This window comes from Saccopteryx bilineata, chromosome 7 (assembly GCF_036850765.1).
Source record: "Saccopteryx bilineata isolate mSacBil1 chromosome 7, mSacBil1_pri_phased_curated, whole genome shotgun sequence".
NCBI lineage: Eukaryota > Metazoa > Chordata > Mammalia > Chiroptera > Emballonuridae > Saccopteryx > Saccopteryx bilineata.
The window spans coordinates 43,030,429-43,102,156 of NC_089496.1; the positions used below are offsets into that span (position 1 = coordinate 43,030,429).

General features: G+C 42.8%; 2 protein-coding genes and 1 long non-coding RNA gene across 3 annotated transcripts; 1 reads left to right on the forward strand and 2 right to left on the reverse strand.

The window, feature by feature from the left end:
- Positions 1-3,484: 3,484 nt before the first annotated feature.
- On the reverse strand, positions 3,485-5,646 carry CYCS (cytochrome c, somatic). The gene is made up of 3 exons (XM_066239307.1): positions 5,508-5,646; positions 4,340-4,516; positions 3,485-4,229 (listed from the first exon to the last, which is right to left on the reverse strand). Exons 2-3 carry the CDS (start codon positions 4,506-4,508, stop codon positions 4,081-4,083), a joined length of 318 nt encoding a protein of 105 aa, XP_066095404.1. The 5' UTR covers positions 4,509-4,516; positions 5,508-5,646; the 3' UTR covers positions 3,485-4,080.
- Positions 5,647-5,805: 159 nt separating this feature from the next.
- LOC136311104 (uncharacterized) lies at positions 5,806-53,696 on the forward strand. Its single transcript, XR_010726687.1, has 4 exons — positions 5,806-5,940; positions 34,368-34,517; positions 51,380-51,434; positions 53,118-53,696. It is a non-coding gene; the product is annotated as an uncharacterized lncRNA (long non-coding RNA).
- On the reverse strand, positions 13,795-45,488 carry SPMIP4 (sperm microtubule inner protein 4). The gene is made up of 10 exons (XM_066240316.1): positions 45,313-45,488; positions 44,511-44,668; positions 35,447-35,596; positions 33,464-33,535; positions 31,486-31,515; positions 24,928-25,109; positions 22,341-22,429; positions 20,131-20,305; positions 19,385-19,476; positions 13,795-15,197 (listed from the first exon to the last, which is right to left on the reverse strand). Exons 2-10 carry the CDS (start codon positions 44,642-44,644, stop codon positions 14,376-14,378), a joined length of 1,746 nt encoding a protein of 581 aa, XP_066096413.1. The 5' UTR covers positions 44,645-44,668; positions 45,313-45,488; the 3' UTR covers positions 13,795-14,375.
- Positions 53,697-71,728: the final 18,032 nt, after the last annotated feature.

The window sequence follows — 71,728 nt, forward strand, 5'->3', positions numbered from 1 at the left end:
GGCTCTGTGGGTCAGTCTATAGCAGGTGTCCCCAAACTGCGGCCCCCGCCACACTTCCGGAAGGGGCACCTCTTTCATTGGTGGTCAGTGAGAGGAGCACTGTATGTGGTGGCCCTCCAACGGTCTGAGGGACAGTGAACTGGCCCCCTGTGTAAAAAGTTTGGGAACCCCTGGCACTGCTCAGCTGATGCTGTAGCACAGCAGTTCTCAACCTGTGGGTCGTGACCCCAACGACCAAAACACAGGGGTCGCCTAAAGCCATTTTCCAATGGCTTTAGGGTATCTTGGTGTGGTTTCAGCTTTGTTGTTCAGCACTTCTCCCAATTTAGACAATACTTTGTGGCAGGGGTTGAGGGCAAAATGGTAACCAATCCAGAGGTATGGAAGAGGAGGGGTTATGGCCCTCCTTCCCCAGGTCAGTGGGCAGGGCCACTTTTTTTACTGTGGCCACTTTGGGGTCAGCACCCTCCCAGGCAGAAGGGCTTCTCACCACATGGGGGAGGGAAAGGAGGAATATGGCCACGTTCCACCCCCCCCCCCCCCCAACTTCCACTCACCACTTACCTCGCCCCCTCAGGAGGAAGGTTTCAGGTTAGGGGACTGGGCTAAACCTGTCTCTCTCCAAACCAGGTGTCTGCCTTATGACTGTCCCCCTCTTCCCCGTGATTAGTTTGGTTGGTCTACCAGGCTGTTATATGGCCCAGCCCAACACAAGGCAGGTAGTTAATAGTTCCCCAAGTCTAGCTCAGGTTAATTTCACCCCTTATCCCAGCCGGATAGTAAGAACCTCTAGGATCTCCTTCAGTTCCAACATTCTGGGACTTGTCTAATGTGACTGAAATATCTCATTTCTCATTTTACCAAAGCTCTAGCTGGTTAGTCCCTCTCTTGCCATTTCTAAAAACCGGCAATGATGTATCAATTACTGCACTGTCCTCCTGCCAGTGTCTAGTCCTCTGTATGGAGAGCTATGCTTTGCTGGTGATATGCAGGGAGACTACCAGTGAGGTTCCTGCTAAGAACCTGGATACACCTACTGAGAAATAGAACACCCCGTTTACCTGAGTGACCCAACCAACCAGAGGTATGACCAGTTTTCAAATACTACCCTCTAAATAGTTACTAGAATCCAACTGGTACTAAGCAAGTGGAAACCCATTATCTACTATACTCTTACTATGTGAACACCAGGACAACGGGCAGTCTGGGCACAAATAATGTACCCCGAGTTCACTGCAGACCCCAGAACTGCCTAGCGGAGAATCATCCGGGAGACAGACTTCAGGTCACTGTGGAGGTGTCGTCGCACGCCGTCAGGCATCAGCCTTGCTTGTGTAAACTATGCCTTAATTAGCCACTTACTCCACGCTCAGCAACATCTTCTTTGGCTTCAAGGTACTGATTCAACAAAAGGAGCCAAACACCCCATCACTAGAAATGAATCCTCTCCCTTGTATGAGAATTGGTTTTCGTTTACTCCTGCCCGAGCCTGACTGGCCTAAACCAGCCTAAGTCCAGCGTGCTGAGGCAGGCAGCCTGGTGAGGCCTCTTCTAGACAGCACGTGAATCCCACCACGGCCCTCCAGTTTACAGTCTTCAGTGGTTAAGGCAAAAATGTACAATGTCTATTTTAAAAAAAAGAATACAGCCAGACCAGGCGGTGGCACAGTGGATAGTGTCGGACTGGGATGCGGAGGACCCGGTTTCAAGACCCTGAGGTCGCCAGCTTGAGTGCAGGCTCATCTGGTTTGAGGAAAAGCCCACCAGCTTGAACCCAAGGTCACTGGCTCCAGCAAGGGGTTACTCAGTCTGCTGAAGGCCTGCGGTCAAGGCACATATGAGAAAGCAATCAGTGAACAACTAAGGTGTTGCAACGCGCAATGAAAAACTAATGATTGATGCTTCTCATCTCTCTCCATTCCTGTCTGTCTGTCCCTGTCTATCCTTCTCTCTGAGTCATTCTCTGTCTCTGTAAAAAATAAATAAATAAATAAAAATTTAGGGGGGGAAAAATACAGGAAAATGACTCAGAAGTCTATTTCTACTAGAATGTCACCAACCTAAAATAAATTGCCAACTTAAAAATGGGGTAAGTATAACATGGTAAAGAAAAGAGGTGAACATGAGATTTAGAAACGGGAACTGGACTGTGTTAAGGTCACTCTGGCATACTTGCATGAATCCTAGACTGAGAAGATAAAAAGCCCAGGAGTGCTTCTGTCATAGACCACTGGCTGCCGTTCTAGATGTGTTGTCAACACCAACCACTGTGCTCTGTAAACTTCAGTCAGTTACAATGAAATACTCAGCTGCAGTTACACTAGCCATGTTTCAAGGCCTTAACAGCCACATGTGGTAACTGGCTACAACACTGGACACAATCCAGTCCATCATCACAGAAAGTTCTTTCAGACAGTGCTGTTATAAACATAACCCAGACGGTGTATGACACTTGAAAGAAATAGTCCTTAGGTACATCTGGCTCTCATATTTGATACTATTCACCAAGCCTCCTTTGATGAAGTACTGGGAATGAAGCCGTGGGTAATACAGCTGGAAATGGCCCTCAAATTTATTAGGATCATTTACACTGTAAATAACCAGAGGCATTGAGTAGAACTAGCCTAGACAGCAGGTACTCAGTAATTATCTCTGCCAACACAGGCCTTAGCTGATGTAGGAAGACAGAAATAGATCAACTCGCTGGCCTTCCATATGGGTCTAGAAAAGTCTTAGAAGCTATATTGCTACACTGCCACTGAATATCACTAACTTATGCAAGTCCTATTACAAACGCTTTACCTCTGAAAGAATTCTAGGATGCATCTTTAAATTCTCTACCATTGACACTCAGATTAGGACTTAATTTCTCTTAGCATCTCCATAAATCTTCCAGGAATTACTCTAAATGTATGGTATGGACTGTGGATGAAACAATTTCATGCATAAATAATACAGTTATATATCACAAAACTATGACCAGAAGCACATTCTTCTATCCACTCTTTGCAATTAATGCCGCAGTGTTCACGCTAGCCAAAGAATTCTAAGGATGAATTATTTAAGGGTTCTAGTTTAGGCTGGCCTAGAGGACCAAGTAAATAATCTAGTAGTATGACTAGTAACAGTGCTGCATCAATATTCGGGACTATTGTACTTTTCAACCATTAAAATTTGGTCATCAGGCATTAAATCAAGCACATTAGGAAAAATAATTATCTGTGATTTTCTTTTTAATCATCTTCAGCCATAATTTACAATTGTGTTGATGATCGATTCTCCTCTACTTTAATCCTTCTAGTGAGTTGGCAGAAGCACCATCACCAATCACACACATATATAGTAATTCTAGTTGTTTCTGAATAGCTGTTCAAGATAAGTCTCTATTATAACTTAGTCTGACTAAAAATTCAGTGTGCTACTATATCTTGTCATCTTTGTTAAAATTTAAAACCATCTTACCTTATAATCTATAAAATGTGAGAAGTGTTAAATATTCTTTATTTGATATTATACATAAACCACACTAAAATGCCTTCCTTCAGTAAAAGGCAACAGTTTAGATACAGGGAATTTTAATTAAATTGGCATAGTTAGAACTAAAAAGATAAAATGGACACTGCTAGTGTAACTTCAGCCCTCACCTTGTAACAGGCTAATCAACACAACTTGAAACACAAGCGACTCTTGTTCCAAGAGACAGTGAAGGGGCTTCCTCAGTCCTTAAACATATCAATATAACCAGTTTTATAAATCTAAATATAAAACCAACCTCCTACAGGTTTGGAGATGGCATTCACCATCTCTGCGAAAAGCCCAACATTATGAATTAAGTCTAATCACATTTTCAAAAAGGGAAAACAGTCATAGCACTTAACTGAAATTACCATCCAAGTTCAAAAAGCTGATCATATTCATTTAGCCACAAACCAATCTTACTTAAATCTGGACTGCCCAAAAGAAATGTTCTATCAGCCGTTCATGATCTGAATTCTGGTGTATGAGATCAATTTAAATACAATACACATAAAAAAAGTCATGGAACATTTGTTTTGTAATAAATAAGGCAGCGGCCAACCATTACTCATTAGTGGCTTTTTTGAGGTAAGCTATCAAGTCTGCCCTTTCTGCACTCTTCTTGATGCCAGCGAAGATCATTTTTGTTCCAGGGATGTACTTCTTGGGATTCTCCAAATACTCCATCAGTGTAGCCTCTCCCCAGGTGATGCCTGTACAAGAAGACATACATTATTAAGTACCTGACACTCCTGATAAAGGGTTCACCAAAGGTTCCGTTCATGGAACTCATGCTTTGGTTATTTCACTGCCTCCCTTTTACCTTTGTTCTTGTTGGCATCCGTGTAAGAAAATCCAGGGGCCTGACCTGTCTTCCGCCCAAAGAGACCATGGAGATTGGGCCCAGTCTTGTGCTTGCCTCCCTTTTCCACAGTATGGCACTGGGCACACTTCTGTACAAAAATCTTCTTGCCCTTCTCAACATCACCCATTTTGAAATCTAAAAACGAAAGACTCAATTTATCAAGTTTTTCCTCCAAGTAAAAATACAATGGGGAAAAAAAAATCAGCGATCACTTAAATCACCAATCCGTTGTAAACCTGTGACATTAAGTACCAGGCTCAATCTGTTTTGACTTAGCACACTTGCAAAGGTGCTTTAATACCAAAACACTAAAGAACTTCCTTAAAAGCACATCTCTGTGTTTTTCAAGCCAGGGAAAGTTAAAGCCCAAGTAAGCAAAGTGGGAAACTAGTTCAAAACTGCTTGAAAAGATGAGGTCAAGGTCACAAAAAGTCACGAACCCGATAAAGTATGAAGGTGAGTACGTTAAGCCCAAACCACTGAAACTGCAATTAAGAGTAAGAATGCCTCTTTATTCGTACGACTTGAAGCCATGTCTCTGGCAATGAGGGAAAGTACACTCAGAGGTCAGCGGCGGCCGCGAGGTCTCCCGGAGACCCCCACTCTCCAGCTCTGGGATCCGGGGGCGACCACGAGGTCACCCACCCAGACTGGCTTCACGGAGGCTGATGAAGACGTCCTGAGAGGCGGGGACAGGTGAAGAGGAGAAGCGACAGGTGGCCCGAGGACCACCCCTCATCGGGGCAGCATCCGTTGTTGCCCCCTTCGGAGGGGAACGTGAAGCGCCGCGCGCCGTCCTCCCGCCCCCACCCGGGAAGACTCGCGTGTCCTTTCCACCGCCCGAGCCCCGACCGCGGGAGCGCCGCGTTCAGTCGGATCCGCCTCCAAAGCGGGATCTCAGGGCCTTGACCCAGTTAGCTGGGGTTCCGCCCCACCTCAAGCCGTAGTCCCCGGGGTTCAGACTGGCCACAGCCCGGGCTCCTAACTCCCGGCTCCGCCGCCCGCCCGCGTGGGCTCCACACGGAAATCCCAGGCGCAGGCCTCCAACCGCCTGCGCGGCCCCCACACTGATGCGCGCCCCAAGAGTCGGCCACCCGCTGCTGCGTGCTCCGCGCCCTGCGCTCACCGCTCTTTGGTCGCGCGCGACACGCAGGTGCCTATTCGCAAGCCGGACGTCCCGCTCTCTAAGTCCAAGGACACGCCGATCCGAGCCTATGTACCGGTGTTGGTGCAACCAAACTCGCTCTGTCCGTTTGCGGCCTGACGTGCGGCCGGGCCTACTGATACGCAGTGACGTTGCCGCTTTTCATTGGCTGAAGTCGCCAGGGCCTGTGCGCGCGATCTGTGCGCGCATGCCCGTTAGCAGGGTAGGGTGTATTGCATGTGTGCCCTTCCTCTTGAAGCCTCTCTGGCCGGGCAGTTACGACAGTCGGAGGGACATACGACACTGTGGTGGTGCTGGGAGGGGCTGCCATCGCCCTCCGGCTACTTTGTGCGTGCGTGCGCCGACGGGGAGGGTAGAGTGGAGTCCCGTGGTGGATCGAGGGCGTTATCCTAAGGTAACTGCTCTTGTGCGGCTGACGTATTGCCTTTGAGGACGGCGTTTATTCTCTCCGGAGGGAGACGTCCCTCGGCGACCTTCCCGTCAGCCGGCGACCTTTACACATACTTAGTCACACTGTCACAGCTGGCGCCAGCTGCACCCAGATAGCCTGGAATCAGGCAGGAGTTTTAAGAGTTGAACATGTACACCTGACCTTGTTCTTCCTGCACCCTGTTACTTTTAAGTCATCCTCCAAACCTGCCCTTTACGGCCGCCCCGGGACCGGGGAGGGTGCTGCAGTTGTAGCAATGGCTGGGTTACGGCTCTGACCCCTCACCTACCGCCTTCTTTTCTGCCAACTCCAGTGTCGCTCCCTCGCGTTTGTGTGCACAAGAACCAGGAGGGTGTGTAGTCAGTTTCTAGGAAGCAAGGTTGTTACATGGTTAGAAAATTCTTGGAAATCTAGACAGGATTTGCATCCCAACTAATCTAGGTGAAGGTCGTGTTCAAGTAAGCTAATGTGCTTGGGGTCGTATTAGAAATGCAGGTTTGATAGCCAAAGCTTCCAGCTGTATACTTTTCCTCATATTTTATCGAATATTCTCATATTCATTCAGTCAAGGGTTCCTTTCAATACATATTATGTATCTAGAGTAAGTCAGTGAGGACTTTTTCTCTGGCAAGATTTACCTTCTATTGTAGCAACCTTCCTCCTGCCTCCAAGTTACAAGCAACAGATACTAGGAGGATACACTAATTACCGTGGATCCCTTCCAAACCATGGGGCCTATGATTTCTTCTCTAGACCACCCTATGTCCTATATGATGATTATTTTTTTCCTGTGTCCTGACTTCCAGACTTCCAGTTCTCCTTTCTCTATTCTCACTATTGCTGCAAAAGTGTGCTGTGAAACAGAGCAGAAATCACACATATTCAAGACCATTTCTCCCTTTTGGAAGGGGCCACGACAGTGAGCATTTGGACTACTGAAGTAGGTTTATTTGGCTAACCAAGTTAGTAAAAGAGCAAGCTTAGCAACACCGTTCAAATTCAGCGTGTACTTCTGAAGTCCTGATATTGTCTACCAGACAGATTTTGAAAACAGATAAAGATAACTTGTAGAAATGAAAATGATAATCATTGAAATAAATTACATTTAGTATAAGCTTTCTACAAAGCTCAAGGGCAAGCAAAACGAAGCCATATAAATGTGGATTGTGTATATATATTTACAATACATATATATTATATATAATATAAATACATATATATTATATATAAATATATATATTATATAAATATATATATATATTTAGACACAGGAGCATATATGGTGTATGCCATGGCTATATATAAAGTAAAGGAAATATAACTGACAACAATAGCATATAAGCCACTAGAAAACCAGTGTTAAATAGTCTGCCTGACCAGGTGGTGGAGCAGGGATAGAGTGTTGGCTTGGGATGCTGAGGACTCAGGTTCAAAACCCTGAGGTTGCCAGCTTGAGTACAGGTCGCTGAATTGGGTGTGTGGTCATAGATAATGATCCAATAGTGCTGGCTTGATCCCAAAGGTTGCTGGCTTGAAGCCCAAGGTAGCTGGCTTGAGCCTAAGGTTGCTGGCTTGAGCAAGGGGTTACTGGCTTGACTGAAGCACCCCTCCACATCAAGGCACATATGAGAAAGCAATCAATGAACAACTAAGGTGCCACAATGAAGAATTGATGCTTCTCATTCCTCTTCCTGTCTGTCTGTCCCTCTCTCTCCCTCTCCCTCATTCCCCGCTAAAAATAAATAAATAAATAAATACATACATACATAAATAATACACTAAGGTCCTTGTATTATCCAGGAAGAGGGTATATTTTTAGATTCTAGGAAACTAATAAAATAATAGAAAAGTTTTGTGTATTTTACAAAGTAATGGAAAACAATGGAGTGCCAATAAATATTTTCTAAAAGGGAAAAATAAAAGGCAGGGAAATTAAAAAACATTGTAAGCTGATAGATTAAAACCCAAATAGATTCGTTACTATAGTAAATGAACTCAATTCTGTGGTTACCAAATATTTTAATTAATACCTTTTTTTATTGATCTTAGAGAGATGGGAGAGGGAGAGAGAGTGGAAAAGAGAGAGAGAGAGAGAAATATGTGGATTTGTTGTTACATTTATTTATGAATTCATTGATTCTTTTTTTTTTTTTTTTCAGAGACAGAGAGTCAGAGAGAGGGATAGATAGGGACAGACAGACAGGAATGGAGAGAGATGAGAAGCATCAATCATCAGTTTTTTGTTGTGACACCTTAGTTGTTCATTGATTGCTTTCTTGTATGTGCCTTGACCATGGGCCTTCAGCAGACTGAGTAACCCCTTGCTCAAGCCAGTGACCTTGGGTCCAAGTTGGTGAGCTTTGCTCAAATCAGATGAGCCTGTGCTCAAGCTGGCGACCCCGGGGTCTTGAACCTGGGTCCTCCGCATCCCAGTCCAACGCTCTATCTACTGCGCCACCGCCTGGTCAGGCTTCATTGATTCTTGTATGTGCCCTGATGGGGGATTGAACCTGCAACTTTGGTGCATTGAGACAATGCTCTAACCAATTTAGCTACCCTGCCAGGGCCAAACACTTTTAAATTTGGCTATTTTAAAAAGAATTATTTGCTCTTTACAAGAAATGCATATAAAATATAATAGTACAAAAGGTTTGAAAGTAAAAGAATGAACCAATACCACAGATAAATACCTGGTGCGAAAGATCAAGAAAAAATACACTAAAAATCCATGTGGAAAATGACAAATTCTATAGACATTGAAATGATAATTAGTATTTTATTGAAAATTAAGATCAAATGAAAAAATCCTTTGAAAAAGACAGTTTATAAAAATGTAGGAATAAAGACTAAACTTGAGTAATACTATAACTTAAAGAAATTAGTCCATAATTTCAAGCCTTTCCACGAAGAAAACTCTAGGCTCAGATGGCTCCAATCATGGACTATACCAAGTATTTATGGAAGAAATAATCCCAGTACTGTAACTTTAATAAATTCTTCCAGAGGTCAGAAAGAGACTGTATATTCTTTTTTGTTGTTGTTATTCTTGCTGTTGTTACAGAGAGAGAGAGAGAGAGAGAGAGAGAGAGAGGAGAAGCATCAACTCATAGTTGCATCACTTTAGTTGTTCATTGATTGCTTCTCATATATGAATGGACTGGGGGGCTTAAGGTGAGCCAGTGACCCCTTACTCAAGCCAGCAACCTTGGGCTCAAGCCAGTGACCTTTGGGCTCAAGCCAGCGACCTTGGGATCATGTAAATCAGGGGTAGTCAACCTTTTTATATCTACCGCCCACTTTTGTATTTCTGTTAGTAGTAAAATTTTCTAACTGCCCACCAGTTCCACAGTAATGGTGATTTATAAAGTAGGGAAGTAACTTTACTTTATAAAATTTATAAAGCAGAGTTACAGCAAGTTAAAAGCATATAAAATAATTACTTACCAAGTACTTAATGTCGGATTTTCGCTAAGTTTGGCAGAATAAATCTTTATAAAACAACTTACTATAGTTAAATCTATCCTTTTATTTATACTTTGATTGCTCCGCTACTGCCCATCATGAAAGCTGGAATGCCCACTAGTGGGCGGTAGGGACCAGGTTGACTTCCACTGGTCTAGAGGAAAGGGCTTGGAAATGCCATATAGCTGACAGTGGACAGTTAGTTATGCCACCACCAGTTAAGCTATATACTCTTACTACATATAGAATAGTAGTTTTAATTAGTCGTCATCATCTTAAGAAATTTAAAATAATACTTTCTCATTCTCCCAAATCCATGTATTTTGTGAATAGACTGAATAGAGATTTAAATGGGATGTGACAAGAATAATCAGCCCTGCATTTTTCAAGTCTTCAATGATGGTACTAATTAATAACCTGTGCATTCTCTCACCCCCTTTGTCAAGATGTGGTATTGACTTTTAGGGGGGCCGAGAGGAGCTTAGATACTTCCACTTTCGAGGTTAGGGAGCCAAAGCAGGATTCTGCCAGTTGCTGAGTATATCTATTCCAGTGACACAGTCAAGAGTAGATATATGTGATTCTGCCCGTTGCTGAGTATATCTATTCCAGTGACACAGTCAAGAGTAGATATATGTGATTCTGCCAGTTGCTGAGTATATCTATTCCAATGACACAGTCAAGAGTAGATATATGTGATTCTGCCAGTTGCTGAATATATCTATTCCAATGACACAGTCAAGAGTAGATATATGTGGGGGAGTAACCCCAGCGTGTCTGTGATCCTGTTGGCTTTAACAGGAGGCAAACTTTGGGTAAAACCTGTTAAGCCTCTCTCACAGTGGTCTTCTCATAGTGGTCTCTCGTGCGGTCTTCTGGCTCCCAAGGGATTAGTGTTAGCTGAGAACCCATGCTTTGTAATCTTGAAATGAATGGGCATTTCCCTTTCTGCAGTGTGTGGTCACCCCTTGGGATCCCTTTGTGAAAGGGCGGGTCAGAGATGTATAATAGGTACTCACTGTGGTTTTAGTTTTCATTTTCCTGACGGCTCATGATATTGAACATCTATTGTGTTTATGGGCCATCTATATATCTTCTCTGTGAAGTGTTTTTTAATGTCTTTTGCCCATTTTCTAATTGGGTTGTCTGTTATTTTACTGTTGAACTTTTAGAATTGTTAATGTAGTCTAGATATGAATTCTCTGTTGGATATGTGGTTTGCAGAATATTTCCTCCCAGTATGTGGCATAGCTTTTCATTCTCTTACCAGGATCTTTTCTACAGCAAGAGTTTGAAATTATGATGAAGGCAAATTTATCCATTTTTTCTTTTATGGGTCACATTTTGTTGTCAAGTCTAAGAACTTCTGCGCCACCGCCTGGTCAGGCTATGCCTGCTGTTTTGAATGCCAGAAATCCTTTCTTACATTTCTTCAGATATAATCCTTGGGACTTCTGCCAGGATGAGGGAGGTAGTTACCTAGCTCTGTGGAGTGGGGTGGGGTGGGGCAGGGAGAGGATCTAGGTAGCCAACGTGTCTCCACTTTCACTCAGTCTTCCCTGATTTAACAGCCCGACCCCCACTCCACCCCTGCCTCGCACATTCCTAGTGCAGAGTTCCTGAGCCTTTTAACGATTCCGATGTGTAAACTGGGCTGTTTTTCCCACTGCCAGGGTAAGGTGCTGGTGTCTTTAACTAGTTAGGATTCATCTTTTATACCATATCCTTTCCAAAATGTGCCTAATATCTCAGCTCCTCTTCCCCATATTGACCTGGCTAGTTAATGCTTTTGTATATAGGATAAACAATAACAAAAGTCAATAAAAACAAAACTAACGAAGCTTACTGTAGTTTTCATGGACTTTATAGAGTAAATGAGATTAGATTCATGGGTTCAATCTGTTTTAATCTAGAAACCTCCATAAATATTGTTCGAAACTGAGCATATGATGAGCACACTTGGAGCATAGGTGTTCTCTGTCACCTAATAAGGCCAGATCCATTGGCTTTAACAACCAGCAGAGTGAGGAGTAGGGCTTGACACCTTATGAGCTTTGAGGAGGATGACTCGCCAGACGTCTGAAGGGAAGGCTACACCCCTGCTGCACAGCGGTGGGTGACCACGCGGTCAGAACGCAGTCCTCGGACCCTGCTGCACAGCGGTGGGTGACCACGGGTCAGAACGCAGTCCTCGGGCCCCGCTGCACAGAGGTGGGTGACCACGGGTCAGAACGCAGTCCTGGGGCCCCGCTGCACAGCGGTGGGTGACCACGCGGTCAGAACGCAGTCCTCGGACCCTGCTGCACAGAGGTGGGTGACCACGGGTCAGAACGCAGTCCTCGGGCCCCGCTGCACAGAGGTGGGTGACCACGGGTCAGAACGCAGTCCTCGGGCCCCGCTGCACAGAGGTGGGTGACCACGGGTCAGAACGCGGTCCTGGGGCCCCGCTGCACAGCGGTGGGTGACCACGCTGTCAGAACGCAGTCCTCGGACCCTGCTGCACAGCGGTGGGTGACCACGGGTCAGAACGCAGTCCTCGGGCCCCGCTGCACAGAGGTGGGTGACCATGGGTCAGAACGCGGTCCTGGGGCCCCGCTGCACAGGGGTGGGTGACCACGCGGTCAGAACGCGGTCCTGGGGCCCTGCTGCACAGCGGCGGGTGACCACGCACTCAGAACGCAGTCCTGGGGCCCTGCTGCACAGCGGTGGGTGACCACGCGGTCAGAACGCAGTCCTGGGGCCCCTCTGCACAGCGGTGGGTGACCACGCGGTCAGAACGCAGTCCTCGGACCCTGCTGCACAGCGGCGGGTGACCACGCACTCAGAACGCAGTCCTGGGGCCCTGCTGCACAGCGGTGGGTGACCACGGGTCAGAACGCAGTCCTGGGGCCCCGCTGCACAGCGGTGGGTGCGGTCAGAACGCAGTCCTCGGACCCTGCTGCACAGCGGTGGGTGACCACGGGTCAGAACGCAGTCCTCGGGCCCCGCTGCACAGAGGTGGGTGACCACGCGGTCAGAATGCAGTCCTCGGGCCCCGCTGCACAGAGGTGGGTGACTACGCAGTCAGATTGTAGTTTCTCGGCCCTGCAGCCCAGGGTGAAATGTGCAGTGAAACCCCCAATTCCTATACTGTAGCATTGTATCTTCCAAAGTTTGTTCTTTGGAATTCTAGTCCAATGGTGCTTTATGATAAAATGATCAAATTGGTTTGAGGTATGTGTATGCTCTTTCCCCTTTACCTTGGGCATTCCCAAATATGTTACATATTACAGACGATGGAGAATCCTGTGGTCAGGTCAGATGATTGGCTTTGTTGCCCCCAGTTTTCTCCAATACTATTTTATCATGAAGTCTTTTGCTTCCCATAATATTGAATATGACTAGTACTATAGAAAAGAGTTTGGAAAAAATGCCATAATTTTAGCCCAGAATAGTTTTAAAGATGGTGCAACCAAAAACATGTTGGTCGAATGAAACAAAAACCAAAATTAGAAGAAGGAAATCTCAACCAAACCCTCCTAAAAATACCTTGTGGTCTTCCCATGATAACCGTCTGAAATGTGCCTCTTGGCACATTAACTGGATTGACCTACACCTGGGATTAGCCAAACTCTAGTGGACACCTTCCAAAATGATGGCTTTAGGATAAATGACACTAAACCATTTGTTATGGTCTAAATGTATAGCCTGAAATTCACATGTTGGAATCCTAACCTCTAAAATTATTTAGGAGGATGGGGCCTTTGGGAGGTAATTAATCACGAAAGCAGAGCTCTCACATGTGGGATTAGTGCTCTTATAAAAGAGGCCCTGTGGAGAACCCTCATCCCGCCACCAATGGGAGGTTGCAGTGAGTCTCATCAGGCACCCAATCTGCCAGCCCCTGACCTTGGACTTTGCAGCTTTCAGAACGTTGAGAAATAAAAGCTTGTTTCTAAGCCCCCCAGTCTCTGATATTTTGTTATATAGCAGGCCAAATAGACTACGACACCACCCTTTCTTACACAATAAGAACTTACCAGTTACTAATTAGAGCCATTGCCAGATCTTCACAATACAGTCATTTTTTTCTGCATTAAAGAAATGTTTATATTTCTCTACCAGAAGGTTAAGGGAAAAGAAATATCCCACTTAGAATGCGTGCATGCAGGGCATGTGGGTTTCATCTTTTCCACTGACTTATTTTGTCCACACATTCACATAAAAGATCAGGGCCACGTGCTTTATTAAGGCAATGTAGTTTGTAGAGTTGTCCATCTCTCAATTAACCGAGCATTTGAGTTTTGTCTTGTACCTAATGCTATTCTATACAAAAATTTACATAGATGGATAGTGTTCGCATATTTATTTATTTTTAATTATAAAAATTTATTGATTTTAGAGAGGGAGAGAAACATCTTATTAGTTGTTCCACTTATTTATGCACACATCGGTTGATTCTTGTATGTGCCCTGACCATGGATTGAACCTGCAACCTTGGCATATTGGGATGACGCTCTAACCAGCTGAGCTACCCAACCAGGGCTACATATTTAAGGTAATATAATTTGTATAGACATCTGTCAATTATTGGGCACTTGAGTTTTTTTCAAATATTCATTTATTTTAAAACAGTAATGTAAACTTTGTCATACACATTGTTTTTTATAGTTTTGGAACGAACGTTCCTTGGGATATAATTTGGAAATGAGATTAAAGACTATAAACTTTTCTGGTACTAATATTTTATTGCCTAATGGTTGAACTTTTCAAGAAGTCAAAACATCACCTTTCCTGGTTCCTCTGACCAGGTCCTAACTTAAATTCCTGGAAACATAAACCTCATTAACAAGGTCGTTATGGCTCCTCTATAAAACAGAACCCGGCAACAAGGAAGAAATTTTGTCATATTTTCTTTTCTTGCAAGAGGCTGGGTTTTGAAGGGACAGACGAATCTCTCAATTATAGAAATAATAGGAGTTGTGGTCATAGAATTGGTGTTTCATCCCCGAATGCACCTGATCCCGGAGGTCTTTGCGGTCTTCTAGAATTGATTTATGGAAGCGTTTCTGTGCTCCAGTTTTTGAAAAAGAGTTCTGAAGCTCCAGCAGGTCAGTCTGAGGCTTGGCCAGTCCAGCTCGAGGAATCCAACCCAGAAGAGATCTTGTTTCGTCATCGATTTCTGTGTTAAAGGTCATTCGTTCTTCTGGCTTACTTAAAAAATGTTTAAGGGCTAAAGCTTCCGAGTCTGGTTTATTTTGTAAAGTACTAGGCTTACTAAGGCTAACAGGGTTTTGACACATAGCATATGAGTCACGTAAGGCAGATTTAAAATAGTCATAGGGAATGTAGTGGTTTGGGTTGCAGTAAGGTACAGGTTGGGGTTTTAATGCCAGCTGTCTCCAGTACAAATCTTCTGTCTTACTAGTGTCTGTGATTTTGGGAAATGGTTGTATGTCATTAATGCTAGTCAGATCTCTCGCTCGGTAACAAGGTGGGCATCCATAAGTAGATAACAAGCTTTGTTCTTCCTTAATCCTGTCTTCTATTTCCTGGTGTTTGTGGGTCATACCCGCTCGTATGTTATCACTAAGTGCCATCATTTCTGTAGAACTGGGTATGAAGGTGTGAAAATTACACAGAACTCTAGGGGTACAATCTGGACAGGAAGGTGGTCTCTGCTGGACAACAGCCTCCAGAGGACGTCGGTTCTGAAGTAGCCGCGCAATTCTTCCTTCTAAGGGTCTGGAGGGTTTTAAGACAGGATGAGATCTTTCTGTCTGTAGTGGTGGGACAAAAGGGAGAAAAGGGATTAAGTAATAATCCTGGTATTGTAAGGATGTTGCCACAAATGGCCAGTCACAAATCATACCCATTTTCATTGTCTGAGTAAACACAGGATGGGTGTTTACACATTCCACTGTCCTTTGATATTTAAAGATATTGGGTCCTAATAAACACATTTTTTCCCTCTACCAATCTTTGCCAATATGGAAAGGGTGCATTATCACTTGGCCATATAGAAATTCCTCTACGTAGGAACTCTGCTTTCAACGTTTCAAAGATATAAAAGTCACCTGGAACAAAAACTTCTGTCCATTATCAACAGATGATGTTAACAGTTATGAGCAGTTATTTAAATCTCTGCCAAAGGCTTCTATATTAGGCCAAGGCAAGGGTCCTCCAACCTTGGTTGAATCAGAGCTCTGAAGTTGGCAGAAAGTAAGGTTCCTAAACGTGGTCCTCTCTGAGACTGACTCAAAGGGCCGCAGCAGGGCTCAGCGATCTGCTTTTTACCCAGCGTCTTGGTGATGCTGAGGCTAGTGACGTGTGCTTGCAGAGACAGTGGTCTGAGGGGAATCTGTCATATCTGTGCTTGTTTTTGAGGTGTTTCGTAAATATTGTGAAGTCAGTCATGTCTATAACTGAAAAAGCTGTGAGTGTATTGAAAGGGTTATTAATAGATATATGTCTCTGGAGGCCAAAAGGAAGAAGGGAGGAGTTGGCTTAGAAGAGCCACAGGGAACTTTCTGAGATGATGGGAATTTTCAATATATTGGTAAAGGTTTAGGTTAGAGAGATGTATGCGCTTTTTAAGACTCATTGAGTGTACACTTAAGATTCGTGCAAGTCACTGAATGATATTTTACTTTAGAAGAACAAACTGTGGACAAGTTGAACTCCGGTTAATGATATGCATGCTGAATGTTTAGAGCGAATTATACTAATGTCTTCAATTTACTCTGAAATGCATAAAATAATAAGTATTGTTGAAGGCATGGAAAGATGGAGTATGTGATTAGTAAAATGCTAATGGAAGCATCTAGGCAATGGACGTATCGATGCATGCTAATTGTTGAATTATTTAAGCTTTTCTGTGTGTTTAAAAATTTTTATATGTTGGTAAAAACTAAAGGAAAATGGATATATGATGATGATGGAATAGACAGCAGAGATAAAAACAAGACTGGGCAGAAAGTAACAGTAGTTTGGACTTAGGAAAAAGAACGGACTTAGGAACAGCCTTTGGAACCTCCTTTGTTCATAAGGTGGGGGAATTTCAATACTGTTATTAACAAGTCTGTTAGAACCTTTAACTAATCAGGTCTGAGTAGATACTATCAAGAAAAGGGGGGGAAACTCAGCTCTTCGAAATGCTTTGTTGAATTTGTCATAAACAAAAAGTACATGGTGTATCATACCCCACTTTGACAGTATCCCTTTATGCAAGAAGCAGTTTTTAATACCTTTATTTTATTCTCCCACCGCAAAATATTTCATACACATATTTATTACCAGTGAAATATGCCTTCCCAGAGTCCATTATTTATGCTTTAGTCAGAAACCAGCAAGATTCACTGAAACTTCCAACTATTTTAGGCAGGGCACACAGGAGAAGCGCCCATCTGCTTCTCCACCCCTCCCCCTCTCCTTCCTCTCTTTCTCTCTTGTCCCCTCCCGCAGCCGAGGCTCCATTGGAGCAAAGATGGCCCGGGCGCTGGGGATGGCTCCTTGGCCTCTGCCCCAGGCGCTGGAGTGGCTCTGGTCATGACAGAGCGACGCCCGGGAGGGGCAGAACATTGCCCCCTGGTGGGCAGAGCGTCACCCCCTGGTGGGCATGCCGGGTGGATCCCGGTCGGGCGCATGCGGGAGTCTGTCTGACTGTCTCTCCCCGTTTCCAGCTTCAGAAAAATACAAAAAAAAAAAAATGACAAAGCTGCTCCCGGAGGGGCTGGACCCTCCAGGGTTAAATCTGTGGAAATCTGGACAGTTGCCGAACACTCCTGACAATGTCAGAGTATACAACACTCCTGACAGTGTCAGAGTATATGCATCATCTTTTCTAGCCTTAGAGAATGCTTCTTGCAAGTGAAAATAAAGAAATTAAAAACCCTTCAGTTATCATTCACCCTTCAGTGAATGATACAGCACAGCCTATGGAACGGCTTTAGGTGTTAATGATTTTTTTTTTTAATAAATTTTTATTAATGGTAATGGGATGACAATAAATCAGGGTACATATATTCAAAGAAAACATGTCTAGGTTATTTTGTCATTAAATTATGTTGCGTACCCCTCGCCCAAAGTCAGATTGTCCTCCGCCACCCTCTATCTAGTTCTCTGTGCCCCTCCCCCTCCCCCTAACTCTCTCCCTCCCTCCCTCCCTCCCATGTCCTCCCTCCCCCAACCCCTGGTAACCACCACACTCTTGTCCATGTCTCTTAGTCTCATTTTTATGTTCCACCAATGTATGGAATCATGTAGTTCTTGTTTTTTTCTGATTTACTTATTTCACTCCTTATAATGTTATCAAGATCCCACCATTTTGCTGTAAATGATCTGATGTCATCATTTCTTATGGCTGAGTAGTATTCCATAGTGTATATGTGCCACATCTTCTTTATCCAGAGGACATGAACAGACACTTCTCCCAGGAAGAGATACAAATGGCCAACAGATATATGAAAAGATGCTCAGCTTCATTAGTTATTAGAGAAATGCAAATCAAAACTACAATGAGATACCACCTCACCCCTGTTAGATTAATTATTATCAACAAGACGGGTAATAGCAAATGTTGGAGAGGCTGTGGAGAAAAAGGAACCCTCATTCACTGTTGGTGGGACTGTAAAGTAGTACAACCATTATGGAGGAAAGTATGGTGGTTCCTCAAAAAACTGAAAATAGAACTACCTTATGACCCAGCAATCCCTCTACTGGGTATATACCCCAAAACCTCAGAAACATTGATACGTGAAGACACATGTAGCCCCATGTTCATTGCAGCACTGTTCACAGTGGCCAAGACATGGAAACAACCAAAAAGGTGTTAATGATTTTATATTGCTTTGGGAAATACTGAAGCTAGTGTAAAAGAATGTGCATAGTTCAGTGGAAAAAGTTTATGTTGAAATATTTTACAGTTGTTTTTTCATGTGTTTTCCACAGCTTACATCTTTGAAACTATTAATTTTGTTTTCAGAACTTTGTAGTTTTAGACGGTAAAATCTGGGTCCCAAATAAAACAATAAATGAATATTATTAGGTCATTTTACTTCGCTTGCGTAATGAAGCCAACAAATTATAGCCTCTGTCACGAAAGGGCTTGGTCATTTCTTTCAGGCCATTTCACATAATCAATTAAGAAATTGATATTTACAGAGAATTTGTTGGCTTTTGATTGTAATTCAGCCAACTCTCAATTATTGTAGATATCAGGAAGAGGATTTTATCTTCAAAAGCAGTGATAATGTACAAGATACGCTAATAAGCAGAGTCACAGAATTTAGGCTCTTAAATTACTAGGTAAACTTTTGTAAACCAATTCCTTTGTAAGTTTTAGCAATAGTAGTATAGTATAAAATTTGTTAAAAACAACAACAATAAAACAAGTACCATGAAGAAAAAAAGGAAATCTTGCTTGTTCTTCAAAATAGTGGAGAAAGGTATTCAAAATGTGTTAAATTTTCCTTTTCCTCATTTTGTCACCAGTACTCAAGAAGCAAATAAGACATGGGCAAACAAGAAAGAGCTCAAGCCTGGCCAGGCGGTGGCGCAGTGGATAGAGCATTGGACTGGGATGCAGAGGACCCAGGTTCGAGACCCTGAGGTCACCAGTTTGAGTGCAGGCTCATCTGGTTTGAGGAAAAGCCCACCAGCTTGAACCCAAGGTCGCTGGCCCCAGCAAGGGGTTACTCAGTCTGCTGAAGGCCCGTGGTCAAGGCACATATGAGAAAGCAATCAATGAACAACTAAGGTGTTGCAACGTGCAATGAAAAACTAATGATTGATGCTTCTCATCTCTCTCTCTGTTCCTGTCTGTCTGTCCCTGTCTATCCCTCTCTCTGACTCACTCTCTGTCTCTGTAAAAATAAATAAATAAATAAACAAAATTAAAAAAAAAAGAAAGAGCTCAACAGGTAGATACTTCTCCCCAGATAACTGAGAGCTGATTGCAGGTACTTACGGGCTCTGGGTCAAACCCTGTACGGCCAGTCAACTCTGCCAGCTCCTTTTCATGGTAATCATCCAGCTCCAGGGGGTTCATGGGCCCCAGACCTTAACAGAAACATCTCATCTTATTATTTTGTTAAATGAAAAATGGCACATAAATAAACTTTTAGAGAAAAACTTACCCATTCATCCCCCTTTGTAATATAATTAGAACCAATAAAATGAAGACCTACTTTACCTCCCAGTTACCCACTAAGAGAAACTTGCCACCCACCTTAATTTCTGTTAGTACTTAGATTAAGAAATGGGGGTGGTGTGGGGGGCTGACCAGTAGTGGTACAGTGGATAGAGCATCCACTTGGGACGCTAAGGTCCCAGGTTTGAAACCCTGAGGTTGCCGACTTAAGCGTGGGCTCATATACATGATCCCATGGTCTCTGGCTTGAAGCCTAGAGTCACTGGCTTGAAGCCCAAAGTCACTGGCTTGAGCCAAGGTCGCTGGCTTCAACACTGACTCAGTTGGAGCACCCCTGGTCAAGGCATGTATGAGAAGCAATCAATGAACACCTAAGGTGCCACAACTATGAATTGATGCTTCTCATCTCTCTCCTTTCTTCTTTCTCTCTCTCTCTCTCAAACAAAAAAATAAAAAAAAGGAGAAAAAACAATGGGTGGAAATATTAGAAGATGACAACTTATAACAGCACTTGTCAAATGTCTAATTTTGTTCTTTTTATTTGTATTAAGGTGAACTCATACCTGTAAAATCATGTTTGTAGGAAGTGATCCAGTGAGACTTCTCAAGATTTCTTTGTATGTTGGCTTCTTTTACAGAGTTAATAGGATCCCATGGATTTAAAGAAGTGTTAGGAGCGAAGGTTTTAGGAGGATTAGGGTAGAATATTGGCTTGTTTTTCTCAACACATTTAGGAAACTAGGATATGAACAGAAAAGATTATTGCTATTTAATGTCATGTAGTAGAATAAGGGCGGATTCACCATCTCACCAAGAGCGGGGGCGAAGAAACTCCAGGCAACAGAAACGAGAGCTGAGCCGAGCTTGGAAGAGCAAGCAAGTTTTAGACAGGCAGGGAGTCCTGCAAGGAGGGCGTTCGGGAGTAGGAGATGGCCATGACCCGGGAGGACCAGCTAGTGGAGCCAGGCTTGCGGGAGGGAGAAGACCAGATCCTAAGGCTCTCTGGAGCCCAGTAAAGCCCTGGGATGTACACTTAGGTAAAGGGGAGCTAGTCAAGGCTGTCGCAAAGGAGTATCAGGTGAGGAGAGCACCATTTGAATGAGCAAGTAGAAATGAGGGAACTGAAAGTGAGAAATTAAACTAGAGTTAGATGCTTTGGCTATGAGAACATGTAATGATGGAATGATCGACTGTTTTCTCATATATCCGGCTGCTTGGACACAGGTTTAACTTGAGAATGAAAGAGATCCAGTAAAACAGATGATTCTTTAAGGGCTTTTCTTGATGTAGAACTTTACAAAAAGCAAACAGGAAATTGCTTACTTTATATGTGACCATGTGACAATGTACTGGCCACACTCTGGCATGACACAATGGTTTTTCTAAGTGGAATTCAAATGTTTCCAGCCTTCCATAATTATATCTTACCTACCCAATAGATTGTTAGGTACTGGAGATAACATGGAAAGCCCTTGGCACTGCCCTTCACAAACTCACTGTGCCAATGAATGAATAAACTATTATTTTCAAATTTCTAGATATTTTCCTTCATGATTTAAAATTTTCTTTTTTTTAAATCCATGTGGAATCATGATATGGAGGTTAAGGGCAGAGACTGGAGTCTCACAAGCCTGACTTCATAAGATAGTCACAAACTCTGTGAGCCGCAGTTGGCTCATCTATAAAATGGGGCTGGTGATACTAACCTTATGAGCTTATTATAAGGGCTAAATGTCATACTGTATCTATAATAGTATGTCGCAATTTCTCAGTAAATGTTGGCTATTATTTTATTTTATTTTTGTATTTTTCTGAAGTGAGAAGCGGGAGGCAGAGAGACAGACTCCCGCATGTGCTGGACTGGGATCCAGCCGGCATGCCCACTATGGGGCGATGCTCTGCCCATCTGGGGCCCTTGTTTCTTTGTAACCAGGGCCATTTTAGCGCCTGAGGCAGAGGCCATGGTGCCATCCTCAGTGCTCGGGGCCAACTTGCTCTAGTGGAGCCTTGGCTGTGGGAGGGGAAGAGAGAGACAGAGAGAAAGAAGAGGGGGAGGAGTGGAGTGGAGAAACAGATGGTCGCTTCTCCTGTGTGCCCTGACTGGGAATCAAACCCAGGACTTCCACACCTGGGCTGATGCTCTACCACTGAGCCAATCAGCTAGGGCCTTATTTTATTTTTGATTCTACACAAATATAATAGGACAGTAAATTACAAATATTTCTGAAAAATCTACCATTTACTCAACACATATTTGGAGTTACTTGATATATTTTGAATTGTAAGAATAGAGTTGGGAGATACACAGTGGGTGAAATATAGTCTTCTTCCACCTTCTTTTGAGAGGAACCCTTTTTTTTTTGTAACTGGAAATGTTACATAACTTCCAAATCTGAAATCAGCTAAGAAAACCAACAAGCTGGCCCCGTGGTGGCACAATGCATAGAGCATCAGGTCGATACCTGGAACACTGAGGTCGCTGGTTCGAAACCCACCCAGTCAAGGCACATATGACAAGCAACCAATAAACAGCTACAGTGAAGCAACTACTTCTCTTCCTCTTATCCCCTGTAAAATCAATAAATAAAATCTTACAAAAAAAAAAAAAAAAAAAGAAGAAGAAAACAAAAACATGTGAATGAATCCTGGTCAAAATCTCAAAATTTTTACCAAAATAGAATATAAAAACAGCCCATCTTTTGGATTTTTATAAATCTATAGAATAAAAACAAATTTTACTTTACTTTAAACACACATTTAAGAAGATACTTACATCATAATATACACCCTGACCTGGCCAAGTCAAGGCTTTCTTCTTGGAATCCATGGGAAAATCAAGCAGTTCGTATCTGTAAGCATTACCTGAAAATTTCAGGGACAATGCTGTTATCCTGAATATACAAGAACTGTCTTCTAAGTTATGAGATTTATGGGTGCAATAAATAGAAACAAGATAATATGAAGTGGAGAGAAGTGCAGGTGCACATGTTAGCTACATAGTTATAGGTTCATTGGACTTCTTACCACCCCCTCCTTAATGTGCAGCATGGCATGTGGGCCACACAGACTGAGAATGACTCTCTAAACCTAATACGCGTAGTTGTACGAGGGGCAACTATTTACTTTCTTGTTAATGAAAGGAATTTTTAGGTAAATTATAAATCTTCTTGGATCCTTTTTCTAGTTTTAGCGAATATAATTCTAAACCATCTATTTTGGCTTTTTCCTGCCTAAATATCAAGAAATGAAATTAGTACTTACTTATCAAAAGAGTACTGAAAAAGAACATCTTAGAGAAGAGGGCTTCTTCTAATGGTGATACAGTATTCTCCCCTTATCCACAGGCGATATGTGAACCTGAGGGTAGTACTGAACCCTCTATATACTGTTTTTTCATTCTGATAACCCAGAGACCTTCTCAGTGACTAATGAGTGGATAGCACATACAGTGTGGACACGCAGGACAGAGAGAAGATATATGACAGGGTGGAACGGAGTGCGACATTGGGAGATTTCATTATGCTACTGAGAATGGGATATAATTTAAAACTTATGAATTGTTTATTTTTGGAATTTTCCACTGAATATTTTCAGATCATGGTTGACTGCAGATGACTAAGTAATAAAAATAGAAACTGCTGCCTGACCGGGTGGTGGCACAGTGGATAGAGTGTCAGACTGGGATGCAGAGGACCCAGGTTTGATACCCTGAGGTCGCCAGCTTGAGTGCAGGCTCATCTGGTTTGAGCAAAAGCCCACCAGCTTGAACCCAAGGTCGCTGGCTCCAGCAAGGGGTTACTCGGTCTGCTTAAGGCCCCCGGTCAAGGCATGTATGGGAGAGCAATCAATGAACAATTAAGGTGTCGCAATGCGCAACAAAAAACTAATGATTGATGCCTCTCATCTCTCCGTTCCTGTCTGTCTGTCCCTGTCTATCCCTCTCTCTGACTCTCTCTCTGTCTCTGTAAAAAAAAAAAAAAAAAAAAAAAAAAAAAAAAGAAACTGCTAACACTTATCTCTATTATGCATGAAGGTAGGTACTAATATTCCCATTTTATAGATTGGGAAGTGGAAGCATAGAAGTGAAGAAACTTTCCCATGGTCCATGGTGAGTAAGTGGCAGAGCCAGAATTCTTCTCATGCAGTCGGACTCCACAGTCCATGCTCTTAAACATTCTACTACAAGATCTCCCCAAATGCCTCCTAATAACATGCTGAGGTTGATAGTGATGATGGCAGTATCTGTTCTCACATTTGGGTTCAATTATTCAGGTATAGAGGACCTGCATTACAGGACAGTTCTTGGGTCTTACCTTCCTCACAGTCTAAAGTCAGTCAACAAATATTTATCTCGGCCCTGGCCAATTGGCTCAGTGGTAGAGTGTCAGCCTGGCATGTGGAAGTCTCGGGTTCAATTCCTGGCCAGGGCACATAGGAGAAGCACCCATCTGCTTCTCCACCCTTCCCCCTCTCCTTCCTCTTTCTCTCTCTCTTCCTCTCCCGCAGCCAATGCTCCACTGGAGCAAAGTTGGCCCAGGTGCTGAGGATGGCTCCATGGCCTCTGCCTCAGGCGCTAGAATGGATCTGGTTGCAATGAAGCAATGGCCCAGATGGGCAGAGCAACCCCTAGTGGGCATGCCAGGTGGATCCTGGTCGGGCACATGCAGGATATATTTATCTCTGCCTAGCATGTACTTTTTCTGTCACCTTCAGTTACCTTCACTCTCTTGCCATAGGTCTCTTCTCTGTCTTGAGGTGTCTAGTGTGGGAGAGACTTGATGACTAGTGTATGGATTAACCATCCTCTATAATAAAACTCATCTGGGGAGACCCTGATGTTTGCAACTAAGCTAAAATGCTCCAAGGTGTGAACAGGAACAGAACAAACCACTCCCATCACTTTCCGAGTCTTATTTCAATGAGGATCTTTCACTTTCATCATGGCTGCTACGTCCATGTTGAGACTCTGATGCTCTGAAACTACCATTGTCCCTTGTGTTGATTATTTGAGTTAGGATGAAATTTATAAAAGCTACACCATAGGAGACAGCAAAAAGAAAATAACAAAATATAAGTGGAACAGAAACAACCAACTCTACAATGTTTGTTTCTGATTCTACCCTGGGAGGCTCGGCATAAAGGAGAAAAGTGAAGGGCACCTGCAGAGAACCTGACTCACCTGGTCTGTGGTGAGGTCCCCGCCGATTCTACCGCACAGCCAACTGAGAACAACTTTTCTAATCTGACGGGTCACACTTTTGTGACTTGAGTCCTTTGCCCTACTTTCTTTAATTTTATAATTGAATAAAGTCCAAATATAAGAAGAATTAACACTGTTCTGATTTCAAATCTTATTTTACCTCTTGTCTTCAAAATCCTCGTATCATAAGCCTTCGTTGGCACGGTGGGAGGAAATGGCTGTTGGCTCCGGGCTTTATTGCCAGTGTATGGATCCTTGGGTGACGTAAAGGTCGGAAACATGGCCCCGCGAGGGATGTGTGTGTGGTAGGGGTGTTCAGTCGGATATGGGGAGCAGATTTCTCTGAGCAAACAAAACAACACAAGACAGAATAGAAGTGCAATTTTCAAAAATTAATCATCAACTATTTGTTGTCACTTTTCTTTGTGGCTGGTACTATTCTAAACCCTGAGGAAATAACGGAGCCGAAGGTCTAACTCATGGAGTTAGCATTTCGGTTGACTATATACCTTAAAACAGATGAAATTTTCTTAATTTTGCTAGACTAATTAAAAATAAATTTAAATTTTAAAATAAATGATTCTGAATTATTTATCGTGAATACCTTTTACAACTAATATAAAAATGTTAAGAAAAAGATACGTGAATTTTATAGTTTTTAGAATTTCTAGTTGCTCTTAATTCTTGCCTCTTGTTCTAAGAGGACTCTAGTACTTTAGTTTATGGAGTGCTGTTGAGCATTCAGCTTCAGTATGCAAAGTGATCTTTGACATCTGAGATTGCACTTTCAACCCAGGCCATCTGTTTCTTCAAGCAATCAATCAACAAAATATACTGCCTGCTTCTGTACACCGTACTGTTCAGATATCAAAAAGCCAAAGATAGTACGCTGAAAGAAAAATTCAACAAGTTAAAGAGACCACAGGGATATAATTTTCCTATCATTTGATGAGCTAGCAGGGGTTTAAAAAAAACTGAGAGAGCAATCTGAATTAGAGGAAAAGAGAGATTAGGAAGTACATGGGATAGAGAAATATTATATATGATTAGAAAATAAAGTAAGGCCCTGGCCGGTTGGCTCAGTGGTAGAGTGTCGGCCTGGCGTGCAGAAGTCCCGGGTTCGATTCCTGGCCAGGGCACACAGGAGAAGCGCCCATCTGCTTCTCCACCCCTCCCCCTCTCCTTCCTCTCTGTCTCTCTCTTCCCCTCCCGCAGCCGAGGCTCCATTGGAGCAAAGATGGCCCGGGCGCTGGGGATGGCTCCTTGGCCTCTGCCCCAGGCACTAGAGTGGCTCTGGTCGCAACAGAGCGACGCCCGGGAGGGGCAGAGCGTCGCCCCTGGTGGGCGTGCCGGGTGGATCCCGGTCGGGCGCATGCGGGAGTCTGACTGTCTCTCCCTGTTTCCAGCTTCAGAAAAAAAAAAAGAAAAGAAAAGAAAGTAAGAAAAGGCAAAATCAGTGTTAATGGTTGAATTGTGTCCCTTTAAAATGTTTATATTGAAGTCCTAAAACACAGTCCCTTAGAATTTGACCTTATTTGGAACTAGGGTCATTGTAGATGTAATTACTTAAACTGAGGTTATACTGGAGTATCGCGGGTCCCTAATCCAATAGGACTGGTGTCCTTATAAAAAGGGAAATCTGGACACAGATGTGCACCCAGGGAGGATGCCATGTGAAGACGGAGGCAGACTGGTGTGACACCTGTGCAGGCCAAGAACACCATAGATTTTCAGCAAGTTACTACAAGTCAGGAGAGAAGTGTGAAATAGCTTGTCTCTCAGCTCTCAGGAGACAACTCTGCTGAAGAGAAACCTCCCTCTTGGACTTCTAGTGTCCAGAACTATGAGACAGTAAATTTCTGGGGGGTTTTCCCCCACAGCAAATATAACCAGGAGGGTTCCGACCTCCAATGGAGCACAGGCAAGCTGTGAGAAGCCCCATGCCAGGAGAGCGGTTACTCCCGGCTCTGGAGGAGAACAGCTGAAGAGTGAGTTTAAAAGAGGAACTGTGTTGAGAATGCTGACAGTTTCTACCCACAGAGTCTATGGGAGAGATGCTTAATGTCCACATTTGCCAGGTCAAAATAAATGTACAGGTTATGCCGTGAATGTTGGTGTGTAATCTTGTTATAGAATTTTCCCTTTCACTATTTTCTATCTAAGTATCAGCAGAATTTACATAATAGCTCCTGCAAGTCACTATGGATGGTGAGACTGTGAAGTAAGGAGGATAAGTTCTATAGGAGACATTTAAAAGTGTCTCACTGCCTTCTCACCATAATGGTATGTTTCAATCTCAACCAGTTTTGGTTGGTTGTGACAGATATTTGCAGCAGCATTTCAATCAAGGTATCAGGAAAAAATAGCTTCATAGTCCAACAGCTAAAATGGCAAACTTATTAAGGTATAAGTTATATCATGAAGCCTCAATTTCAAACCCAGATCTCAAAGTGTCTGTTGTCTGACTGGTAGATAACAAGCTGCGGTGGCCCAGCCCCAGATTTGGGCCCCTCCCCTTGCTCAGCCTGCTGACGCAAACCTGTTCCAAATCAGTAGCCATGGCCCCTTGGTGGGCTGGCTGAAACACCCTGGTCTTATAGTTACCATAGAAATTAAGATTGATTTGTCAGAGAAACAAGCTGGACTCAAGGCAAAAGTCACTTATGAGACCAGTCAGATCTTTTTTTTGTTTGTTTGGAAAGTGATTTTTTTTTTTTTTTGCCCTTGTCAAAAACTCTCATTTGATCCTATTGTGGGTTTGAATTGGATATAGCATTACTTTATTGCTAATCACTAAATACTTTTCCAGTTTACTTACTTTGCTTTCATATCAACTACAGCTTTATGCTTGGTACAGGGCACAGGTTGTCAACTCTGATGACTTGAGAATCAGGGCATCCCTAAATTCCAAGTGACGGACAGTCCTCGGGGTCATGGCAACTGGTGTAGAACTGCTCTTTCAATGAAGCAATACAGACTGTACTTCATTTTATGTACTGCACATACGTTCTAAATAACTTTCCGGTGTCCAAGTCAATGGATTCTATAGTAAACCATACCCTTGAATTAATTTCCTCTTACAAATCTACTTGAAAATAATGTAAGCAGCTCTGGCTGGTTGGCTCAGTGGTAGAGCCTCATCCAGCGTATAGAAGGCCCAGGTTTGATTCCCAGTCAGGGCACAAAGGAGAAGCAACTATCTGCTTGTCTATCCCTCTCCTTCCTCCTTCTCTTTTTCTCTCTCTTCCCCTCCCACAGCTATGGCTTGAGACAGTTGGCCCCAGGCACTGATGATGGCTTCATGGCCTCACCTCAGGCACTAAAATAGCTAGGTTGCTGAGCAACAGAGCAGTGGTTGCAGATGGGCAGAGCATTGCAGGGTAGGGGGCTTGCCGGAATTCTGGTAGGGGCGCATGTGGGAGTCTGTCTCTCTGCCTCCCCACCTCTCACTTAATAAAAAAAAAAAAGAACAACAACAAAAAGAAAAGAAAGTAAGCATTTACAACAGAAAGTAAGTTATTTCTGTTTGTGTTCATGGAGGGTATCCAATCTGGAGTCTGGATAGGATTACAAAAGCCCATGTTGTAAGGAAGGCTCTTGGATGTTCACCTTCAGGTAGAGTTGTCAAGAAGTAAGGGACCTGGACAAGAAAGAAAGAGATCCCTGGGACAGTGGGGAATGAAATGAGAAAGGGGTTCAAATATTGTCCAGTAGCCAGTTAGTCACAGAACGTTCTAGAAAGAATGGCTAATGAAGTAAATTGAATATAATTGTCTTAATATGTGCTAATTAACTTATCTGGATAGAAAATTCATTTGGATTCTCTTGGATTCTTCCCAGTAAGTCCCAGGCTGAGCTAAGATGTAAGCCTCAGAGGGACGTGGAATCACTGGGATTGACTTTTGAACTTCTGATTCCATTTCCCACAGGTTTCGTGCAGTTTAAGGAAATGCGGTATGAATATTTCACAAAATGGCCAAGTCTGGTTCGCTGTCACTAGAAAATATCGCAGAAGGGAATCTGGGAGGTCCTCAGAGATTGTGACTGCTGCATAAGCAGGAATTATTTGAGAGGACAGTGCCTTTCAATGGTGTAAACCACAACAGTAACTGTGACAATAAAGCACTTTTGTGCCAGGCTTTGTGCTAACTGCTTTATCTACAGTCTTTATCAGAGACCCAGTCACAGGCTGAACACTAATAGGCACTGAGCACCAGGCCAGAGGCCAGGGCATGGAGGCCCCATTTCCTACTAATCTGGTGTTGATAAGGTCTTTCTGAACAAAGGCCATTATGTTTGCTTTCTTTATATCTTTTATTTTCATCACAGAGACATGACCAGAAGGTAGAGATTAATTTGTTAATTTAGCAAGTCCTAAGGGCCAAGAATATGTTACATTACAAAAACAAAAACACAAAAAAACCCACAAGAATCCCATAAACCATTTCTTTCTGGGGATTGGTCTCCTTGATAGGAAGTAAAAGTTGTAAAATGTATATGTGTAGTTCCTATGATCTCCTGTTTTTGTCTTTGGCCAGGATTTTGGCTACGTGAAGAAGGGAGAAAAGGTGGGTGTTGGAAGGCAGGGAGAGGCCCCAATTAATTCTGATCACATGGAATTGAGGCAGGATTTTTTTCCCCTTTGGATTCTAGAAATGTATATTTCCTAGCAACTACAATAGTATTAAGTTCATGGTATATCTAGTAATGATTTAGGAAAATGTGATTTACTCTTAAGACCTGAACTATGGTCTCTGTGTGTCTTGGGTCTATGTGTGAGATTTCATTCAGTATATTGCAAAGGTTATTTCTGTTTGTTAACATATTGAAAAATTATACCTTCCACTAAATTTTCAGGTTTTATTCCATTCAGGTTTTGAATACAACAGTATTCAATGACCAGAATTTACTTTTATTCCTTTAAATTAAGACTATGCAGGGGAAAAAATTATGTTCCTGTTATATTAAATGATTTATAAGGATTACTTTTTTTTGTGTGTCTTGAGGCCCTAAATAGAGAAGACACGATAAGAAAAGGCAGAACATCAAATATTTGCTTAACCTCAGCTGCACTTAAATAAAGGAATTTGGTTCTTCTTCTATATTATCATTCAGTTAGAGGCATAGGCTGTCTTGGGACTCAATCTACCTTGTTGAGCAAGATTTACAAAAGTGTTTAACAAGATGTTACAAAGCTCTTCCATTGCTTGACAAAGAGGCCAAAGAAGAGACTTTGGAATTTATCAGGCTACCAGCAGACAGGTGATCTGATAAAAAGAACTCAATAAAAGAGGCTTTACTTTACATATTGCTATGAAGAGAATTTGAAAAGTCCAAAACAAAGGTCTTCACATAGTTTTAAATAAAAACAAAACCCCAAACAACCTAGGCTTTAATTTTAATAGCTTTTAAAGTAGATCTTTGCTTTCCCTGCAACACAGTTTTAAACGTCAGCTTATTATTTTCAGTTAAGTTGATAGGGACAGAGACTCTAGGAGCACCAAGCCCGCCTAGTGCTCAGGCCTTGGTTTCCAACACCACCCTTCAGTAGAAGGAACTGGGCTCCTGGGAGAAATGGCTGATTCTAGGACCAGGTAGGAAATATATGTTTCTGGAGCATCTTCTAGTGCCAGGACTTAAGGAAGTGCTCAAAGGAAAAAACAAAAAACCCCACAACAGTAAGTGAAGAAATCCTCAAACAAACAAACCAGAAAACCCCATAACAATAGGGATATGGATAGAGGAACCAATGAAAAGAGTTCCCAATGGCCAAGTTGAGTAACAAAATAGTACAGATTACTACTCAGGTACCCAAGTACAACATAAACAGCCACGAGTCCATATTGATGTAAGTGGATGAATAAATAAATGGGGTGGGACAGACAGACCCCATGGAAAAGGATGCCATTATGCTATGTAGGTACCTTGTCCACAAGGAGGAACATAGTTCGAGATCTCTAAGTGGAGGCTGCACATGATGCCTTTCTTCTAAAGGGTACAGGACAGAAAGAGGAGGGAAGAAGCGGGACTGTGCTGTGGGGACGCTGACGAACACTACCTCGCCTCCGGGATCAAGGTCAACAGCAACAGTGATAAGGACATTGATGGCATGTACTGTTCATAGGCCCTGATGAAAATGGCACTTCACCTCTTCCTCCCCAAAACTCCATACCTGGTTCTACTCATGAGAAAACACCAGACAGTCCCCAACTGGGGACATTCTCCAAAATATTGGATCGCAATCCTCAACAGTATGTACATTGTTAAAAAAAGAAAGAAAAGAAAGCCTGCAAAACTGTCACAGCCATGTGGAGACTACTAAATGGAATGTGGTGTCCTGGATGGAATCCTGGAACACAGAAGGGACACTGGGGGAAAACAGGACATCTGATTAAATTGTGGACTCTAGTTAATAGTGATGCATAAACATTGGCTCATTGATTGTGACCAATGTATAAGGTATGTAGGAACTCTATTTTCCAATAATTCTGTAAACCTAAAACGACTAAAAACATTTGTTAAAAAAAAAAAAAAAGATTAGCAGGGGATGTAATTGTAGGAAATCACTAACACTAATCTTGGACTCATACCAGCCTCTCCTCCCACTTGTTAAACCCTTTCATGAAAAGGCTCATGTGTCCTCACAGTAAAACCCATGGATTGCCAATCCTTTCTTCTTGATTAGAACAGGGAAGGGAAATGCCAGCTGTATACTTACCCTACTGTTGCATTAGGTGGTTTGGGCAGCCTAGAAAAAAAACAGAAAACAAATCCTAATTTATATTGAAGACTTTTTAAAGCTTGCATTACTATTAGAAACCTGCTTAAGAATAAAGAAGTATCCAATTTTCCAACTACAGTGTCTGGAAGATAATATTGACTTTATGCCGTTGATTTTCTGGAACCCTGACTACCTGACCAGAGAGAGATGATGTCATCACACCTCAGTTGTCTATTGGTCAGTTTCTTCCATTCTTCTTCCTTGAACTTCAGTCCTACTCAACACCTGTTTGCATTCCTCATTTGCAGTGCAGGCAGGACCGCCTACTTCTAACATTAACAGAGCTCTGGTTCTTACTGACTTTCACCCTCACAGCCAGGCGGTAGCCACAGTGCTCTGAGGCAGCCTGCCACCTTGCGTGTGGTGCAATCACACGACCTAAAGTGACCCGAGTGTGCCCTGGTTGGAGAAGATGAATCTGTGCTGTGTGAGTGAGCTTTGTCCTTTGCCCAGGACAAAGAGCTGATTCCTCCCAGCTGACCTACAGGTGCGAACAGAACTGAGCAAGGTTCTGAAGGTATGCCGTTTCTGAGTCAGTGCATTCGAAGGCTGGGTGTTGACTAAGTACTGAGCCCTGCATGCCAAGCTCTAATTCTGCAGCCCGGGAACAAAGTCCGTACCAGGGAAGGACTGTCATCCACTCTCACTGGATTCCAACAATTAGTTTCAAACTATGCAGATATTTCTGAAATATCTCAGGCATGAAAAATGGACAGATGTTAATCAGTTGATAGTAAAGATCAGTAAGATTGGGTATACTCTTTTTTGTTTCTCTATTTAGAAAATGGTATGTTAGCCATATAATTTTATTAGTCTATCATATATTATAAACACACGATTCACAGGAACCATAAAAGTTTATGTCCTTCTTTATTTGGACTCTTAAGTTTGTGGGTCCTGCCTTCCAGCTGTATTTCTTCTGGTTGAGCTGGGGAACAGGAGGCAATGACTATAAGAATCCAAGGGATCCAGAGTTACTAGATTGGCTATTGTTTATGAAACATGAAGTCAACATATAAAAATTTTCTTATGTGTCAGATTTAGCTATGATATTAATAAGTATACTTCTAAAATTGATTTAATTCAAAATGGAGAAATAATTAAAAGGAAAGCTTCTTTAAAAAAAACTTTGTTTGAAAATAAAATGAATGGAAAAAAAAATACTTAGAGACACTAGATCCTTGACCTGAACCAGTCTAGTATTTTACTGCCCTATTCCGTATCTACTTTTCACTGAACTAATCCCAAAGCCGTAAACAGGGCCCTGTAACCACAAGTGTGTGCTTTTGGCTCCCTCTTGTGGCTGACCTCTGTTAACTTACTACCTATCAACAGATTCCTAATAATTTTAATAAAGCAGTGTTTTATTTTTATCTGAAAATTGAAAGTATCACTTTTGTAATATATACAACAAACAATTTCAAAGTGCAAAAAATAAATACCAAGTATTCCTTATCTAAAAGAGACATAGGGAGTAATCTTACTTATTAAGAGTTATTTGTAGATTTTCATAATAAACATCTCATAAAATTATGATTAAAAACTTTGTTGAAGGTGGTGCGTTTTCTATGAACCTTTAAAGAATTGTAACGTCTTCATTAGATTAACTAGGTCAAAGGCAGGGAAATGGACCGATGGCCTGTACAAAATCTCTTTGAACATTACTATTCCATTTTTCTTATTTTTTCTTCTCTTATTTAAATACCACAAACTATTAGTGGGTTTTAGGTTTATTTGTTTTATTTTTGTCACTTGTTTGGTCTTGGTTTCTATGATTAATTATAGCTATTAAAAAAAGGACATTTTTGTGTTTTCTAAAAGTTCCCATTTGGGGAATATTTTATTTCTCATATAACTCATTTTCACTTAAAAATGTTATTTGATCTCATATAAGGAAAGGAAACCCCAAACTTACAAAGAGTCATTCCCATAGGTGTCACTTTTTTTGTTCTGTGTCAAATAATAGAATTGTTCAATAGGAAGCTTTCTGAAAAAAAAAAAAAGAAAATATTAAGTTGAACAACTTATCAGACGTGCAGAATGGTAGACTAGCCTAATGAAGTCACTCAGTTATGGCTGAGTGTCGTCCTAAAGAGTGTGGCACAAGCTCTGAACCAGAGACTAACAAATAGTTTCTCCCAAAGCTAGAATGCTCGCTCTAAGACAGCGAAGGCTGGACGTGGGGGTGATGCCTCTCGGTTTACTTTCTGTTACACTGGAGAACTAACTTTTCCTTCTTCCACAGCCCCTTGGGCTTTGCTGGTTCAGAGGTCAAGGGAGAAAATGCTCTCATCAGAGAACACAACGATAGTCCCATGGAACTGGAAGTTGAACTGATGATGTGGTAGTCTGGGGCTCCTTATGACTCTGGGGAAAACAGGCAAGAAAGCACGGTGCCAAGTAGGCTGGGATGATTGATCCTCAAAGCAAGGGGCAAGAGCACTGCTCCTATACAGTGATGGGGGTAAGAAGTATTTCTAGAACCTAAAGCATCTTTTAGACCCCTCCTAGCATTGCTTCTCGTTGCATACAGTTAACGGAGAACTGTAGCAGCCTTACACTAAGAGTTTAGATCTGGCAGAAACAGAATTTGGGTTTGCTTCACCAGGTAATGAACTTGTACCAGCTCCAGTCCTGGCTGAGGGCAAAGGAACTTGGAATGGGTGGTGGAGGAAGGAGATTATAACACCGACAAGAGCCTCATGCCAGCTGTAGAAGTAAGAAATACAATCGTGTGCCATCTTTTTCTTTCTTGTTGTGTCCTGTAAACTTTTATATATTAACTAATTTTTCCTCTCCTTTTCTATTATTTCATATAGGGTGTGTTTGTGATGGTTTATTAAGTGTAAACATGTGGACGATGGAGACGAAATCCTGACAGAACTAGACAGGAGTGAACGTCACGCAGAGAGCTGGACTCGGAGCTGGAAGCAGAAACTGATGAGACCTGGGTCTTCCCTTTGGGGGAGGTGAGAACATTTTCCTTTGTCTGCTTTTCATTGCTTTACTGAGGCTTCGAACAGGTCGCTGGCCGCCACCGTTCCTGTTGTCACTGTTTCTCTAGCTGTGACTTGTCTTTCCAGACTCCTTTTAGCTGCTTTCGACCAAACTAGTCAGCTTGATTGTTAGCAAGTAGGTAGCCAGGATTGTTAGAGAAAGCAGGAGGAAGGGGGCCTTGTGTGAAGGATGATGGATTTTAGTTTGAATAAATTTTATAATTTTTAGTAAATAATGTGACATTTTATTTGCTGCTCAGATTTTTTTCTTTTGCGTTCTCTTCAGTTTTAACCTGTGTTTTAAATAAAGTTGCTGAAAGAGTGACTTTAAGATTTATAACTGATGCTTGAAATATTTTAATAATTGAAAAACAATGCCCAATAGATTCTAATGACTATAGATTGATGAACAAATTAGAAATAAAAAGTTCTAAAAAATCAAGAACATCTGTACAAATTAGGGAAGCTATTTGCTCAAGAAAAAACATTTTTAATTTAATCTCTCTCAGGAATATTCCATTTATGTAATTTTAGAAAAAGTATGATTAGTGAGGGAATTAAGTTAATCAAAATTTCTGATAATAATACTTAAACATCTCTAAGGACAGCAAAGATATTCATAAACACAGATTTTTAAAATTCATTTCACAATTAGAAAGTATATAATTAGTTTTCCATCTGTGTCTTATTTCTTTTTTTTTAAACATTTAGTTATTGATTTTAGTGAGAGAGAGAGAGAGAGAGAGAGAGAGAGAGAGACAGGAACATCGATCTGTTCCTGTCCATCTGTGTCTTCTTATGAGTAGTAAAAGAAGTTTGGAGGTAGATTTGAGTTATAAAGGACTCACAATAGAAATAAAAGTGAATAATAAATACCTCCATGTGAAAGACAGATCATTTACCTTGGCCAGATGTGTCCACCAAACCCATAGTGCCGATGTCCCTTGCCCGTGACACAAGGAGGTTCACATTTGGGGATCATTCCACCACATTCCCTGTCAGCGCCCCATGGAAGCCTGCATTGTTGGAGTGACTCCCTTAATTCCTGATACCTGTGAAAAAAGAGAGACTTTTAAATAGCTTCAGGATGGAATACTATGGTTTGAATGTTTGCGTCCCCCAGATTTATATGTTGAAATCCTAACGCCCAGAGTGATGGTATAAGAAGGTGAGGCCTTTAGGAGGTGGCTAGGTCATGAAGGTGGAGCCCTCATGAATGGGTCTTACCCTCTTATAAAAGAGACCCCAGAGAGCTTGCTAGCCCCTCCCACCATGTGAGGACAGCGGGAAGGTGCCCCTTGTGAACCAGGAAGAAGGCTCTCACTGGACATGACCCTGCGGGTGCCACGACCCTGGACTCCCAGCCTCTGAACTGTGAGGAATAAATGTTTGTTGTTTGTGGTAGCTCGTTATAGCTGCCCAAACGGACTAAGATAAACAATTCATATGCCCATAGTTTCAAAATTATTTTTAGATTACATTTTCAGAACTCAGACAGAAATCTCAGTGCTGGGTGGATTGTAACAGATACTGGTTATTTAGGCATCACTGGATTGCTGAAGGAATGAGATTAAATTCCTGGGTGCCTAGAGCAGTGGTTCTCAAACACTTTGAAGTCAGGGCGCATTTAAAATCCTACAAATAATTGTAGGCGCACTATATACAAATTTCTGAGAAATATGTTATAATAATTAAGTCAAATATTAAAGAAAAAAAATAAAGTCCAAGTGTGCTTTTATGGTAATTAAATGAAATAAAAATGACAAAATTAAATTTATTCTGACATTAAAATTTTTTTGTTACGCTTTTTAAAATTCGTAAAAAAGAGGGGTTAAAAATTTTAAAAAATGACAAAAAAGTTATCTTTTTATATATACAGATACATTCTTAGTAAGATTTAATAAATTTGGCAGGTCCTGGCGTGAATGTATTAAGTTTTTTCATTCTTGTGTTTATGAAAAACATGAGCCTGATGTGTCCTAGCGATTTCTTCAATGCTTGGGCAAATATTTGAAAGGCAAACTCTCGTTTCCTAGTGAATACATTGAAGAATTCCTCTCTTTTTACTCTTAATTGTGTTGAGTGCAGAAAACCTCCACCATACATATCATCTTAGCTTTACACCAAACAAAGGATAGAAGAATCTTGCCTCCAGTCTTTCTGGGGAACATGGGGGGTAGTGTAAACAATCCAGCACCACAGCTTAACAGCCTTTTGCAACCTAATCAGGCAAGTGAGGTGGGGGGTTGGGCAGACTGTCAGTTTACAGCCAATTCCCCACACCTCTGTCCCCCCAAAAATCTAAACTCCAAAAACCCTGTTGGTTTTTCGGTCCCCGACAGGCACATATTTCTCTGGAATACCATCGGGCGCACCTGGAAATCTTCTAGGGCGCACACTTTGAGAACCACTGGCCTATAGGTTACCTTTTCTTTTTTTACGGTTGTAGTATGTATGCTTATTTCTTTTAAATGTCTTTATTGAGATATAACCCACATGCCATAAAAGTCATCCCTTTAAAGTGTGCAATTAAATTGTTTTTAGTACATTCATGAACATGTACAACTATCACCATTATAATCGAGAACATTTTCATCACCTTAGAAAGTACATCACCTTGTGCTCCTTCGCCGCCATCCCCGACTCTCCCCTCCCCGCCCACGGCCACCGCTCATCTACTTTCCATTCTATAGATTTGCCTATTCTGGACATTCCACATAAATGAAATCGATATGTGGTCTTTTTTTTTTTCTTTAGGGAAAGAGAGAGGGGGAGAATCATCAACTCATTGTTTCACTTAGTTGTTCCAGTCAGTTGTGTACTCATTGATTGCTTCTCTTATGTGCCTTGACTGGGTGTCAAACCTGTGACCTCTGGTGCCTCTCTGGGTTGACACTTTATCGATACACGGAGCCTCCTGGCCAGGGCCTATGTGTGCTTTTGTTACTATATCAAATTTCAGTAATTTATTTCTTGAGACTTGTTTGGAGGTTCTAGCAGGGGAACGCAGCTACTCGTATACCCTTGACCGAAGAACGGTCCTCTCCTCTAGCGGGGAAGGTCGTCCTCTTCGACCGAGAGCGCAGCTTCGGGAGGGACGCACATGGAGCGGTGAGGGAGGAAGGGGACACCCGCCTAGCCAGCCAGATCAGCCGAATCAACCCTGGCGACCAATGGGGTGACAGATGTCGCAGCCAGATCGCCCTCACATTCAGTAATTTATTTCTTTTAATGGCTGAATAGTATTCCATTATATGGTTATAGTACATTTTCTTTGTCCATTCATGTGGTGGACATTTAGGTCGTTTCTACCTTTTGGCTCTTGTTTAATGCTGTTGTGAACATTTGTGTGCAAGTTTTTGTTTGAATACTTGTTTTTAATTCTTTTGGGTGTATATATATATATCCTAGTAGTGGAATGCTGGGTCATACAGTAATTCTATATTTAATTTTTTGAGGAAATGTCAAACTATTTTCCACGGTGGAAAATTTCTACCACCAATGATGTACAAGAGTTCCAGCTTTTCCGTATCTTTGCCAACACTTTGTTAATTTCCTTTTTAAAAAAGTTATAGCCATCCTAGTACATGTGAAGTGGTATCTTTTTGTGGTTTTGAGTTGCATTTCCCTAATGACTAATGATGTTGAGCATTTTTTCATGTGCTTTTTAGCCATTTGTATATAATCTTTGAAGAAGTGTCTACTCAGATCCTTTCCATTTTTAAACTGGGTTCTCTTAATATTGAGATGTGAGTTCTTTATATATTCTAGATACAAGTCTCTTATCAGAGATATAATTTGGAAATATTTGCTCTTTTTCTCTATGTTGTCTTTTCATTTTCTTGATAGTATACTCTGAAGCACAAGTTTTTAATTTTGATGAAGTCCAATTTATCTATTTTTTTGTTTTGTTGCCTGTGCTTTTAGTGTCATATCCAAGAAAATATTGCCAAATCCAAGATCATGAAGATTTACTCCTATTTTTTTTTCTTCACAGTTTTTTAGTTTTAGCTCTTAAATTTAGGTCTCTGACCCATGCTGAGTTCATGTTTGTGGTTGGTGTGTGATAAGGGTACAACCTCATTGTTTTGCATGTGGCTATCCAGTTGTCCTAGCACCATTTGTTGACAAGACTATTTCCCCATTGATTCGTCTTGGCTACAGATTATCTTTTGATTTAAAAAAATGGAGAGTACTGTGAAGGTGCAGGGAACACTTGCTCCTAAGCTCTATCTGGAGCTCTAGAACAGTGGTTCTCGGAGTGGGGATCACGGACTAGCAGCATCAGCAGCTCCTAAGAGACTGTTAGAAAGACAAATTCTCAGGCTCTACCTCCAACCAAAGAATCGGAATTTCTGGGGGTGGAGACCAGGAATCTGTTTTAACAAGCCTTCTAGATGATTCTTATGCATGCTGAAGACGTAGAAACACTGCCTTATTCAGCAGCTACCTTTCACAGAAATCAAATCTTCAGTAGTCTGGCCCCTTACAACTCAACCGTTCAGTGGGCCGGAGACATGGGCCTTTCCTACACTGACTGGTAGGGCTTAGCTTGACCTTAAAAATTGGTAGTTCAGATGACATTTTCTGCTCTTTCTTAACAAGGAAGTGAAGGGCAGGGACTGTCTTGTTCACTGTTATGTCCATGCTTCAGAGGAAAGGATTAGAACTAGATGGACGTCTGTTGAATGCAGGGAGACATGAGCGAGAAAGCAAAAGTGAAGGGACGATCTGTTTCCTGGCCTGCAGCCTCTGACACAGTACTGAACACTTCAGGCTGGGGCGGGGGGGGGGGCCCCACAAAACACGAAGGCGATCTGGCAAAAGATCTGCTTCTTACTTAGGAAGGATTTCATGACTTCTAGTTTCCAGTAAAGGCGATCTAGATTATTTAGACCAACCTTCCCACTAAAAACAATTAGAAATGCTGAAAAGGGAACTTCTGGGTTGGTGGACACGTGGAGATGCAGGAAGAGCAGTGTGCTCAGACCAGGAAGCTCCGTGTCCTTCCCACAGGCCTCACCCTGAGCATCTCTGCCATCTGGCTGTCCCTGAGTTATCTACTTCCATAAGACAGTTATCCATCACCACGAGACGAAGAGTATAATGTTCTAGAGAACAAAGAACACTGACTCACTGCCGAGCAAAAAGAGGACAGGTCACTGCAGTCAAGGGCTCTGCCACACTCCCCACAGACTCCCCAGGACATAGCAGAGTGTTGTGCAAATATGGGATGCTCAACAAATTGATTGACTTGGGAGCAGACAATAACATGAGCATTTTAAAAAGGAAACCAATTGTACTTTGGGTTAAATTTTCTTGGGGAAGTTGAATTCTGTTTCTCTTTGACCTTACTGATTTGCCTGGTGAAGACAAAGCAAAACAAGAGAAAAATAAAGAAAAATGTGTTCTTAAAAGGAAGGGATAGCAGCCCTTCATAAGAGCGAAAATAAGACCCAGAGAGGGAAACAAGCACAGAAGCCTTTTTTGACTTTAGGGCAGTGCCAATTTGTTCAAATTTCATCTTTGTTTTAAAGACTTTGCAGGATGAGGGATACAGGTATTAGCCAGGCGAGGAATCTAAAGGAGACCATCTCCAAAATAAGCTGGGACCCCACAAGGCTACCCCTCTCATGTGAAAGATGAGTCAGAAGTAAACCAGCAACAGGGAGCCAGTTAGAACCGCGGGAGAGGCGCTCAGAGAGAGAGATGGCTGTGCAGCCACTTTCTTCTCTGCAGCGTACAGTGCTTTGCTAAGTGTAATTCCCTGTCAGTATCTGCTGATTGGAATGAAGAACCAACATGCATGGCTGTCTTACACATGGAATGCTTTATCTTATAAAGTCACTAATGGAGGTGGGCAAACTATAGCCCGTAGGCCAATTCCAACCTACTGCTTGTCTTTCTAAGTAAAATTTTATTCAAATGCAGCCACAATCATTCATTATCTATTGTCTATTGTCTAAGGCTGTTTTTGCCCTACAATAGCAAAGTTGAGTGGTTCCACAGAAATTGTCAAATCTAAAATATTTATTGTTTGGTACTTTACAGAGAAGTTTGCCAACCTCTGCACTAGCTAGTCGGGGCGGATCTGGGGGACTACTGATTTGGGGTGCTGTAGAAGGAGTGGTGGCATTCAGATCAGAGTTCTGAGGCCGTCATCAGCACTGTGACTATGATCAACAGACATGCTTTGGGGGGTATGACAAGTGAAAAAATTTAAACACATTTGATTAATGACAATCTAAGCTTTAATATCTAAGTTTTTAAAAGTTACATTTAAATTAGATGAGTCAATTTCTCAACATCTGACCCCTATATATTACACTGTCCCAGAAATATGAGCCAGTAGAAATATTAATCAATCATTTGAGTTGGCATCTATGCCAGTAAGTTGTAAAGAACCATTTAAAATAAAAGGCAGAGCAAAATAAGTCACATTTCCCTTTTATTTTAGAGTCTCACATTTATTCCCTTAGCTTTACATGAAGCTCAACAAATATTTACCTTTAATAAAACTTATATAGAAGGAACTAATTTTATTAGCTTTAATAAAAATTATTAGAAGGAACTAATTAAAAGAAATATTGAAACTAAAGGATTAAATAATTTTAAAGTTTAAATAATACATGTCTCCATAACAAAGAAAATAATAGATTGTTAGTGTTATAACCTGTAACCTCAAAAAATTAAGTGTTTACTTGTTTTTAAGAAAGATCTGCCCTGGCCAGATAGCTTAGTTGCTAGAGCTTTGTCCTGATATACAAAGGTTGTGGGTCTGATCACGGGTCACAAAAACAGATCGATGTTTCAGTCTCTCTGTCTTTCCCTTCCTCTCTCTAAAATTAATAAATAAAGGAAGACATGCTCCCTGTGAATAATCAGTATCTCTTTGATGTCACTTTACAGAATTTTGAACATTACAGTTCAATCTCAAGGGACTGAATTTAGTAATTATTAGAAGGCATGATTAAAGGACAGCTCAGAACAAAGATACTCTCACTTTTAGTTGGCAGAGAGCTAATAGTCAAAAAAGCATCCAGGCTCTGGCCGGTGGCTCAGGAGATAAAGTGTTGTCCTGGCGTGCCGGGGTCATGGGTTTGACCTCTGGCCAGGTCATGTATGAGAAGCAATCAATGAATACACAACTAAAATGGAACAACTAAGTGGAACAACAAGTCGATGCTTCTTTCTCTCTCTCTCCCTCTCCCTTTCACTCCCTCAAACCAATGGGAAAAAATCTAAAAAAACAAAAACAAAAATTTGGTAACTAGAAAGCAATGGAATAAATCCAGAAACAAAATGGGAACATGTAGTGGAATCTTAGGCAATTCTCAAGGCGCTTCGTTAATCGAGCTGTTTGTCTGCCTGCTGAGCTAGAGAACTTGCTAGAGGTAAGGGTATGTCCACCGAATGGAAAGAGGGGAGAGACATCTGTGGTTCTGAATACCTGTACCTGCCATTCTTAAATGTTCAATGGAAGAAATACAAAAGAACTCCACCAATGATTAATATTTTATGAGGCAATTAACTGAGTATATACATAGGATAGGGGCAAAAGCAGGTTTACAGTTGTGAGTACTTTTGCTCCAACCCTGTATTAGTGACTACTGTAATTGCCTCAGAATTTACCAGTGAAGAAGTAACTGAAATACAAAGATGAACTTGCTCCAGGACAGTGGGTGGGCCGGAACCATAGTCCTGGTTTTCTTACTGTTTTTAGTGCTTTCCACTAGCTCAGTGGCTCTCAAAATAAGCTGGAAAACTTCTAAAAGTGCCTATTCCCTAGACACACCTCAAACCTAGTGAGTTGGAATATCTACAGACAGAACCTGGGAATCTGTATTTTTAGAAAGCGGGCCAGGTGATTTTGATGTACCCTGTCTGCATACCATGGTGGGTAACATGGTGATAGAGTGCATTGCTTATTCTGGAAAGAAAAAAAAGTAGGCCGATGCGAGGAAATCATTTTTCACTGCAGTTAAAATTACCAACTTAGTTCAAAATACATTAGGAACAGGGTTGTACATAGGTATTACTTCAAATAAAGCCTTATTGTAGTTGTAACTGAACACGTGTTTATTTTATAGTCAGTTAATGAAAAGCAGTTAGTTACTTTCTCAAAGATGCTTCTCTTAAATTTCATGCCAGTTAGAGGGTTTTGGAACCAATTATTAACCAACCATAGGCTCATTTAGATATAAGAGCTCAACATTTCAGTGAAAAGCCTAGATGAATACTTTTGAGGAGATGAAGAATCAGTCAGGTATGGCAGACCTACAGTCCTACTCACATCCTTTTGGCCAACCATAGATCCTCACAATGTTGCCTTTGAGCCAGAGTCAACTGTGCATCCCTAGGTCACACATGATCTGCTAAGGGTTCCCTCAGACTCGGTGGAAACCTGCCTACTCTGATAGCCCTTGGAGCTGAGTAGGAATTTTGGGCTGACAGCCACTTTTTGGACTCAGGTAGTAGTAGAAAGCAGGTGCAGCAGGATTGGCTCAATAGACGTAAGCTTAGCTTTCTTTCCTACAAATCTGAAAATAGTCCTTTTCATTTAGTGAAAACAGCAGTTTACAAAAAAAAAAATACATTGAATCTGATCATTAAATAAAAAAAAAGAAATCAAAGAGAATACATATTGAGATATTAACAGTGGCCGTTATCTCTGGATAAAGGATTTCCAGGGGTTGTCTTCCTTGTGCTTTAATTTCATAATTTTTCTTTCTGTCAAAAAAATGAAAATTTGTTTTCTTTATGGATTTCCATGATTTCAAAATTATTCATAAGGAATGTGTTAGTTTTATAATTAGGAAAGAAGTTTTCTTTCTCCTTATTCATACAAGGAGCATGTTTACAAACTGAAACAAATCCATGCACATCTCATCAAGATGGCAAGAGCCTTAGATGCAAGAAGAAAGAAGAGTCAAGTCTGTTGAGAGCCAGCATTTAGCCTGGCAAAGAGAACTTCGAGTGCCAAAGAATCTTCACACCTTCTCAGGCTGCTCTCATGGAGATGACTGGTTTTTCTTACTTTGTGTGCCTTCCGAGGGAAGAACCAGGATCAGCAAGTAGAAGTTAAGAGGAAAGCGTTCTTAGTAGGAAGAAAATAACAATCAGAAACATTCAAAATTGGAATGGCCTGCCTGTGTGGTAGTGATGTCCATTTTGGAAGTGTTTAAACAGAGGCTGGTGACTTCCTGTCTGATTTCTTAAAGAAATAATTTTTAAGTGAGAGGTTTGGCCAAGTGAAATTAAAAAAACAAACAAACAAAACAGACGAACAAGAAAACAACTACACAGGCTAGTTTTTCACTGTTTGAGTGTTCTGAGAATCCTTTTCCTCTCAAAATGATTCAAGTAAATACAATACATAAAAGCTGGCACTAAGATCTTGGAAATTTTGTTTTACCTGTTACTTCATACATAAAATGGGGATAATAACCACACTTATCTTACAGGGTTGTTGTGAGGATTAAAAGAATCACTACATTGAAAGCATTTGGTACAGTGCCTATACACAGTAATGACTCAATATACGTTAGACGCAATTTTAATCATATTCTGTAATTAATGTGTTATAGAAAATTTTGTAAAGCAAAAATTTAGGCAGCATTATGAACAACAGATTCTGGGAGTATTTTTAACCAGATAGTGTTATAAAATTTAAAAAATGTTTGAAACAGATTAACTTTTAATTGAAGGAGCCAATCATTCTAGAGTTCTAGAATGTAGTGGGTGAATTTGATGTCTACCTTTTAAAAATACACACCGACTTACTTTGTATCAAGTTCCTAACTAACCTTAGCACTAAGGTTTAGATAATTGTGATATTATTCTTTCCCTATGGTGTGATAAACAGAAGAGCTCCACAACCATCCGTGTTTTTTTCTCATATATAAAAATATACAAATATATTAAAATCCTTTTAAATTGTTTCAGTTTCTCTAGTTACTGTTTTACCTGTCCTCTGAGGCAGTTGGGCGAGAAACTGTTTGCAGTGGAGTGTGCACTTCATTCGAGTAAAATGTGTCTGACAGTGTGTCCGCTCCTTCAAGCTCCCTGCAGCAACAGGGCCTGCTGTGGAGGACCTCCATGCTTCTTGGCTAAAAAGGCACAATCTGGAAAAGGAAAGGAGGGCACACTTGATTTGGAAGTGGCCTGACTTGGTCACTGTCATGCTGACCCTCTCTCAGGGCAGGCGGGGAAACATGCTTCGTACTAGATTGTGCTAGATTGTTCAACCCGCGCAGGTGCAGAGAAATCAGGGACTTCCTTCCTCACCGAGAGCCCCTCTGGATCCCCAGCTGTCATCTCAGTTAATAAAGAGCAAGTGAAGTTCTATGGAAATAAATTTCAACGGAAACAAATCCACGAAGTGGAAGATGTTCCTAAGTACTCTGAACAGTATGTGGATGACCTGTAGGTCCGTACAAGATGGACCTGGACATGAAATTCAATTCTTGCTTCAAATTTAACCATAACCACTCAGGAACACTTAGCTGATCACCCCCGCCCCCCATGGCGTTTCTAAAAAGCAGGAGACTCATCCAACAGAAGCAAAAGGCTTCGGGTATCCTGAACGAGGGAAGTCCTCTGCAGAGCAGCGGATAATCAGTGGTGCAGCATGAGCAGGACCCCCAAAGGGTGAGAATCCACCCCTCCCTCGGACGTGGAGGGGTTGCCTAGGAGGCGCCGCGGGCCCTGGGGGCTGAGGCCGCGCCTCCCAGCCATCAGCGCCCCGCCGAGCGGCGCTCGGACGCACCTGGGACATCAGCCCGCCGGCGGCACTGGCCGCGCCCCCGCTTCCCTCCCCAGAGCGGGCGGGCCTGCGCGGGTGTGGAATTCCGCCGTCGTCCGCACCCGCGGCCCCGGGGCGCTCGCGGGCAGGTGCGGGGGAAGGAGGAGGGACTGCGAGGCGGCCAGGGGCGGGGTTGAGGGCGCCTGTGACGGCGACCGTGACCATGGCGCTAGGTAATACATTCCCGCGGGGCCGCGCCGGCTCGCTGAGGTTTCGCCGGGAGCCAGCCCAGGCGCTCCCGGACCGGCCAGAAGCGGAAGCGGGGCCGGAACGAGGGGAGAGGACCAGACGCCCAGTCCCGAGGCGAAATAGAATCCTCCACCGCCCGGCCCTCGGCTCGGGTCCCTCGGCCGCGGTCCTGCCGGGTCTCCGTCCCCGCTCCTCGCCCCGGGCGCCCTCTACTGACGGCAGCATTTTCTCCTGCGAGGGCTGCCTGTTGTAGTGGTGTCTCCCGGCCGGGGCCCTGCTTTCCATCCAGCCCCTGGGATTGCGCCCTAGCACGGGGCCGGGTCCTTATTCCCCTGGGTGGGTGTCTGTTGCGATCATTTTCTTTCCTTATCTTGTTGAGCTTTCATTTCTCTCAGTCGACGTGGCTGAGTTCCAGTTTTCCTGAGCCCTTTTCGCATAGAAGGTGGTCTCCTTTCAATAGAAAGAAGTGCTTCTCTCTAATTCCTTGCCCATGTCTTCCGCCATCTTCCTGTAGAGCAGGGGTCCCTAAACTTTTTACACAGGGGGCCAGTTCACTGTCCCTCAGACCGTTGGAGGGCCGGACTATAAAAAAAACTGAACAACTCCCTATGCACACTGCACATATCTTATTTTAAAGTAAAAAAACAAAATGAGAACAAATACAATATTTAAAATAAAGAATAAGTAAATTTAAATCAACAAACTGACCAGTATTTCAATGGAAACTATGCTCCTCTCACTGACCACCAATGAAAGAGGTGCCCCTTCTGGAAGTGCGGCAGGGCCAGATAAATGGCCTCAGGGGGCCGCATGCGTAGTTTGGGGACCCCTGCTGTAGAGAATACAAATCTGATTTGTGGAGTTCATGTATTCAGGCAAGTTGAGAAGTTGTTTTTCCACTTGAGAGCAGCACATTTCTGCCTCAGTTTTTTCCCAAGTTGCCTTAAGTGATCTTCCTGTGGTTCAGGCAGAATTGGAAGGTTCAGCTTCAGTTGCCCACTCTCACTTCCTAGGTTTGAGTTTTCATACTGCAAAAATACTTCCTTGATTGGAGATTGGTGGTATGTGCTGTAAACTCTTCATTTATTTGCTTTTCTTCTCACAATTGTCTGGCTATGCCATGATGTTCCTCAACATGAAGAAACACATTGAGGTTGGCATCATTAGGGGCACCTTTCAGATCAACTTGTGGCCGAAGGATGGGGTGATCATTTTCTGCTTCCCTGTCTTGTTCAACTGACCTGCCACTTCAGATGATCTAAGTGATCTCCAAGGACATCAGGTGAAAGGGTGGTCTGCCGCTGGTGTTTGGACACTGATATTAAATGGCTGATTTTCTCTGTTCATGCGTTCGAGTGCTCCAGCCTCTGTCTCTCCTCCTTTCCTGGTCTCTTTATCTCATAATTTCTTGTTGTAGCAGTTGTGGAATATCTTTCTTTTCTTTTTCTTAAGATTTTATTTATTGACTTTAGAGAGAGGAGAGAGAATGAGAGAGAGAAAGGAGGGGAGGGCAGTGGGAAGTATCAACTCATTGCTTCTTGTATGTGCCTTGACCAGGCAAGTCCTGGATTTTGAACCCGTGACCTCATTGCCGGTTCATCCACTGCACCGCCACAAGTCAGGCTGGAATTTCTGGGGAAAAAAAAGAGTGTTGTTTTCACTGAAATTATTTTCTTCTGAAGTTGTTCTCCATTGACGTCTGATGCATTTGAGGTGGGTTTTTCATCAGCCAGCTGGAGAAGTTTGTTCCCAGACTGGCTCTCCCATCCCATTCCAGAGAGTCCTCCGTGTCCTGGAGTGATAACGTGCTCAGGTGCGTATTCAGTACCAACAAGGATGAGGTTTGTAACGTGGGCCGACTGCCTGCACCCCAGGCGGCCTGACAGACTCATTGGCTTGTGCCATTGGTCCCATATTCTCACTCTGTCTTTCACAGACCTCATCACGGGCAGAATGCTTTTTGCCTAGCGCCTTCTCAATTCGTAGTTTGTCATCTCTTTAGTATCAAAGACACCACAGCACATACCAGGACCTGCCAGGGAAATGCAGGGAGACGTGGGACGTGTCTCAAGCTTTCAGAAATCACCAGCAGAGCACCGCACAGGTGCCCCAGGACCAGCTGCAAGGTGAAAGGGGTGGCAGGCAGCAGCCCCGTGACTGGCTGGGTTCAGAGCTCTGCCTCCGAGAGCTGGTGTCCTGAGGGCCATACTGACCACTCAGAGCCCTACAGAGTGCTCCGTCTCAAAGGTAAACAGGACCAGCAACCAGGGCAGATCAGTTGGGCTGGGGGAGGGGAGTCCAACAGGTTCTAGAAAACCATTTTCCCTAACTGTGTTTTGAAGTGGAAAGTGCTGTCATGTACACAGGCACGGGGGCAGGGGAGAGGGCTGACTGCAGTCTGGAGTACAGAGCGTGTGTTCACATATACGCCTTTGCCTCCCCCTCCCCCCAAGGTGTCCCTTACTGCTAACACCTTGTGCTTGTGTGGCACATTTGTTGAAATTGATGAACCAACATTGTTATATTTTTATCCACTGAAGTCCATAGTTTACATTGGGGTTCATTCTTTGTGCTGTGTAGGTCCGTGAGCTCTGACAAATTCTAGCTTCAGGAATTATGGAAATGGGGACCGTAGTAATGCTATTATTTCCTTCCTGGCTTCTGGTGGAGTAGATTCTAAAGATGGCCCCCAATGAACCACACCTCCCACCATTAGTGTTCATGTGTAGTTCCTGCCCACATCTGTATGGGCTGGTCTGTGACTCGTGTTAGCCACTTGAATGCGGTAGAAGTAATGCTGTGCCAATTCTAGACAAAGGACTTAAGATGATTGTCAGTTTCCACTGCCTTTGTCTTGGGACACTGCTTCTGGGAATCCACAATGAAATAAGTTTCACTACCTTGCTGGAGAGACCCTGTGGAAAGGTTACACGTGGGCTGACACTGGTCTTTAGGAGCGGTCTGCTCTTGTTGGAGGGTATGAGTGGGCCGGACTCTTCTGTAGAAGTGGCTTGTCACTACTGGAGGGTGTCAGACAGATGTGGCTGTTGGTGGAGAAAGAGCAATCTGAGGGCACAGCCAGAACTCCTCTATGTGGCTTCTGGGCTCTTGTGCTGAGCAATAACCGAGGACCAGTACCTGAAATGTAAGGGTCTTCCTGTCATCACTGCCTTCCATTGTCACTGCTGTGCTCTCTATTGACGAGCTTAAGTTCTACCATCTAACCAAGGAGAAATGTTTGCAGGGTCACAGCTCCAGTGCCACAGAGCAAGGCCAAGAAGAGTGGATTTGGAGCTGAGAGCTAATAAATTGATAACTCACACACATCTTAGTAGTAACAATGACACAGTAGTCCTCTCTAATCCATGGTTTCAGTTACCCTTGTCAACAGCAGTCTCAAAATATTAAATGGAAAATTCCAGAAATAAAAAAAAAATTTGTTAATTTAAAATTATACGCTGTTCTTAGTAGCATGCTGAAATTTCGTGCTGTCCCCAGCCCTGCCTGGGACCTGAATCATCCCTTTGTCTAAAGTTTCCATGCTTTATGTTACCCATCCAGTTAGTCACTTAGTAGCTATTTTGGTTATTGGATCAATTATTAAAGAGAGAGAAAGAGAGAGATCACAGTCACAGAATTTTTATTGCAGTATATTGCTATAATTGGACTTTTATTAATTGTTAACCTCTTACTTCGCCTACTTTATAAATTAAACTTTATCATTGGCATGTACATATATAAAAGAACACAGCACATGTAGGGGTCAGTGCTATCCACGGTTTCAGGTATCTACTGGGAGCCCGGGAATGTATCCCAAGGATAAGGGGGGACTACCGTACTGGGGAGGGAGGTAATCATATAAACCAGTAGGTACTGCAGTATTAGTGCTGTAATACAGAGGTAATACACCTCACTGACAGGGAACATAAGAGGAAACATTTAACCTTCCACAGAGAAGAAAGGAAAGTCAGGACAGGAGAGAGGATAAGAGCATAGCTTTGATCTCCAGACAAACCTAGATGATTTTTTTCACATGCCAGATGAGGATAATACCTACCTCATAGACTGTTGTAGGATTTAAAATTACATACACACAGACTTAAAATTGTATCATAGCATGTACATTGTATATGTTAAGTATAAGTTAACATATACTGTCTTTATGGGATACATTTCCAGATACCCAGTAGATATCTAAAACCATGGGTGGTACTGAACCCTATACATACTATGTTTTTTTTTCTCTATATCCATGCCTATGATAAAGTTTTAAGAGTAATATACTAATAGCAGACAGCTTAGGCACCATATCTGACTTTGAAGGGAGCTGTAGGTAGCCTGTCTTAACAATGGCATTACTTTTCCTATCCCTACACTTTGTTTATCTGGGATTCTTACACTTTGTTGATAATTTGGATGGATATAAAATCCCAACAAAGTGTGAAGGAGGAAAAGTCATTTTTAAATGAATTAAGCCTTCAAAAATGTACCTTTCACGCATTTCTATTTGTTTAAGTCAACAATTTCTTCCCTCCTTGAATTGAAAGGCAATTTTTAACTAATACAAGTAGTATAATAATTTTTTGTTTGCTTTTTGTTTGTTTCAGAAATTTGAAGCCATGTAGAAAATATTCTAAATGAATTCAGAGTAGTTGGTTCTGGGGAAAAAAAATGGGGGTGGATGAGGTTGGGCTTGAGACAGTAGTTTTTCACCCAACTGGGATGGACACTTTTAAGGGCGAAGGGGCACTATTAAAATTACACTGGGATAATAAACTTAAGTCAGAATCGTCCTTGGAAAACTGGGTGCAGTTACCCTGTAGAATTCTTTTGACTTTTTAAACTGTGTGCAATGTATTTCTTTCCAACATAAAATCAATCTTAAAAGGAGACTGACACAGTTTTGGAAGTCATTTAGTACAGCTTCCCAATTCATGCAGAAACGACACCTGTGATATTCCTGATGTATAGCCATCCAGTCTGCTCAGACACCGTTCCCTGGCTCCTGTTTGGTCTAATACAGCACAGCTGTAATTGCTATCCGTTTCTTTCCAACCTGCCAATGTTACCATTCGGCAATAATACAGAACACTCACTCCTCTGTGACTAGCCCTGATTTTAAAAGTGTGTGGCTTTCACTAGTCCAAAAGAAATGACACTGCTACCTTATCTGGTGTTTATTAGTATTAGAGTGAACAGGGCCCATAGATCTGAAAAGTGGGGAGAGCAGGTTTGCTTAGGGTAAGAAACAAGACTTCAGAAATGATTTAGTGTCGCGGGTAAGGTCACACATAGCTCTATAAGGTAAAGGTTTGACTGTCAAGTGAAAGGCTCATGCATCAAGGAGATCGCTGACTCCAGTGACGTATAACCTCTGGCTCCAAGCCTGCTCGCTCCTCTCCCAGGCTGCCACCATCGCCCTCTCGCTGTCCTAGGATGTAGGACATGACCAAGATTGACAGAGAGAGGAGGTTGAAGGGGCAGTTGTTAAAATGTCACCCATCCAGACTGAAATCCAAATGGCTTAATTTACCATGACGTGTTTTAATTAATGAGAGTGAAAAAGTGAAGAGGTTATGGTTTCTAATCAAACAAAGTAATGCTTTAGCTACTGAAATGCAAATGACTTAATTGGAAGGGAAACAAAATTAATTGGTCAAAAAGATATATTAATGGGAAACTAAACACATCTTTGCCACAGTTAGATCTATAGTCGGTTTGTGGAGGAAGGTACACACAGAAAATACAGAGTCAAATGCTAATATTTTAACATTTGGTCGCCTTGTAGCTTCAGTGACAGTTTCAGTTTTATAATCAATACAACCTTTGCATTTCATTGCAGATATTAACATAGAAAGAATATTGCTGATTCTCGATCGCAGCTTGTTTTCTTTTGTGTAAGTACTCCACCTTTTCCTAAGGATGTTCCGATTCCCTGATGCTAATAACTCTCAATTCATAGTTAGACTCAGGCTGCAGAAATGTTTACTTTGCCTTCTATAAACTGTTGATTAAAAATTTAAAGTTGTTGACTGAGCCTGAAGTTTACAGTGTATTGTACAGTGTAAACCAGACGATCTTCAGAGACTTATTTTTGTTGTGGTGGTTATTGTTGTTTTTGTCAAAGAATTTAAAATTAGTTAAGTACAAATATGGAGCATTTTTTGCCCTCTAGTGGTTAAGGACAATTTTGCAACATTGGTTACATTGCAGTGCTTTAAATTATAAGGGAAAAGCTACATGTTGTTTAAAAAGTGGTAGGTGCATTGCTATAGCTCATCCGTATTGTTACATAGTTTAAGGAAGAGACAATAGTTTTATGTTTTATAATTATTAACCACAGGATACCAATGCCTGGAAATCTGGTGAGAAGTAGAATAAATTTCGAGATAATTTTTCTTCAGGATTAAATGATATTTCTCTGTCTCTATAAAGAGTATTAATTTGACATTGATCTTGTTATAATTGAATTTGTGATTGTAATTGTGATTTTCCTGTTTGACTCCTTTCATATGTTAGTTCCTGTAGTTAGGGAGAGAATAATGGGCAATAATACTTCCTGTTTCCTAAGCTCTGCATAAGAATGAGTGTATTACATGAGTGTTATATTATGAGAGTGGAGTGTTATATATCATATATATCATTATGAATGAAAAAAGAAATTGAACTATTAGGAAGAATGTGATAGAGCTATGAAGTTCAAAGAAGAGTGGTATAAAATAGCTTAGAGTGATTGTTGACCATCCTTCATTTCTCAGGAAAATGAAACTAACCCAACTCTTAGTTTCCTCACTGTTATGATGTAAATACTCCTCACACCTGGCTGTTCCAGGTACTTCCCGAGAAGCATTAGCTCGGGCCCCACGTGATCCAGTATGGTATGTGCTAGTGAGATCATAACATAGTTCAGGAGAGAAAAGATGAGCAACAATCACTCTGTTCAAAACAAGCTTAAAGGGAATGGAGGGGAAACTTACTGTTCTGGTGAAAAACGAGACACTCCTAAATAGTATACGAGTCTGTCAGAGTCAGGGCATCTCTAAAAAGCCTCAACTTTAGTGTTTTTGTAGGAATTTTTTTGGTGGGCAAAGCAACGCTAAAGCTTTGGGTATGGTTATTTAGGTTCTCCACACTGTGAGTATAATTAGAGAGTGGAGGAGGTAGAGAAGTGAAATGCACTTAATGCCACTGAATTATACACTGAAGATGGTTAAAATGCTCAATTTTATGTTATATATATTTTACCACAGTAAAAAAAAAAAAAGTACATAAAATAGGCATGTGAAATCTCCCTGATTTTTGAATACCTCTAACAACAATCAGTAAAATGTGCAATACCTCATACACATCTTAGGAACTCGGGGCCACTTAATAAATAGAAAGTTAAAACAAATATTGGATATAATAAAGGAGGAACAAACATTCACCACGAAGTATTTTTCTAATTCAGGCCTGATTCTAAGAGGCAAAGTGATTATATTTTCCCCAGAACCTCTGCCAGGGGGAGAGGGAGGGGAAGGCTCCAATACTGGAATTCTCCTACAATTCAGGTCCGTGTATTTTATTCTGATTTATTTTAGTTCCTTTGCTGCTTTGTGCTAATTGACGGATGAGATCTGTGAGAGGCTGGAAATGGCCCGAGACTGAAGGACCTATCCTTGTGGAAGTTTATCTCACTGGCGCCTTTCGTCCACTCCACTCGCCAATGACTACATATTTTAGTGGCTCTCTTGACCGGTTCAGCTCTCCATTGAAGCAGAAACTGATAGTTGAAGTTTCATCATCAACAATGGCGCTTTGTCTGCTCCGGGAGGGGAAAATCGTTGATTGCTCCTTTTAGAGTCTAAGATAAAAGTGTTCTAGCATTTCTTCTGTGATGTTTTATTTACCCTTTATAATCATGACTCATAAGGTAGTTTTTTTAAATTGCTGACAAGATAGGCATCTCCTCACCTGCTATTAAGGTAAATACTTTATCAAAGCTGTCCAGAAATCTGTGGTCTTTTTCCTTCCTTCTTTCCTCCCTCCTTCCCACCATCCCATTCTCTGTCCTCCTTTCCTCTCTATGAAATCTGTATATAGCGTTAGAAAACACTGAGGATCTATTCCTGGGCTCTAGGGCACTCATGATTTTGTTTGTTTGTTTGTTTTTTTGTTTGTTTGTTTGTTTTTTCTTTTCATTTTTCTGAAGCTGGAAACGGGGAGAGACAGTCAGACAGACTCCCGCATGCGCCCGACCGGGATCCACCCGGCACGCCCACCAGGGGCGACGCTCTGCCCACCAGGGGGCGATGCTCTGCCCATCCTGGGCGTCGCCATGTTGCGACCAGAGCCACTCTAGCGCCTGAGGCAGAGGCCACAGAGCCATCCCCAGCGCCCGGGCCATCTCTGCTCCAATGGAGCCTTGGCTGCGGGAGGGGAAGAGAGAGACAGAGAGGAAAGCGCGGCGGAGGGGTGGAGAAGCAAATGGGCGCTTCTCCTGTGTGCCCTGGCCGGGAATCGAACCCGGGTCCTCCGCACGCTAGGCCGACGCTCTACCGCTGAGCCAACCGGCCAGGGCTGTTTTTGTTTTTTTAAGCTTAATTCAACAAAGGTTTCCTGAAGGCTTACCACGTTTGAGGGCTGGCTGGGAGGCAGGGTGATGGGGGGCGGGATAGCCGTCGGAGGGGAAGCGCACGGATGTGAAGTCAGACAGACCCTCTCAGTCCACCTGTTGGCTCTGCTTCTTCAGGACGTTCTTTCTGAGCTTTGTTCTCATGTATAAAAACGAGCATGACAGAGATGGGTAAGACAGCATTGAGTGTTAAAGCAGTTATAATAATAAATAGTCATGATTTTTATTAAGCTCAGGAGGGGATACAAAGAAGAGTAGAGCAGTCTAGTGCAGTGGTACCTACTTAGGAGTGACTCTGTCCCCCAGGGACCATGTGGCGATGTCTGGAGACATTTTTAGTAGTAACGTTTGTGGGCGGTGCTACTGCTACCCAGTGGGTAGAGGCTGTGGGTGCTTTAAATACCCTATGGGCATAAGGCAGCGACCCACAGCAAAGAATTATCCAAAATGTTAATAGTGTTGACATTGGCCTAGTAAAAGAAAAAAAATAAACTATGTTATGTATTTTCTAAAACAAGGAAGTGAGCTTATAGATGCTGGACTGAATGTCTAGTTGTCCATCCACTATCCATGCTCTTTCTGCCATAGTAATAGTGGCCGGGGCCAGGTGTCCAATGGAGAAACTACATTTCCCAGCTTCACTTGCCAATGAGGTGGCCAATGACATGAGAGATGTTGGATGGTGATCTTGATTTAAGGGGCCCTTGGAAAACGAGCACCCTTTGCCTGACCGTTTCCCTTTGTTTCTGCTGCCCGAAGAGGACATGATGTCCTGGTGGGAGCCACGTGCCTAGGACAGTGGAGTAGAAAGATGGCAGGAGTTCGGATCCTTGATGACTGTGGCATTCTTGTACCAGCCCAGACAGATCGCTCCCTTCCAGACATTTTTATATGAGAAAAATAAAGTCTTACTTGGTTATAACAATGTGATTTAGGCTTTCTGTTCTATGCAACTGCATTCAAATTTGAACTGGGTCCTGAAGGATTTTAACAGAAAAGAGGCCTTCGAGGTGAGGGAATTGAAATGAACAAAGGTACAGAAATATGAAGGTGTGTGTTTCCAGGAATAGCATGTAGTTTGACAAGCTCCAAAGGGGAAGTATCACATGACGTCTGCAGGAGGGTCTTTAGGGAAAAAGTACACACACACACACACACACACACACACACACACACACACGAGGTGGAGGCCACGCCCTCTCACCTTTCTTGCCTATTTCATTTTTGTTGGTCACACTCAGGTGAACATTGACCTTTCATTTTTCTCACTGAGAAATTGGTCCCTGAGTCAGGGCATTTTTTTTCCTTTTTGTATTTCTCAAGGTCACTGTCATAGTATGATGTATGAAACGTGGGCCTGAGATCACAGGGAAGTTGCCCTCCATAAAAATTGTTGACGTGTAACACGGGTCTTCCCAGCTTCTCCCAGAACCCCTGCCCCACACTCCACTCACCTGTACAGGCTGTCTGAGTTCCAGGTCAGGACCAGGTCAAGTGCATCTGCCTTGGGGAAGGGAGGCATTGGAAGAGAGGCTATGTGGGGGGTGGGCCTGGGGAGCTCACTGAGGAGAGCAGAACTAGCACCTCGCTTCTACTGAACCCCACTGCAAAAAGCCAGTCCTGAGAGGAGGCTTGTGCCACTTGGGTGATTCTGATTATTTTGGCATTATGTTCATAACACTTGAATGGCAAATCAAATAACACTGTTCATTTATAAATTGAATTAGATATTAATTTAAAATAATTCTAGAAGTAAAAATCTTCTGCTGCAGTAGTTCTTGAGCTTCATGAGATCACAAGCCCCCATGAGAATTTAACCACAGAACTCCCAACTCTCTCCCCTGAAAAATGCACATATATGTTCAATGATTCAGAGAAAATGTCATTTATTTTAGCAGCTATAAGCATTCCATATAAGGAGAAATTTATCTTTGTTGCAAAGGATGTCAAAAGTGAAGTTTTAACTAAAACACCAAAATCTAATAGATGTAAAATTCCCAAAGCAAGATCACCATGTGCAGACTTTCTGAAAGAAGTGGTTAGAAAGTGGTTCTGCTAGTTCTTAATTCCCTCGCCTCCTTGCGGGGGATGAGAGGGCAGGATTTGGGTTTCTGAGGACATTTCTCTGCAGAGCGTTGTTACCTTGCTGTGAATGCCTGTTACCCATGCCCAGGTGTCCGGCATTACTGACTCCCTTCCCTTCACCGAGGAGGGGCCTCCATAGGACGAGGAAAGGTGTTCCACTTGGTCTGGGACCTGCCTCCGGGCCACCCAGCGGGAGTGTCTGGGAGGCGGGATCCAGGAGGGCCTCCATGTGGAGGGTGAGCTGTGTGTGAGCAGATGGAAGCTGTGGGAAGGAGAAGCTGTTTCCTCCTGAAGAGGACCCGCAGAAGAGGAGTGGGCACAAGTGTGGTGTGCCCGTGTTTCAGGGTGAAGGCTGGGGCCCGCCTGGTGAGAACTAGACTGTCTTTGCCTGTCATCTCAAATTCTCTCTTATTCAAGTGAAGTCCAACAAAGCAGGCAGAGAGTGAGGAGGCAGGGGAGGCTGGAGGAGAGAGTTGGTAGAATTTGACCACACTCCTGTCCTTGAACTCAGGCCTCTCTCGAACAGTAGAGGATGAGTGAATGAATGAATGAATGATTGAGTGGCTGAACACAGATTGAACTGTGGATCACAATGAATGGAGACTTACATCCATGCAGACTTTAAATCTGTAGAGTTTGTAAAGCTATAAACAAAGTTTGTGCCTTCATGTGTAGAATATTTGAATTCATAATTTGCATTAAGCTTCTTAAAGCAATCTAGTTTCTCTGTCCCTGGACTATTGTAAGACAACGATAAAATTTTAATAAAATATATAGAGTGGGGCCCTGGCCGGTTGGCTCAGCGGTAGAGCGTCGGCTTGGCGTGCGGGGGACCCGGGTTCGGTTCCCGGCCAGGGCACACAGGAGAAGCGCCCATTTGCTTCTCCACCCCCCCTCCTTCCTCTCTGTCTCTCTCTTCCCCTCCCGCAGCCAAGGCTCCATTGGAGCAAAGATGGCACGGGCGCTGGGGATGGCTCCTTGGCCTCTGCCCCAGGCGCTAGAGTGGCTCTGGTTGCCACAGAGCGATGCCCCGGAGGGGCAGAGCATCGCCCCCTGGTGGGCAGAGCGTCGCCCCCTGGTGGGCATGCCGGGTGGATCCCGGTCGGGTGCATGCGGAGTCTGTCTCTCCCCGTTTCCAGCTTCAGAAAAATACCAAAAAAAAAAAAAAAAAAAAAAAAAAAAAAAAAATATATATATATATATATATATATATATATATATAGAGAGAGAGAGAGAGAGAGAGGATATAGCCATGTGTTAGATAGCAGGGACGTAATGAGGAGTTGAAATAAGGAGAACGTTTATTTTACTGCAGTTCCTCTCTCTCAGTTTTTGATTTGCGTTGTTTATGGAGTCCGTCATGTACTTTTATATTCTGAGTTTGGAGACACCGACCCTGCCTCCCGTGTCTCTCATTCCCCCGTCTGTAAAGGCCGTAGCATTGGCTACACGGAGAGATGCTGGCTGGGTTTTGCGGACCTGTTGGAGGAGTCCCCACTGAGTTCTTTTTTCACTGATTCCTATTAGGAGTTCCAGTCTAAAAGCATTTCTTAAGAAACGGATTGTATTTTTATTAGTATCTAAATTAAATTTGTAGTAAAGCACCAATTAGTTTGTGGGTCACTGCCCCAGTAATATACCAACTTTAAGGAAACCATTGAAAATACAGCAACTGTATAATTAGATTCAGTATAACCGTGGAAGTTTGTTCATATAAAGATTTTTAAATAATTGTTTTATGATCTAACTGTAAAAAACTCATTTCAGCAAATTTGGAAAATATCTAAAAGCAAGAAGGAGAAAAAAATAACTTGAAATTTGGATCAATATTTTAGTTAGATTTACCACAAATTACCAGCTTGTATTTGCTAAGTAGAAAATATGTTATATATATATATGTATATATATATATATTTATTTATTTTTCTGCTTGTAGTTGAAGACAGTTTAAATGTCCAGCTGAAATGTACCCAGGTCTTATTTCTGCAACTATTTATTATAACGGTGTACTTCTGAGTCAATAGAAAATGATGAATGCACTCTATGCTTGCTAAGTATCATACCCTGTACTTACATTGCCATCAAAGAGGCCAGGCTGTTTGCTGCTGTGTTAAAAAAGTATGAGTTATAGCAATCCAGTGTCATGGGAATGCTGAAGTTTGACAAAAAACAAAGCACAAAGGAACTCTTCCTTACTCTTCACAAAAGCATTTGACTCCGGACAAATATGTAGCTCGTGCTAGTCACATAGGTAAAGAACTTACCTTGGAATATTTGTCATAATTTTCTTTGCTGTGAAGATCGGACATGGTGAGGCAAACGTGATAACCACTACGCTATGGAAACTGCTGACTGGACATTGTTAATTCATCTGCATAAAAGATGTTTGATGTTAACTAGCTTGAAGTGGCTAAAGTCAATAAAATGAATTGTTTTGATGAAATAACTTCCATTTTGTCCAGAATCTAAAATTAAGTTTATATGTGCAATCTAATGTTTACAAGAATAGAAATCATGGTCTTTTTATACTGTCTAAAAACAAAGTTTGCTTTAACAGGGAAATCAATCCCACATGTTTTAAGTACTAATATTAATTAGAGTATTTAACTAAAATATGTATGTAAGGAATGTGGATAATTAATTCTGGAAGACATCAATGTTTCTGCTTACAAACTTACTAACTTTGAAAATATATATTTTTTTCTCACTAAAAAAGGGTTTCTAATTAGGTAAGTGTGGGACCATAGTAATTAAGACTCCAAACAAACAGAATGCTTTATTTCTCTTAGCTCGAACAAGAAGTATTTTGATGTTTGGGTCAATTCTTGGGAGAAGGAAAAAATAGTATTCAATATATGCTAACCACATTAAAAGATTTTTTTTTTAAATCTACACTAAAGAGTTAGGTATATAGTATTTTCAAAATGTCAAACAAAATTAAGAATGTGAAAATAATTCTAAGTCACATAATACTCAAATAAAATGCCCTTAATTAACTTTTTGTAAAATGCTGTTTGGTTATTAAAAAGCTTCAGGAGTAAATGTCAGCTGTAACGTGGAGGGTGTGCATGAGACCATGCGATAGGCATTTTGACAAACTGGCTGTCTTGAGAGAAACTGGAGGCAGTTCAAGGCCTTTCGTATTTGCCCTGTGGGCCTTATTTGGCAAAAGTGTTTAAATCACTGGGATTTTATTTCTGTGAGATGTCGCATCCTACCTTCCTCCTCAAAGCCCTTAAGAACGCTAGCAGAGGTTTGGTAAGGCACACACACATGCTGATTTTGTGGCTCCCCTGGCCGGTATTATTTAAGTAATCTCGCAATGCCACGGGCATACAGACATCATGGTCTAAGAAAAGAATCCGCAGAAATAAATGCTTATTTACTGAAATGCCAAAGAGAGTCTCTTGGAGCAGCTGCCTGGTATTCTTAAAGACCTGCCTTACCACTAGACTGCCTAGGTTCTAGAGAAATCATCACTTGGTCCCACTAGTCCCTTCAACCCTTCAAGGAGAAAGAGACCTTACCTTGATTGATTTCCAACATTCTAGCTGCTTCTAGACACAGACACTTAGAGGTGAATTCACAAAAGAGCAAATCATAAGATTGTGTCAAGAATTGTACCACATTTAGCCTCTCTCACCAGCCTAACATAATCTGAGGTGTAAAATGGGCAGAAGTGAAGACTTTTGTCTATCGTATAGATTTCCAGAATAAATCAGAAAGTTGAAACAATAGTGGGTAGACTTTTGGCTACCACAAGTCACACTTGCCCACTTCTTAAGGCAGTTGACATCACTGGCCTCATTATTTTTTGTCTGTGGTAGCCAAGGTTCCCCGCGATAGGAGGCAATTAATTTAATTCATGGTCTAAAGTTAATTTTGTGGTGCTGTTATTGGGTTATTTGTGTTTAATTTCCCGGAGGATTTAATCCATTTCTTTTCCAAATGGTTCCTTTGCAAATTGCTGATGGAACTTCCTTTTTTTTTTTTTTTTGTAGTCAGTAGATACAAACTTTTGAGAAATGGGAGAAGCAAGGAGCAAGTTATGTTGGTCTCATTCACATGCTGGAAAAAAAGAGAAGAGATTGGCCTGGGTCTCTTTCAGAATATGTTTGTATCTCGTTGTTTCAAACTTGAGTAGTTCACCAGTTTTCAGTGCTGCTACTGAAGGCTTTGAAATGTCAATTATAGTTTTCCTGCTTTCAGATCCAGAGTAGCTGATGTGACCAGTTACTCCCCTGCCTCCTCCAGGCTTAAGATTCCAAGTTGGGAGTATTATTAGTTATCTTATTAGAAGGCTTGGTTCTTTTCAATCATATTTGCAGTTAACTTTGAAAACGTTAATAGATGTAAAATGAAATTACCTAACATATACAATACAAAATCACCATAAGTCTTGATGAAATGTCCTGCCACATACAGCATATTTAGGGATCCTTGATGAGACATATGGCCACACGCGCATGTGTGCACGCAGACACACATGCGCACACACACACACACACACACACATTTTTTCTCCCCAATATGTGGCATTTACATATATTCCCCATTTACTAAGATTTTTAGAGACCTTAAAACTATTCTCTTCTAAGTTTGTCTAGAGCTCGAACACATGTCCTGAGCTCTAAACGCCCAGATACTCAGCTTCCTAGCGGACGGTGCTGTCAGGATGTCCAGCAAGCTTCTCAAGCCCAGCATATCCAAACAGGAACCGATCTTTTCAGTACTGGTCTCCCTCCCTGTGTCTCCCATTTCAGTGATGAGGACTGTGTTGGTCAGGGTCCAATCAGGAGACAGAGACACACAGTGATTTGAACAGGAAATGATTAACATAAAGAATTATGAAATATATATATATATCAGTCTGGGGGCAAGGGAGATTACCCAAGGAAGAGACAAACTGACTGGAATTCAGACCAATTGAAGAAGGTGTGGATGGCAGGGAAGTTTGCTGGGTTACCCCGGGCCAGAGCCTGGCCACTACTACAAGTGGGAGACGCCTTTCCAGGCTGCAGATGGGTCAAGGCTGGGAAGGCAACTTCTGGGGCATCTCAGACTCAGTGGGCATCTGGAATCTGGTGGGGTGAGTGCTACTGGATGTCCCCCACGTGCACCATTGTCAGCCCCACGTAGGAGCAAAAGGAAGCCAATGGAAGCACAGCTGAGAGAAGCCCCTTCTTTCTGCATTAGCCCTCTAGTGCCTTTTATCGAAAAAGCCAAATACCAGCTGCAAAGGAGAGCTGCTTACTGGGTCCGTCTCCGTTATTTCCGAGCGTGAAATGAGGAGTGGGTGGGGAGCTGAGAGGCAGTAGATGGATGACCGGCTCAGTCTGTGTCATCTACCCTTTTGTCCAAGCCAGAATTCTGTGTAAGGTCTTTGACTGTCTCCTCCTCTTTTCTCCCATATCCCATTCTATAGTTAATGAGCAATTGTTTCTATACTGCTCACAAAAATTAGGGGATATTTCAAAATGAAGTGATAAAATATCCCCTAATTTTTGTGAGCGGTGTAGTTTTGAGCTATTACACTTAGTAGGCAAGGTGGGGTTTTTTTGAGCACTTATGTGCCATGAACTGTTCTAAGTACTTTGTGAATTAATTTATCTTCCATAGTAATCTCATAAATGGGTACTGTTATTATTGTTCCTATACTACAGAAGGGAAAACTAAGGGGCAGAAGGATTAAGTCACTTTTCTTGTAAGTGGCAGAGGCAGGATTTGAACCCAAGCCATCTGAACAGTTACTCATTATGCTCGTCTGCCCAGCCACGTCTGGTCTCTTATAACTTCTAAAAAGCTCTGACATCTGTCCATGCCTCTCTATTCCTGTTGCCGTTACTCAGTTACCATTTTCTCCTCCTTAGACTTTTTTCTTGCTGCTCTCCAATTCTTCCTTCGCAGCACAATCAGAATTTATTTTATAAAATATATTTATGGTTCTTTTAAAATACCTTTCTGTGATTTCCCATTTCTCTTGCAAAACTTTTTTTTAAAGATTTTATTAATTAGAGAGAGAGAGATAAAGGGGCAGGGGAGGGAGAAACAGGAAGCAGGAAGCATCAACTCGTAGTTACTTCTCACATGTACCTTGTCTGGGCAAGCCCGGGGTTTCGAACCGGAGACCTCCGCATTCCGGGTGGACGCTTTGTCTGCTGCGCCACCACAGGTCAGGCCTCTCTTGCAATCCGTAGAGAGCCCGCTTTTCATTACCTGTGCTCTTCTTAGTTCTCCAGCATTCTCTCTCTCCACTCCCTACTGCCTCTCTGTTTCATGACAGACTCCCTTCTGTTCTTCCGATGGCGGTGCTTTCCGCTGCCTCCGCGCCTCCGTTCATGATTTGCCCGTGCGTGGACTCTTTGTCCGCCTCTTACACCTCTTCATTGTCTGGGTCTCCACGGAGGCATCACGTGTCTTGAGAAGTCTCTCCTGACTTCTAGCTCCAACCAATGCTTCTTGCTCTTCCCCAGTCAGAGCCTTGTTCCCTCTCTCTCGTCTTGCTTCTTTGTTTCCCACTCCGCTGCTCCGGAAGCTGGACGAGGGCAGGTCCTAGCTGTGCGCATCGTGGTGGCATTGCCATCGTCACAGATGCTCAGGAATTTTATTTCTGAATGAATGAATAGATTTTTCATTTGTGTTGCAAATAAGAGTTTAAAACAGAAGTTCCTTGTTAATTATTTTTCCCAGTTTTGGTTGTCGACCAGAATTTTCTCTTTACTGTGACATATACTATTAGAGCTTCCACTTGTTGGTTTATCCTGAAATCATATCCTTGTAACGTTCTCCTGTTGAGGATCACACCTAAGGCCCTGCAGGACAGAGACCCATACATGGACAGTCAGGGGTACGTAGGTTGATGTGTGCTTAGGGTTATTCTGTTATAGTGCAATGTACTGCTTATTAGATTCAGTATGTTCTGATGGCTCTGGCCATATTGATGGGCCCAGACACCAGAAAAGGTGTGAAAAGGGACCGCACAGCCCTATGGAGGGCTTTCTGATCATGCTTCAGGGCTCCTACCAGGCAGACTTTCCAGGCCTCCCGGCTTCTGTGGCTGAGGGGAGGGCGGGATTCCCTGGCGGCTTATTCCTTTTCCATGCCCACCAGATGCACCCGAACCTCTGGCAGGCAATTAGAGTGGGGGCGGGTGGGACAGATCATTTCCACCAATCAGGAACTGAGCTGACTTGAGTTGGGTTTAGGACTTTTTTAAGGCTCTAGTAAAATATTTAAAATTAGAGGTTGTTTTTGTGCCATGGGCTGAAAGTTTTTATTTAAATCTTTATGTAGAAGGAAGGGCAAGCTTACTCCACACATTTATCCAGGTCCCCTGAGGCCATGGGGAGTCTTTCAGAGAGGTGGTGAATTTTAATATCCTGAGGAAGCTCATTACGGAACCCTTCTCCTCACCCTCGACCCAGCAGATTACTTCCAGGGCGTCTGCCTCTTCACACTGCTTATTTCTTCTTTCCATCTAAGCAGAACCCAGTTGTGCTACGCAGAAGAATTTATGGGCATCATGGTCTTATTTTGCATTTCATGATTGCAGAGTGTTTTGCAGCCATTTGTTAACTAATTTCAGGCCCTCTTTAGAGGTGGGTAGTGGAATTACCGTATAATTCATTTCAGCATTATGTGTGCAAAGAGAAAGAAATGCCCGCCTTGGCTCCGAATAAAATCATCCTATGCAAATTGCATAAAATTACTATTTTTAAAATGTGTGGTGGTGCCTTTGTTTCAAGATTTATGAGTGGCTTATTATAATGAGCTTGTCATATTTTGATAGCAGGCTTGTATTTACTTCTCTGTTTTTTATTATGACAGATTGCAACGCCAGGGCCTTGAAAGGTGCCCGCCCGGATGTGAGACACAGATTATTCGTCCGTGTTCTGAGAGTGGTTGAAATTCAATTCTAGTGGAAGTCACTTAAAGAATCAACCTGTACAACACAAGAATAAGCATTAAATATTTATAAAAATTAAATCATCTGATTTATTCTAGAAAATTGTTTAAATGGCAAGGTCCCTACATCTAAAGGACACATTTTTGAACAGCCTATTGAACAAACTTTCAGTGTCAGTATTAGATCTTTCAAATAATATGGTGCGGTAATGTTATAACAATTTTTTTTGAAAGCACTTGTGCAAGGCTGATTAGGAAGCAGCCTCTCTACCGCACAGCTTTCCAATGTAAGCTTTTATGCTTTTTAATGTTCATTTTTATTGACATTTTTTTTCCTTGCAGGAAAAAATGTGTGAGTTTTACTGGCCTGGCAGGGGGTTGCGGTACCTCTTGCCAAAGTGTCAGAAAAACTCAGAATTCTCTACATGAGGGACAAAGACCATATGTTTGGTTAAAACAACACATAGCTTTTATACAAACATAGGTAATGGAAACCAAGACCTTTACTTGAATTTTTTTCTTTTTCTCTGGCTAGTCTTGCTTTTGATATTTTTAAAATAATCCAGCAGCCACCTTGTTATTCCAACCTGAGCAGAATAATTTAGTTTCTTACAAAGTGTGTGCTTTTTCAATATCTTGGTTTTTTAAAAAAATTTTTGTTTTATCTTTGTTTTGGAGGGTTCTGCTCTAAAAAGTGGAATGTGCTCTTCAAATAATAATTTGCTTTAATAAAAAGAAAAATTGAGGCTTTCAATAGCTTAGCAAGGACCTAGCCTAGCCCAGAGACCTTCTCTTCTAGCCTAGCCCGGAGACCTTCTCTTCTAGCCTAGCCCGGAGACCTTCCCTTCTAGCCTAGCCCGGAGACCTTCCCTTCTAGCCTAGCCCGGAGACCTTCCCTTCTAGCCTAGCCCGGAGACCTTCCCTTCTAGCCTAGCCCGGAGACCTTCCCTTCTAGCCTAGCCACACCTTCCCTTCTAGCCTAGCCACACCTTCCCTTCTAGCCTAGCCACACCTTCCCTTCTAGCCTAGCCACACCCTCCCTTCTAGCCTAGCCACACCTTCCCTTCTAGCCTAGCCACACCTTCCCTTCTAGCCTAGCCACACCCTCCCTGGGGAGGGAATCGGCAGCTCCCACCTCCATGGCGCTGGGTTGGGAGGATGGTGACGAAGTCCACCGTTCTCCCATCTCCAACAGGAATAAGGGCAGATGGGTAGCTCAGAAAAACGAGCATCATCACTCCTGCGGACCCTGCGAGATGCTCTTTCACCTCTCTTGAAAAGAGATGATAAGGGGCTAGTTGACATTTGCATAGAATTTTTTTTTTTAAATCGAGGGTTCTGTGGTGTCTGTGCTCCTGAGTGCTGTTAGGAGCTCCTGCCCAAGTTCACAGCAGCCATGCGACTGCCGTGGCCATGAGCAGAAGCAGGGCTAGCTCTGCACCCTTGCATTGACACACCTGCACTTCGACTGCAATTTTTTCCTGTTACCAGCCTTTTGGCTTTGGCCGTACCCCCTGCCCCTCTGCTCTAGGTCCAAGCTCAAGTGGGTCCCTCATACCAGTGGTCCCCTGCATCATAGTGGCTGGACTTCGTCGCTGAGAAGGGGTTTACGCTTCCCTTCAGCACTGGTTTTATTGCCACATCCAAAGGGATGTGTTCATGATGTAGCCAGGAATTAGAGCATGGCAGTTCTTCTGGATAAACTCCGCCACCCCAACCCTTCAAATAGCTGTCTTTGGAGGAGCACGTCAGAACATACTTTTTTAAACCTACAGAAACTTTCGGTATAAATGTAATCAAAGGAGATTTTCTGGCAATCACCTGATCCCAAAAGGTGAGATCTAGACAGAAAGTCCTGTACTTAGTGAGGCTAAATGAGCTAAACAGACGTTAATGTAACCTTATTAAAATACCTAGAGAATTTAATTCTATAACTGGGGTTTGTACCAGGTAAGTTTGAAAATCAAGTATTTCCCCTTAGAGAACCTGTAATAAAGAAAATAGGCAAAGCTGATAAGGGTTTTAATGCACAACCAGGCATATAATCTCTAGGGAGAATAGCATATGATAAAATCAGGCCTGAACGATCTAGAGAAGTTTTATAATGGTGGGCTGTGGCCGATGGGCCCTAGCAGGGCCCTCTCTGATCCACTGATAGGAGTAGCCAATCATCCATGACTTAGAAGCATCCAGCCGGGAAGACCCATGTACAGTGGCCCCCAACCTTTTTTGAGCCATGGGCCAGTTTAATGTCAGAAAATATTTACACAGACCGGCCTTTAGGGTGGGACGGATAAATGTATCACGTGACCGAGACAAGCATCAAGAGTGAGTCGTAGATGGATTTAACAGAGAGAATCTGGTCATTTTTTAAAAATAAAACATTGGCCCTGGCCGGTTGGCTCAGCGGTAGAGCGTTGGCCTGGCGTGCGAGGGACCGGGGTTCGATTCCCGGCCAGGGCACATAGGAGAAGCGCCCATTTGCTTCTCCACCCCCCACCCCCTCCTTCCTCTCTGTCTCTCTCTTCCCCTCCCGCAGCCAAGGCTCCATTGGAGCAAAAGATGGCCCGGGCGCTGGGGATGGCTCCTTGGCCTCTGCCCCAGGTGCTAGAGTGGCTCTGGTCGCAACACAGCGATGCCCCGGAGGGGCAGAGCATCGCCCCCTGGTGGGCAGAGCGTCGCCCCTGGTGGGCGTGCCGGGTGGATCCCGGTTGGGCGCATGCGGGAGTCTGTCTGACTGTCTCTCCCCATTTCCAGCTTCAGAAAAATACAAAAAAAAAAAAAAAAAATTGTTCAGACTTAAATATAAATAAAACGGAAATAATATGTTATTTATTCTTTCTCTGCAGACCGGTACCAAATGGCCCACGGACTGGACCGGTCTCCGGCCCGGGGTTTGGGGACCACTGTCCATGTAGATCTTCCAGTGAATACTACCTCTGTTCACCCCCCACCACACAACCTCTAAGTCAAGAGCAGCGGACTAGCCCTTCCTGTGTTTCCATATTCTTTAGCCTGATTTATCTGTTTACATTTTCCACTTTAAGACTTTCCTTAGTGTATGTCATAACCTGATCTGACCTGGATAAAAATACCCTGGGAGGTGTCCCGGAACCCTGGGCTAAGCAGGGCATGGTGGAGAGAGGAAATAAAGAAATCACCGAGGGCTTACTTTGGACTTCCCTGCCTCTCGGGCAGTTTCCTATTCTTGTAAATGTTTTGTAGCTGAAGCTTCCACATTGTTACGTCTGCAAGACTGGGCTCTCTTTTACCTGGAATGTTACTCAGAGCTCCTTGGTTGCATGTTCCTGAAATTTATAATGTGTTTAAGCAAAATGGGGAATTTATTATGAGGGTGCTGGGATGTCTTATGAATGGGATTGGGGCCTATAGAACATCTGGAGCCTAGGACTCGGATCATCATTGGGACTCTCTCCTGGATTCTCTTTTCTTCCCTCATTGCACCTATGTCATTATCCCCTCCTACTGCTGTCTTGATTTTTCCACTGCTCAGTACCTTCTGAGCTTATATATTTTCAATTTCAGCCCCTCTTTCCTTCAAGAAACTGCCTTACTTACAGAATCAAAATGCCTTACTTACAGAATCAAAATACCAGGGAAGGATTCTCATTGGTCCAGTCTAGATAAGGTGCCCCATCCTGAACCAATCATCTGTGGCCAGGGACGGGTCACATTGCACTCACATAGAAGATCCTGTAGCAGACCCGTGAAAGAGTTGGGGGTGGGTGATGTTACTGGGAAGACAATAAAAAAGGTGTCTGCTATAGCAGGATAGTTACAGTGTAAGGGACAATCTAGATTCTTCTCTCCCTGAATCCATTTTCCTGTTTAGAGGAAAAATCCTTCCCAAGCTGATAGAACACGGAATTCGGAGCTGCAGTCAGAGGAGCACTTAACCATTCTGTGTTGGAGTGGGCATTTCTGTTTCTCTTAGATGCTGAGGAGGTCTCTATCCTAGCCCGGTGATTCCAGTTGACAATGCTTTCATCTAGGCCATCTGGGTCTTTGTTTTTGCTAGCAGGTGTTCTTGTGCGATATTTTTGTGGCTCATGTGGGGCTTTGATGGTAAAAACAAAACAAAACAAAACAAATTCTAGATCTTCCTTCCCCAGGGGCAGCTGAGGGCACATTTCCCAGCTATTTCTCTACATATCCATCAAAAGCAGTGCCAACTTTGAGAGCCTGTAAGATTACCTTTCTCCCCCAGCAGGTGAGAGCCCTGGCTCGGGTGTTTCTCTGGCATTTGGAGCATTCCTGTTTCCAGCGTTATTCTCAGCACCAGATATGAAGCGCTGTCCCGAGAATTTCCAGACCAGGTGGTTTGGTCCCTAAATGGTCCTAAACTCTTTCTTTAACTTGGGCTTCTTGCCTAAATGTTTTGTGCCCTTTGTTTTGCTGGCGGGATGGATACCTGCTTGCCTCATTACTTCTCATTGATTTTTATTAAAGTTGGGTGAGTTCTATGACCTGGAGTAGAGTAGGTCATTGTTTTTTTGAGCAATAAAGTTTATTTTTCTATTAATTTGGCAGATTTGCCATTCTCTGCCTGACACTTGCATAGTCGGCTCTTGGAAACACTCCAAAATTCCCTTTGGTTGTATAATGAACTGTGTAGAGATCAGTGAGTGTTTATTTTGGAGATAGTATAAATAAGACTCTTGTGTATTATTCGAAATATAAGCATATATTCCTTTGGTAATTAGCTTCATTGTTCTCTGTCAATTCTTTGACAGTATTTATACTACATTAGAAGTAGTAATAATGGGACATCCTCGTTCAGTCCTACAAGCATATCTGTCTATAATAAAATATGTGCTTTCAGTGACAGAAAGTATTGTAGAAGTGTTCATTAAAACAATTTGATAACTGTGTATCTATTATTAATAACCCCAGGCAGGGAATTACATATTACATGACTCATATAACCAATAAGGAAGCTGCCATTTCTGTAATTATAAAGAATTCATATCACATTCATTTTACTATTCTATATCATTTGACCCATTTATGGCTCATTTTGAAAGAGAAAGATTTAAAAATTTATAAAGTTTTTAAAATGAGAAATCTGCCAGGAAAGTTCTGCCTTCATAGCTAGCAGTGGGTGCTCTCCATCCAAGAGGGTGGGTGTGTAGGGCCACCCCCCTCCCTCTAACTGCACTCACGCAAAGGGAGTGCAGGGTGCTCTGGGCCAGGCTGACCCTCTTCCCCAGGACAGGGCCTGAGAGGAGGGCACGTGCTCCCCTGTGGAAGCCTTCCGCGGGTCAACTGTGAGCGCGGTTGGAGCGGGGGAGAGCGATATGGCTTGGCTACATTCTGGAATAAATTAAAGCCATGGGCTGAAGGGCCACCACCATGTCCACTGCTCTCTGTTCAGTGGCTCAAGTCAGTTTCTGAACGGACCATCTGGGGAAACCATTTTGCAAACCCTTAGCAGGGTGGATTGAGTCATCAGCCCAGAAAGTGGCCCCCACCTGTAGGATGCTGGTTGCTGCCATTGCTGTCGTTTTTATTCTCGCTGTCACCTCGAGCCGATTGCGGGGTGGGAGAGCCAGTGGGGTGCGGGCCGGGTGCGGGAGGGCGTGACTGGAAGGCAGGTGGAAGATGAACTTCTGTGTTCTAGGCTTTCTTTCTGGCACTGCAGAGAGATCTAGGCCTAGGCACTAATCCTTGACCTGTTACTCTTTTCCCTCACCCCCTGCCACCCCCAATCTCAAAAGTGACTGAATTTGGAGCATTTTGTAATTAGGGCTAAGGAGATCCTCAGCCTTTTGTCACACCCGGGAACCCCGGGCGGCACGGTTTCTAATACGTGGTGAAATTAGTACCGAGGGACTCGAACTCCGCTCGCACGCGATCCAATTGCACCCCCCCCCCCCTTCTCCCTTTGGCCGGGCCGTGAACAACAGCTGCTGAAGTGATTTTGATGGGATGTGACATTTGCAGACTGTGGCAACTGACCAAAGAGGCCAAGCTGCGCTATCCAACGTTTTACAGGCTACGAAATGTAAGCCGGCCAGCCTTTATTGCTTGTACTAACAGCTCGAACCAAGTTTCCTAAGCCTAGGGAGCAGACCACTTACTGCTGCTAATTTTACTACCAGCAAACAAAAGGGAAAGAGGGAACAGCCCGCAACAGCCAAGTGAGAGCGTTTCTGGAGGGTGTCACACACTCAGGTCACCTGCAAGGTGGGCAGCTTTCTTTTTTCTAAACCTAAAAAGGACTCCATTTGCACAGATATAAAATGGGGGGGGGGAATGTAATGTAGAAACAGTGATAAGCAGAGAGTCGGCACTGGCCCTACCAGAGGGCAGTGATGTGCACATTCAGGCAGCCACAAGGGAAATGTTAAAGTCTCTATGGGGAAATTTCCCACATGATGGATAGAACTTTTTTTTTTTTTTTTTTTTTTTGTATTTTTCTGAAGCTGGAAATGGGGAGAGACAGTCAGACAGACTCCCGCATGCGCCCGACTGGGATCCACCCAGCACGCCCACCAGGGGCGACGCTCTGCCCACCAGGGGGTGATGCTCTGCCCATCCAGGGCTTCGCTCTGCCGCAACCAGAGCCACTCTAGCACCTGGGGCAGAGGCCAAGGAGCCATCCCCAGCGCCCGGGCCATCCCTGCTCCAATGGAGCCTTGGCTGCAGGAGGGTAAGAGAGAGACAGAGAGGAAGGAGGGGGGGAGGAGAAGCAAATGGGCGCCTCTCCTATGTGCCCTGGCTGGGAATCGAACCCGGGTTCCCCGCATGCCAGGCCGACGCTCTACCGCTGAGCCAACCGGCCAGGGCCGATTAAACTTTAATGTAGGATTCATCACGGTAATGTAAGTCATAGATCAACATTGCTCTTTATCCACTGAATCAACCCTTTGCCGGCCTATTATACAGGTTGTACATGCTTTAAATAGTGTCCTCTAACATGCCTGAAGTCTTTCTTCTGCTGTGGATTCTGAGGTTCTATTCACAGGGACAGTGACCACCAACTCATTCATCTTCTACTGTGTCACCAGACCATCGGCATTTCTCCCCTTTTTATTAATATTTAGCACACCTTAAAATATACTTAAATTGTATGTTATTTTTTCACAGATAGGAAAAGACGCTATTTCACCTACATGCAGTGAGTTTGAAGGGAAGATTTGAGTGTTCATCTATTTGTTGATTATTATACAAAGAAGAAAAGAGTTTGGTTTCGGTGTCTAGTACCTGATCACTGACCCTATGCATGTGTGTTGTTTAATCATCTCACTCTGGGGTTCCAGTCTTGTTACACTGACATCAAACAGTGGTGGCATAGCCTCTCTAGAATTCATCCTATGCGGCCACGACAACCCTTTGGAAAGAGAATGATTGTGGAATGTTAAGACTTACCTGCTGCTTTTTTCAGTAGGGATTCGAACAGTCATTAGTGGAATGTACAATCACCTGTCCTTATCTGAGTCTAAAATACACATCAAAATCAATCCCTGAGTACAGATCACGAACACAGACGTGAAGCGTGAATACAGACAAGTTAGACTCAGGTCCGTAAAGGAAAAGGGGCTTTCCTTGGGCCTGGTATTCACT

Coding starts and splice junctions, on each gene's coding strand:
- CYCS (XM_066239307.1), bottom strand. CDS start 4,508: ATGGGTGATGTTGAGAAGGGCAAGAAGATTTTTGTACAGAAGTGTGCC. Junction 4,230..4,339: donor GGATGCCAACAAGAACAAAG/GTAAAAGGGAGG, acceptor CTTCTTGTACAG/GCATCACCTGGGGAGAGGCT.
- SPMIP4 (XM_066240316.1), bottom strand. CDS start 44,644: ATGGAGGTCCTCCACAGCAGGCCCTGTTGCTGCAGGGAGCTTGAAGGA. Junction 22,430..24,927: donor GAGGATTTTGAAGACAAGAG/GTAAAATAAGAT, acceptor TGAAATTTTCAG/GTAATGCTTACAGATACGAA. Junction 20,306..22,340: donor GTCAGGGTGTATATTATGAT/GTAAGTATCTTC, acceptor TTCATATCCTAG/TTTCCTAAATGTGTTGAGAA.